We start from the raw sequence: 72089 nt of genomic DNA on the forward strand, positions 1-72089 counted from the left end.
AATCTAAGGTGTGTTTTGAGGGAACAGGTGCCAAAGGAGGTTTCCTAGTACTACGTCACGACTGCCACCTGGTGGACAGTCGCTGTATGACCGCCTCAACGGCCACCTGTTTTCACTGCTGCACCCTGATTTCAGGCAGGTTAAGATGAGGCAGGAAAATAAGGGTACTTCAGGATTGTTGAAATAGAGTATATTTGAATAAAAGAAAAATTAGAGGCTAATTATTTATTTTACATAAGCTTTAGAGTAGCTTATGCAGGTCCTTAAGTAATTATCCTGATCCTTTAAAGATATAGACTTTATAAATCATAGTTGAAGCCGAGTGTGGTTGCACATGCCTGTAATTCCAGTACTTGGGTGGCTGAGATGGGAGGACTGCAGTTTAGAGGACAGCCTTATCAACATAGGAAGACTCTCAGCAACCTAGGAAGACCCTGTTTCCAAATAGAAAATAAAATGGGCTGGGGGTAGTTTGGAGATAAGATGCCCCTGGGTTCAATTCCCAGAATAACACACACACACACACACACACACACACACACACACACATCCTAGTTGATACACAACATTGGTGGAGTATCTGCAAGTGACAGCTGTGCAGCTCAGCCTTGCAGGGGCAGCACATATGGCCTGTCTTTAACCTTCTAAGAGAGTAGGCTCTTCTGTTACTACATAAATGTAATTCTCTTATTCCTTTTTATCTTCTTCTGAAAAATGCAGATAACAAAATTACTTACAGTATCTTCTCTTTCAATAAAAATTAACAAAAATTAACAGCATATTTTATAAGATAGGCTTTCTGTGTTTCATGCTTCAGTATTTAATCATGAAAAACACCGAGACTGGAGCGTCTCTATTTTGAGCATGCGCAGAGCACAAGCTTGGGAGGCCTGGGTCCTTTACTTGCTAGTCTTAAGACTCTTTGGGTCATGGTTTCCCCACTTGACAAATCAATCCTACCAAGTCCTCCTAACTCTGAGGGGCCCAGGAAGTGACACCAGTGAGGTCATGGGTGGCAGCATTCTGATAACAGAAATGTTTGATGGGTCTCACTGGAATAATACCTGAAGAGTATTTTGGTAAAGAGCCCCATGGTAGTTGAAACAAATATATATATTTTTTTACTTTTAAAATAACTTGGAACAAAATCAAAAGATTAAGCCTAAGTCTGTATAGTGTAAACAATATAACCTATTTTTAGGGTTAAAATGATAACAAATTGTTAATCCTAAAGGACTGCCATCAGGCCACTGGTGAGGACTTTAAAGCTCTGCTCACTGTGAGAAGACAGATGGTTTGGTAAACAGATTACTGGGAAGAAAATCTCTGGAATCTGGGAGCATCATAAACTTCCTCCCAGGTGTGTGTTTACCTGACAGGTGTGTGGAGACCTCCTGGGATAGAGCAGGTACCCACTCAGATCTGTAGGCAGCCAAACTGCAGAGGCCCCAGTATTTTCCAAAATGGACTCTTCTAGAGGCTCAAAGGAAGTTTGTACGTGGGGACAGTAAACCAAATCTGCACAAGGCAGACAATAACAGAGGCTTGCTCCACTGTCCTGTGGGTTGTCGCTTGGGAATCCCTCTCTCCTTTCCCTCTTGATAGACCCAACTTGGAACAATCCTTCCAGGTCTCAACTAAACCTCTGTCCGGATTACAAATTGGTGTGACTCTGGTACTAGAAGATACAGAAAAATCTGACTCTACTCTTGTGGCCCGTGAAAAATTTGTCAGGTAAAGATCACAAAAAGTGATCTTCAACAGAAAAGAAGATTATTACGGGATTTTATTATATTGTGAACGATTTGTCCTTTTTATAACTTATGGGGTAAAATAAAAAATAATTGAAACATTTACTGCAATTGGAAATGGGACGTGTCTAATTATACTGATTACTAAACTCAGTCGTTCTAATGGAACTGTCATGTGTATGATATGCATATGTGAGGGTGTGCATGCTGACATTTATGGAAAGTTGATTATTGAAGTATCTGGGGGGTGGACGTGCTGTTTTTAATGAATGATCTTTGATCCCTGGGATCCCTGCAAGACTTATACGGGCTCCTGCTTGGTCCTTGGTCACACAGAGTTTGCCTGTAACTATCCTCCAGGGATAGCTTTTCTGGAGCTAGTCTGGGAAGCCCCTACAGATACTTTCAGTGCCTTTGAGACATTGGCCCAAACAGAGGAAAGCTGTTACTGGCTGGTTCCTGAAATATGACTTCATGTTTCCTCCTCGGTGAGGCTACTTATTTTATTGTGGCACTGGGGATTGAAACCAGGGTCGTTATATCTCTGAGCTATACCCCCAGATCTATTTATTTTTATTTTTTAAAATTTTGAAACAGGGTGTCACTAAGTTTCTGGGGCTGGCCTTGAACCCATGATCCTCCTGTCTCAGCCTCCCAAGTACTGGGATTACAGGCATGGGCTACCACACCCAGAATCTTCCATTTACTTTTTTTTTTTAAGTAGACATATCACCTGTTTTATGATTCCAATCTGAAGGCACTTCATTTGCAGTGGAAAGAGAAGCTCCTGTCACCTATAAAAGAAGGAACAATCTTGACTACCCTGAGACATAGAACATCCCGGAGTAAAAAAAAAAAAAAAGTACTAAGAGGCTTCTGTGAGGAGGGCTGAGCTGGGACTCTGTTGTCTTGTCTCATTCTTACCAGGTGTTCTGTGGACCTTGTGGATGGGAGGGAGGGAAGAAGGATGTGGGCAGTGTCCAAGCCTTCAGGGAGCAGGTCAGGCTCAGCAGATTAGTGGAATAGTGTATGTAGCCCTGCCAAAGAGGCCCAGCAGGGACTTTCGAGGAAGTGGACAAGGTATTCCTCAAAGTAATTAATTTCTAGCATTTAGGGGGTCTTAGGGTGGGCACAAACTGTGTCTGTTGGCAGGCAGATTCTTCTGTGTGTGAAGGACAAGCCAGCAGAAGGGTGACTCTCAGGGGCTGTGCATAGGAGCCATATTGGACAGACGAAAGCTCTTCTCGGGGAAGGTTTGTGGAGGAGATTAGGCTGGTGAGGGATGGCAAAGGTGTGGTGAATGTGTCTGATGCTGGCCCCTCAGCAGGGAGAGGAGGAGGATGGGGAAGAGAAGGAGGAGGAGGAGGAGGAGGAGGAGGAGGAGGAGGAGGAGGGAGGAGAAGGAGGAGGGAGGAGGGAGGAGGGAGGAGAAGGAGGAAAAGGTGAAAGAGAAGGAGGAGGGAGGAGGAGGAGGAGGAGGAGGTGAGAGAGGAGAAGGAGGAAAAGGTGAAAGAGAAGGAGGAGGAGGAGGAGGAGGAGGAGGAGGAGGAGGAGGAGGAGGAAAAAGGTAAAAGAGAAGGAGGAGGAGGAGGAGGAGGGAGTCTGGGGGAGAAATGACCTCCTTAGTTCCTTGTACCTGTCAACATTCTTAGCAGCAGAAATCAACACTGCTTGTTAAACAGAAAAGGGATTGAGAAATTTCTGGCTCACCAAAGTCCTGGGAGGTCTCAAGAGGTAGGCTGGAGGAAGGGCTGGGGACAGAGGGACCGGGCTCCCACAGGGCTGCAGCCAAAATCTCTCCAATGAGGACATGACTGCTATATTTTGCATGCCATCTGCTGTTCCCAGAGTGGGCCACTGTAGTAGCCACCATGGGGAGCTCCACTGTTCTTTCTGCTTTGAGTCAGTAGATCCCACTTCAAAGATCTGGAGCCAGTGTGTGTGACTGGTTAAGTCTGGACCACATACTTGCACTCTAGCTGCAAGGGAGGCTGAAAAGGGAGGTGAGCAAGGGGGAGGATGGGAACAGGGAGGCTGGGAAGGGAATGTTGGGACTCTTTAGCTTCTTTCAAGAGAGGTAAATGGTCAACAAGACCTGCAAATATCCACCAGTTTTTCACAGGCCACAGGATTGCAGGTTCAAGGCCAGTCTCAGCTACTTAGTAAGGTCATCCACAACTTAGTGAGACCATATTTAAAAATAAAGAGTTTCCGGGCGTGGTGGCACACGCTTGTAATCCCCGCGCTTGGGAGGCGGAGACAGGAGCATCGCGCAGGTTCGAAGCCAGCCGCACTGGCTTAAGAGACCCTGTTTTCAAAAATAAAAAAATATAAAATAGGTCTGGGAGCACAGTCTGGAGGTAGAAGGGCTTCCAGGAACCCCAGTACCACAAAAAAAAAAAGAATATATATATATATATATATATATATATATATATATATATATATATATATTAAAAGGTAGGGCTGGGGGTGTTGCTCAGAGGTAGAATTCCCTGGATTCAATCCCCAGTAACACACACACACACACACACCCCAGAGATTTTAGGAAAGAACTTTTTCTTTTTTTGACAGATAACCGCACAAGGAAACTTTTTAGGTTCTAAATATAAAAAAGGACTACTTATCTTTTATTTTAAAAACTATATGCCTACAGTAAAGCACAAATCTCTGAAGTGTGCAGCATGGTGAATGTTATTGCTGAGGATGGCCTCAAACTTGCAATCTTCCTTTCTTAGTCTCCCAAGTACTGGGATTACAAGTGTGACGCGCCACACCCAGCTTATGATTCATTCTTAGTGTCAATTTTACTATTATTAGTTGGGTTGCTTCTACTTTGAGAGCTATCATGAATCCTAACAGATACAAGTATATATTGCTTCTGTGTTCAGAGAAGTAATAAAGATAATTTTTTAAAAAATGCCTTAAGTATTAGGGCTTCTGACCTGGGATTCCTGAGACCACAGATCTTTTTTTTTTCTCATAAATTCACTTCTATTTGGCATTAATTTTTGCTACATATCACCTCATCTGGCTTTGAGGTCAGTTGCGCTGCCTCCTGCCCTCACCCCAACTAGACTGCATACCCAGCTGGCCAAGACTCCAGCACTACACAATACTTGGCATTTGTGCTGGGTTTTTTTTTTTCCCATGAGAAAACGTTGGTTGCAATTTTGGATTTATTCTCAAATAGGAGATTTGTGAAAGCTAATCAAATATACTGTGCTATCTTTGGGAGGGCCCTGTAGCATCTCTCAAAGACAACATTCTCTTCCTAAGAAGAATCTAGAATGATAGAGTATTTCTTAGTCTTCGGAGATGGCAATGAGGCCAAACTCTGGCTCAGTAGGTAGATAGAATCTTCCTTAAACACTGATACCTCAAAACAGCTGAGAGAAGCCGGACATGGTGGCACACGCTTGTAATCCTAGCAGTTGGGAGGCTGAGACAGGAGGGTGGTGGTTCAAGACAGCCTCAGCTACTTAGTGAGGCCCTTTGCACTCAGTGAGATCCTGTTTCTAAATAAAGAATTAAAAATAGGGCTGGGGGTGTAGCTCAGAGGTAGGATGCCCCTGGGTTCCATCCCTAGTACTGAAAACAACAACAACAACAACAACAACAACAACAATAACAACAACAACAACAACTCACACCTGAGGGGGCCTCTAAGCCAGGGCCTCACAGAGACAGGCACAAGCAAGCAACTGACCCCATCATTGTTGCTATCTTTTTGGAAAAGGGGCAGACATCAGGACAACCAAGCAGGAGGAGTGGGGAGGTTTCATAACAGGCGGGCATCATGAAGGAAGGCTACCTGGCCTTGCGGATGAACCCTGTGAGCTGCCATGAGTCCCCAAAGGCCAGCGATTCAGTCAACACCTGCGTCCTGTGTTCTAGGAAATCCTAGAACAAAGCAAGAAGGCAAGCTCTTTAGTGCTTGTTAATACAAATGGCTGTACTGGATGTACTTCTTTTTATCTAAAAGGTAAACAAGGTAAGCAAACAGTCATGTGGCAGCAGAAGTGGGTTCTGCCTTTCAGACACAGGTTAATGAAAGATGTGCAATCACAACCAACACTCACGAGTGATAAAAGGTGCGCTACTCACTCACAAAAGGCAAGATTAGTGTTTTGAAATTTTCTAGCTTGTCACTGAGGCTTAAGGAGGAACATGTATCTTTACAAAAGAATCATAGCAGATACCATGAACCCAGAGACGAAGGATAAATGACTGTGTTCTTTTGTAGATAGGGTGGTATGGGAGAGGCACTTGTGGTTAGGACTTTACCAGTTCCACCTGTCAGGAGCTGATTCCTCCTGGGCAGCGATGACACCTTCACACCAGCATCACCTGGGAGAACAGTGTAAAACCCCAGGCAGAAGCCCAAATAATTACATCAGATCATCTGAGGGTAAGATGCAAGGCCCAGAATTTCAAACCTTTCCGAATGATTCCACCGTGCATCCTGGACTGAGAACCAGTTGCCATTGGAGTGGAACTTTCTTCCACTATTCTAAGGTCCTGGGTCCTGATGCCCCTCAGGAGCTAGAGGTTTCAGTTGGGCCAGTAAGGACTGGTGTAGGGGATTCCACAGCAGAATGATTAGCATATACAAAACCTCAGTATTGGTTAACATCACATTTTAACTTTGTCTCTTTGGATATGTGGTTGAAGGGAGATGGTGTTGAGCAAAGCCAAACTCGCCTGGGAGCAGATTCATCACGTAGGTAGGTCCTCAGGGCCGGGAGCCACATCTGTGCTAGTCTCCACTAATTCAGAGAGCGACCGAGCCCTGTCTTTGGCACAGAGTATGTGCTCCACACATATGTGTTGAAGAATTAAGTGATTCACAGGGGAAGAGTTCCTGTTGCCAACGTTTAACCTTTTGGAAAAGAGATGGTGAACAGATCAACTGAGCACCAAGAAGGGAGTAATGCTTTCCACAAATGGGTTTTGGGAGGTGTAATATTTTTTGACTAGAATGTTCCCTCAGTGGATGCAAAGAGGCAGTATAACAGAAATATTTGAGCATTTAATATGCTTCCTAGGCTTGTAACATTAACAAATCTGTCACTTTGGAGAATAGTTGACATTGGGAATCTGTCAAGTGGAAGGTAATTTTGCTGTATTTATGATTAATAAATGTGGGGAGAACATATGCTGTGGGCCCCACAATCATCCCTGTGTATGTATCCATAGAGAACTGGTAGCCAGGATTTCAGATACCAAATTTCTCAGATGTTCAAGTGTCCTATATAAATGGTGTAGTATTTGTATATTGCCTATGCATATTGTCCCATACGCTTTCACATCTCTTGATTACTTATGATACTCAACACAATAAATGCTATGTAAATAGTTGATTTACTATATCACTTAGGGACTAATGACAAGAAAAAAGTCTAGTGTGTACATGTTCATCACATATGAAATTTTTAAATTTCGGAATATTTTCAACCAGCAGTTGGTCGAATCTGTGGTTTTTGAACCTGCAGATATGGAGGGAGATATGGAGGGATGACTGTATTTACTTTGTTGAGAGGAGAACTCGGCAGGTATGAGTTTGCAGTGGCCTATTTCCAGGTTAGTAATTATGTTGTTGATCCTAATTTCAGTTCCATAGGACATAAATTCACCAATAATAAAAGTCTCACTTCCCACCTCTGATGTGGTAGTACTGCAGATGGATAGTGTGCATGGACAAACAGTCATTATCACATAGTTCTAACTTCCATGTAAAGGGCTGACCACTGGAAGAGGTAAATCTGTACACACAGAAAAAAATAATTCTTTGAAGATTATTTTTATTTTGTGGTACTGGGGATTGAATCTAGGGGCACTACCTCCAAGCTACACCCCCAACCCTATTTTATTCTTTATTATGAAACAGGATCTCACTGAGTTGCAAAGGGCCAAAGTAGCTGAGGCTGTCCACGAACCGTGATCCTTCTGTCTCAGCCTCCCAAGTACTGGGATTACAAGTGTGCGCCACCACACCCAGCTTGAAGATTACTTTTTTTTTTTTTTTTGGTGGTACTGGGGGTGGAATCCAGAGGCTTTCTACCTCCAGGCTATACTCCCAGGCCTATTTTATATTTTATTTGGTAATAGGGTCTCACTAAGTTACTGAGAGCCTCACTAGCTGAGGCTGGCTTCAAACCTATATAATCATCCTGTATCAACCTCCCAAGTGCACCACCACGCCTGGTGAAGATCACTTTTAACCAAAGAATATTTACACAATTCTCTTTGGATTGTATCTCTTGTCTTAAATGGCTGTGCTTGCTGTCTAAATGCATACCTAAAAATGTTGATTGTGTTACAGCCCCTTTTCATATGATTATTGTTATTTTATTATAAAACCAATACACATGTGTTATAAAAATTTTTAAGCACTAAAAAAGTTACTGCATCCATTTTGAGTTTTATCAGTAGTGTCTGCTACAAAAGAGTAAGATGGTAAACTTCTGAGGCTCTAATTAGTCATGTAAATGTGAGAAGACCAGTCACAGCAAAAATATCAAATATTAAAGAGAAAGAACATTTAATTAAAATATTTATAATAGCTAGTTTGTCCTTCCTTTTATTTATAAGTATCAGATTTATAAACATTTTATCACACAGATCACTTAATAAAAATACATTCAGTACCCTACCAGATATATAAATATTCAATAATACAACTTGTACAAAACATCTTTCTCTATACATAGAGAATACATGGCCAATTTGTTTCAACAAAAGAACTTAAGGTTTTAATTTCTGTATGTAAAAAGACAAAAAGGTATGGTAATGAAATCTTACAGAGTTTTCTAAAAATCAGGAGTCTAACATTTTAAAGAAAATTTTAGAACTATAGACTTAAGATCTTTACTGCTAGATGATTAAAGCCACCCATTACATTTTCCCTAAAACCATGTACATTTACCCAAGCTCCTGGCAATATTTCTGTAAAGATAATGACTAGTAAAATATTAACCTTTTTCATCCAGGTCTCTGTTTGCAGCTTCTTTCACGTCTCTGATTCTGGAGTGAATTACAGCCTAATCAGTTGGGTGATGTAAGAAAATCGTTGTCACCAACACTACAGGACGCCCATATTAGTTTACTTCTCAGCCGATGAAAGAAGGGAGATTAATTATGACTGTGATTACCTTAACCCTAGCCTGGCTTTCCCTGAAGTACTAACAGGTCATGACAACATGTCCTGTCAATGTCTTGTAGGACAAAGGACACACAAGGACTATTTGAAGAAATGAAATTTAATTCAGTGTTTACTATTTATTAAACGTTCTCAGACTTAGTGGAGTTACATGTTAATTTGGAGACTTTTTTATCTGGTAAATAAACAATTTTTATTTAGTCAAAATGATCCATCAAATGGCAATTTATGTCCTTGTTGGATATTAGCTATGTTTGTGTTTTATGGTAACTCATTACTTGATCTAAGATCCGAGGAAATAAGAATTAATTTATCTGAATGAACTGATAAGGGAAACTTTTATTATGGTTATTTGTGTAGAATATTTTGTTATTTTTGTAGATACATAAAGAAGCTCTTTCTCTTTCATCTTAATCTGTCCCTAACCTTCAACTTTTTAGATTATGCATAAGTAAGTTGTAAATTAAAATGAAACATTTGAAAATGATTTCTGATTTTTCAGAGATGTCCTGAGAATTCAAAAACAAATGCCTTTGGTGAGTCTTCTTACTTTTGTGACAGAATAGTTCTTTGCATTGTTTTAATAAGAATTTTTTCTTATATTTCCAAGACATAATTGGACACATACATAATTCAACCAAAGTCATACTAGGGGTTGCTTTCATATGTGAAGTCAATGTCTACAAAACTTTCTCTATACCTGCTCTCAGTGCTTGCCTCCATCCCCCAGGCTTAATGGTGGTGTGGAAAGCCCCCCAAAGAAAAGGAAAAGAACAAGAAAAGAAAAAAAGAGAAAAGAAAAGAAAAAGCCAGGCATGGTGGTACATGCTTATAATCTTAGTACTTGGGAAACTAAGACAGGATGGTTGCAGGTTTAAAAACAGCCTCCGTGAGTAGTGAGACTCATCAATGTAGTGAGACCCTATTTTAAAATAAAAATAAAATAGGGCTGGGATTGTAGCTCAGGTATAGAATGCTCCTGTACTGGGTGTACATATAGTTATATAGTACTGGGTTATATATATATATATATATATATATATATATATATATATATATATATATATATATATGCGCACCAGGGAGCTTAACAAAGTTTGCAGACCTTAGAAAAGGAGAAATTTAGCTGGGCATGGTGGCACATGCTTGTAATCCCAACATTTGGGAGCTGAGACAGGAGGATCGCGGTTCGAGTCAGCCTCAGCTACTTAGGCCCTTTGCAACTCAGTGAGATCCTGTTTCAAAATAAAAAATAAAAAATAGGGCTGGGGCTGTAACTCGGAGGTAGAATGCCCCATAGGTTTTATCCCCAGTAACTAACACACACACACACACACACACACACACACACACACACACACGGGAGAAATTTACATGGATTGATTCTGTAGGTCAAATCTAGTGGAGTTTCTTGCGTGTAGATCCCTTGCCTTGGAATAAAGGAGCAAATAATCCAAGTTTTTAAAAATCTGAGATCGATTATGAAAGTTGTTGAGTAGGAGGTCTTTTTTTTTGGCCCTAGTAGTTCTTCAGTAATGTAAGGCTCTAGATTTGCAGAAAATAATTAGTTTGTATAGTGAAATTGTGGCATGGATGTAAATAATCAGGCCAAACCTAACCTGACCAGACTTTTTATAATTAAGAATGATATTTGAATGTCATTTATTATTCTAAGGTAGGAGACTGCCAAAAAATTATCTGAAACCTGAAAAGAGAGAAACAAAGGAGGCATGTTTTTCAATGTCATCCTGGGGAGGACATCCAAGAATAATCAAAATGAGGTCTCTGGACTAGCAATGTCAGCATCACTTGAAAACTTGTTAGAATTGAGAATTCTTGGGTCCCTCTCTGGAAAGACTGAATCAGAAGGTCTAGGCATTGGGCCCAGCAATCTGAATTTTACTAAGCCCTACAGATGATTCTGATGTGCATTCTATAAAGTTTGCGAACCATTAAGGGAAGTACTTAGCTCAACTCACTGTTTATAAGGTCTCATATTTAAAGTCACATGTTATCTTGTTGATTTCCTGTCGATATAGTCTTTTTCCAGTGGAAAAGATAACCTCTAAGGTCTCCTATCTTAGACTAATAACATTCAAATATTGTTCTTAATTATAAAAAGACTGGTCAGGTTAGGTTTGGCCTGATTATTTACATCCATTCCATTGTTTATGGCTCTGTTGGATATTAGCCTGATTTCCATATAACTTGGCAATCTTACACTAATATTGCTTAAAACTGTCTAGATTTTCCAGTGCTCTTGAAATTAGTTTTGACATGATACTGGTTTCTTTCTCTTTTTTTGCAGTACTGGGGATTGAACCCAGGAGCATTGTACCTCCAAGCTACACTCCCAGTCATATGCCATACTTTTGTGTGTGTGCGTGTGGTACTGGGGGTAGAACCTAGGGGATTTTCTACCTCTGGGCTATACTTCCAGACCTATTTTATACTTAATTTTGAAACAGGGTTTCACTAAGTTGCTGAGAGCCTCATTAAGTAGCTGAGGCTGGCTTTGAACCTGTGCGATCCTCCTGTCTCAGCTTCTCAAGCAGTGGGATTACAAGCGTGCACCACCACGCCTTTATTCTTCATTTTGAAACAGGGTCTCACTAAGTTGCGGAGAGCCTCATTAAGAAGTTGAGGCTGGCTGAGAACTTGTGATCATCCTGTTTCAGCCTCCCAAGTACTGGGATTACAAGTATGTGCCACTACACCTGGCTGATACTGGGTTTCTTCATTAATTTATAAGCAAGAAAAATCTTTGAAAGGTGCTCATTTTATATTTGCAATAAGGATAATGATTTTTGACTTTTGAAAATTATTCTTTATCGACATATTTCACATTGTGGCTATGTGGTAATGGCTCCCAATACTAGGTAGTATTTCCATGGCAGAATTGTGCCTATTTTTTTACTTAGGATTTTATTCCTGCTTCAAACACAGTGTATGGCACAGAAACCTCAAATAAATATTTGTACATTCAACAAACAGTACCTTAAAAGTACTTTATTTTTAAAAGAGGAATTTTCTAATTGGCTTTAAATATCCCTCTTTTGCTCATTAACTTGTGTTGCTGTCTATTTCTTAAGGGATTTTTCTGGGGTGTGTTACAAGGAATAATTGCAAAGAACTGCAAAGGGGAATGTCTTTCAAGATCTTTGAGATCTGTTGGCCGTCAAACTTAAGAGTCAGACTAGAAGTGAAATGGTTATTCTAGGTTCAACTCCAGCACAGGTTGTTTGGTTGCTCTTCAGTGGAAAAAGCCATTGTAAACAATACTCAGAGTGATGTTCCCCAGGGGACCACTGGACTTTATTACTGTACAATGAACAGGAAGTAACAGTTCACACATACATATCATTAATAAGAAAAGGAACCAAATGGAAGGAGGAATGGTTTTAGGTAAATCCATTAACAGTACTAGAAAATCTGACTCCAGTATATGCCTTACTGATAATGGGTGAAACCCTAGTACAATTTTCATGCACTACCTAGATTGCACATAGAGAGTACATCTATTGTTTTTCTCTTTCTCCTGATTTTTCTTTAAGCAGCCTTTCCCTCTTGCATCCCAGGTGATCTAGGGGCAAAGGTGGATTGCTAATCCATCTCCATAACACGGTATATTTATACCCCACCATAAACAGAGTTCTGTCTCGTGGGAATTTAAATCCTGAGCAGAACGATAAAGAAGGGGTGTAAGGCTCAACATTACACAAGGAGCTTCTAAAAACGGTTGGCCATGGCTTTCTGACTTCGACCCCTAGTCCTTTCATGCCTTGAGACTGTTGCTTCTTTAGCTTTTCCCAATGATTCCTTTCTGCTTACATCAGCCAGAGCAAGTTTATGTCCTTACAACCAAAGTATCCTAACTAGTATAACATCTATTTTCCAGATGAAGTGATTTAACTCAACCAACTCCAGTACTCAGAGGTCAAATTAACTTCTAGCCCATGATGCTCCCTGATTTTGGTGAAACCTGAGTGTGTTCAGTTCAGTGCTCCTTGGTGGATGTAAAGAGCACCTCGCTTGTACTGAACAATTAACTTCTCTTTCGTAGACTTTTCCTTTTAAAAGGCTTGTTTACAAGAGAAAAATATTCTAAATATACTTCTAGAAACAACAAGATGTTTTTGTTGAGTGACTTGTAGGAAGAAAGGTTAAACAAAAAATACTAAAGACATCTGTAATAATCTTGTATACTTTTTAAAAGCCTAGAATACAAATGGACAGAAAAGTATTTTATTTACTTATAACATCATTTTGTAAACAGTCACACTGCACACTTTTTACTTTAACAGCAACATGTTTTTCTCTATGGATTTATAGCAAATCCTATGTAAAGTCAATGAGCTATTACAAGAGTGAAAATGAACGAAGTGGAATCATTTCTGAAAATGTCAAATTACAGCACTTGATAGAAAGACAGATAACTATCTGTACCATAAAAATTTACATTGCCACAAAACATTAATTTATAATTTTAAATATACAGTAAAACACATTTATAAAAACATCAACATTAATTTTATTATAAACCAGTGAATTACTGAGGGATATTTATTAAAACTCGCTAAAAGTCAGAAAATAATCTTATATAATTTTTAACTGCAACTGAGGTAAAAATTTATAAGTAAACAAAACTAACATTTATAAGGACCAAAAAGTGAACGGCAGGGCAGACAACCATTTCTGAGGTCAACGTCACTCCTTGATGTTTTGAAGCAGCTTCAACAAGTGTGACTCAATAACCTGTTGGACTGGAGCAGACAGGTAATCAAGATCACAACGGACCGACGGCAAAGTTAAATAGAGCAAACTCAGCTTACCCCGAAGTTTCCTGAAACAGTCATTTTCAAGTAGGATACACTTATAATCTGAGAGTAATAATACAATACAATACTTAAAAAACTTAAAACTTGGTCTCTCACTGATTTAGTAACTGTCAAACTTAACTGGACTTTCTGTGCCAAGGCTTTTATATTTTTTAACTGAAGAAAAAAATCCAGAGTATAAGGTTATTCTATAAATAGTTTGCTATTATAATATTATTTATTAATGTTTGAAATAGTAAATAAGTTTTATAAATAGGTGTACACTTATCCTCCAGTAACTAATTATTTGAGTTGATTAAAAGCACAGTAAATAAACTGATTTCTGGACTCTGAAGGAATTTGTTTACAAGCATATGTCAGGAGTTAGGAAAACATGTAATGTTTTATGACTACAAGTAATGAAGCTAGTTTGAAATGCTAGCTTTTACCATATGAAGAGCTTTACTAAAACAAAACTTGAGAGTTCTAATATACTTACCACTTCTATAGCCCAGAGCTACAGCTAAATCCATAGAATTATACCCAGAGTCCGTTTCAATTGTTGGGTCAGCTCCATTTTCTACAATAGAAAATAGAAAAATCTACATAAATAAAATAAAAATGTGGATAGATTTTCCATTATTGGCTAATGTGCAAATAGATGGACAGATTTTCAGCCAATTTGAAGGGTCATTTCAGGACATACTCGCAAAGTACAGAGCACATGAGGTGCACAGCACTCACTTTGGGGGGCTGGAGGGGAGACACTTCAAAGAGGTATCCTCTAGGAGTGACTAAAGACAACACTAATGTGTACAGACATTTTGGACAGAGAAAACAATGTGATCTCCTGACTGAAATGCAATTCACAAGTGACTACAAATGAAAATGCAAGGAGAAAAGCTCTAACTGCAGATATGATGTTTGATGCAGCTGCTTCTGGAGAGCACAGGGCATTCTGTGGGAGCAGGAGCCCCGAGCTGAAAAGCGGTAGGATTGATGTATTTAACAACAGGTAGTCATGTACGGTGGTGCACACCTGTAATCCCGGTACTTGAGAAGCTGAGGCAAGGGATCACAGGTTTGAGACCAGCCTCGGCAACTTAGTGAGACTCTCAGCGACCTGACCAGACCCTGTTTCAAAACAAAAAATAAAAAGGGCTGGAGTGTAGCTCAAAGGTAGAACATTCCTGGGTTTAATACCCAGCATAAAACAAACACTCATAGTTAATGATCCTCTTACTACTAGGAGAGGCCAAGCTGAAAACAAAAAAGTCCTCAAGATGCACTTTTTAGATAATTTTCAGTTTCTTACCTAAGAGCATCTTTACACATTTTACATGATTCCCATGCACTGCATAAAGCAAAGGTGTCCCTCCATTCTGCAAAAGAAAAAGGTGATTTAGTTTTTTAGGATGAGCAAGAGTCAATTAAATACTGCTGTGGGAAGTTTACTAAGAATTGGACATGTAAAAGTAGTTTAAGATATTAATATTTTATACATAATACCTAAATAAGAACTAATTGAGTTTATGCCGTTGTTTTTACAGGTATGTAGTTAAATAGATTTTTTTCTAGGTGCTTAATAAAATTTATTCTGTCTTCCCCAATCAAATTAATTCCAGAATTTGTTATAATGATTCTCAATTCAGTATCGTAAACTCACCCAGTCATATTCATTTACATCAACTCCACAATCAAGCAGCATCTTGACAATATCTGTGTAGCCTTTACTACAAGCCAGTGACAGTGCACTTTCTCGACCTTTTCCTAAAAGTTGGGGATCTGCACCCTGGTGTAGGAAGTAGAGATTAAAAAAAAAAAACTTTCAATTACTTTAAACAAGAATGTTGTTGCTTCTGTCAATAATAAGTAACATTCAATGCTGATGTCTGGTAATGTTCTAGGTTTAGTAAATAATGGAAACTTTTACTCATGAATCTCTTGATATCAAAGTTGCCTGAATGCCTTCCTCCCTTGCTCCATCTCAAGCCTACCCATCCTTTCATTCTGGAGTCAAGTCACGACTCTCTATGAAGCCTTCTCCTCCAAGGCCCATAGTACTTCTGTTCCTGCTGCATGTCAGAGGGGCTGGATGTTATGTCGTTTCTCACTCTTTCATGTATGATTAGCATTTCCTTCCCAACTAGATCCAAGTTTCATGGAAATATGAAAGGCATTAAAATTATTTTTGTATCTTCCATCACTATATCTGGCTGGCTGGAGATACAAAAACTTTGGTAAAGACTTAACTGACCTTAAGTAACTTTACATATACATTTTCTGAGGCATTTTCCTTACATTCTGAAGTAGAAACTCTACCACAGCTATTTGCCCGTGTGCTGCAGCCCACATCAGAGGAGTAAATCCTTCTTCATCCGTGTGATTGATAACATTTTCTATTTAAAAGAAAAGCAATTTTTGTGATCTAATTTAACAACCACATATTCATATCACTAAGAAACCACTGGCACTCCAAAAAGTTAATTATATTGCTTAATGAAGTGTATTTTGTGCTGACTTTTATTTGCTTAAGTTTTACTATGTTATTGAAATTTTAAATGTATTTAGAATGCATTAAGATGTGCATAAATATACATAGCTGGGTTCATATAGCATATTGTTTAAAATATGAACTACCAGACATGGCACAATGCTAGGTACAGGTCTTAGAACTGTGGTTTCAAGATCAGGAGACCAGAATTTGAAGCCTGGCTCTATTACATTCTAGCAATGTGACTCTGCACAAGTCAGTTAATCTTACAAGTACATAAAAAAAATCTTGCTTAGCTTGATGTATAGTTGGGAGGGTAATAATAAAAATAAAATTATTTGATATTCCTTAAAATTACATACATATCAGATATGCGAAAGCTCCAAATCTTATGAAAGCTACCTAGTTTTCTACAGCTAACACTGCTGCCAGTGAACATCCTGCATTCATGTGCTTTGCGAACATAATGGAATATGAGGGCTGAATGATCTGGAATATAGATTCAAGCAATTCCATCTTGAACTCACAGATTTCCCCCTAAATTTATTTAGTAGACTGAAAATGAAGCCTCCAAACATTTATAAACAAAATTGACGTGATAAAGAAAAATAAAACTCTAATCATGTTCACTGTATACCACGAACCATGTTGGAACAACTGAACAAAAGTATTTTTTCTTGACCTTACCTCCTTATAACAAAACATATTCCAGATGAAGTGAAGGTTGACATGTTAAAAAAGAAAAACACAGCCGGGCGTGGTGGCACACGCTTGTAATCCCAGTACTTGGGAGGCTGAGACAGGAGGATTGTGGTTCACGAACAGCCTCAGCTACTTAGTGATGCCCTCTGCAACTTAGTGAGACCCTGTTTCAAAATACAGAATAAAGCTGGGCGTGGTGGCGCACGCTTGTAATCCCCTCGCTTGGGAGGCAGAGACAGGAGGATCACGCAGGTTCGAAGCCAGCCGCACTGGCTTAAGAGACCCTGTTTCCAAATAAAAAAATATAAAAAATAGGTCTGGGAGTGTAGCCTGGAGGTAGAAGGGTTTCCAGGAACCCCAGTACCACCAAAATACAGAATAAAAAATAGGGCTGGGGGTGCAACTTGGAGGTCAAATGACCCTGGGTTCCATTTTCAGTACCCCCCCATAATGTTTTCGAACAATAAAAACTCAGGAATCACAAAGAAAAAAATTACTATTTAAAAATGTTAAACCTAAGCCGAGTGTGGTGGCGCATGCTTGTAATCCCAGCATTTGGGAGGCTGAGACAGGACAATTGCGGTTGGTGCACAGCCTCAGCTACTTAGTGAGGCCCTTTGCAACTCAGTGAGACCCTGTTTCAAAATAAAGAATAACAAATAGGGCTGGAGGTGTCATTCAGAGGTAGAATTCTCCTGGGTTCCATCCCTAGTACCGGAAAAAAAAAAATGTTAAGACTATCTTTGAAAATATCATAAAAGAAATCAAAGGAAAAATGATAAACTGAGAAAACCTATATGTAAATAACAAAAACCTAATTTCCTTAATTTAAATAGAAACATATTTCTATTTAATAACTGCCTACCATATAAATTAATATATGGTAGGCAATTAACACAAAAAGAAATTTTCAAAGTGGCCATAATTTTTGGGGGAAGGTGATGCTGAGAACTGAACCCAGGGCATTTTACCTCCAACCCATACCCCCAACCCTTTTTATTTTGTTTATTTTGAAACAGGGTCTCGCTAAGTTGCTAAGAATCTCACTAAGTTGCTGAGGCTGGCCTCAAACCTGTGATCCTCCTCTTGGCCTCCCAAGTATAGGCAGGTGAAACCATGCCAGAACAAAGATCTAATAATTTAGAAAGTATAAATGAAATTACTGTGTGATATCATTTTCTATTCATAGATTAGTGAAAATTAAGACCTGGTAATATTCTGTGTCAGTGAGGATTTAGGAAAATAGAAATTCTAATTCTGGTATGAGGACAAAATCTGGTTATATATATGCAAACTTATCCAGTGGATACATTTAAAAGAATGCAAATAATATTGTCATATAATAGCAAGATTTGGAATCAACCATCACCAATGTAAATAGTTAAAAATAAGAAATACAATATGTGCACATGGAATATGCAGAACTGATGAACAATTAAAAAGAGTACAATAGACTCTTGTGTGCTTATACAGAAGCTCTCAAAATACTGAGCAGAAAAAGTAAGACACGATGTATTTACACTTAATATTTTCTTGCTTGTGTAAATAACAAAAAGCATACACATGCTTCATATTTAACCCAAAATATAAATGGAAATGTATTCTAGAAAAATTTTCTGAAAATATAAGAAACTTGCAATGTTTGCTTTTGGGGAAAAGTCAAGAGTAGTAAAGAAAGCTATAACTTTTATACTTTTTATTACTTAATTTTTCTTAACTACCCCTTGGGTTACCTGCCTGATGAGATTATGCAAATATTTGTCTTTGTCTCTATGCTTTTCTGTACTAAAATAAAACAATAGCAAATCTAATAAATCCTAATGAATTTGTTTTAAATAAAATCTTTAATAGTAGGCTATTACCTTGTTCAATCCGTGTAGCCAGGTAGAGCATCTCTCCTTGTGCTGCCAGCTGGTGAACAGACAGAGCTGAAACGATACCATCAAGCGCTTCATATGTATCTTCAGTGTACATGTTTACCACCCCATGGTTTGTCTTTGTGTGGCAAACTTCTTTTTAAAAACAAAACATGAGCTGTGCTGGTGGCACATGCTTGTAACCCCAGGACTTGGGAGGCCGAGACAGGAGGATCACAGGTTGGTGGGAGCCTCAGCTACTTAAAGAGGCCCTCTGCAACTTAGTGAGACCCTGTTTCAAAAATAAAAATAGGGTTGGGAGTGTAGCTCAGAAGTAGAGAGCCCCTGGGTTCAATAACCAGTATCAAAAAAACTATCATTTTATAATTTTAAAATTAAATTTAAAGTACATCTTAATATCACATGTGCCCATACTATCCCCAAGAATTGACTTTTATGTTCATTTAAGGTAATTTGACATCTGAAATTGTTACTTTTCAACAAAACTTACACTAAGTGGTTTTAGTTACTTAATTTTGAGCATGCTACCTTTGTATCCAAACTTATGAGGAAGACAAGTCTAAAAGATACAAAAGCACTTCCTTTTGTTCCATTGAAGTCCAATTTTCTTTCTTTCTTTTGAGCCGGGATCCCTATGTTGCCCAGGTTGGTCTTAATCTCCTGGGCTCAAGTGATCCTCTGTGTCCGGCTCCTGAGCAGCTGGGAATATGGGCATAAACCACTGTCTGCAACTTTTTGAAGTCCTAAATATTTCTACTATATGATTCCATAGGTTTTCTTTTTAACCTTTGAAGGAGTGGGGTCATAAATGGAAAATTGGCCTTGAGAGTAATTTTTGTGTGTGTGTGAGTCTGGGGATGGAACCCAGGGGCATTTGACCTCCAAGCTACATCCCCTACCCTATTTTTTATTCTTTATTTTGAAACAGGATCTCGCTAATTTGCAGAGGCCCTCACTAAGTAGCTGAGGCTGTCCACGAACCACCATCCTCTGGTCTCAGTCTCTAGAATGGTGGGATTACAAGCGTGGTCCACCACCCCTGGCAAGAGTAAATTCTTGAGTATAGGCCAAGTTGTGGTTAATTAGCTGTGCGATCTTTGATAACCAATTAAACATTTTTTGTTTGTAACATGAAGAACTTAAACCAGATGATCTATAGCTATTTATTTCTTTTTAGCTCAAAAGTTCTACAGTTGAAATATTTTATGACAATCTATTTTAGAGAGCTCTTCTAAAAAATTAGCATTGCTTGATTATTGACTTCAGTGAAATGACAGGGTAAAAAAAGTAAAGCAATTTGGAGACACATACAAATCTATTTAAGTAAACCAGAAATGGCCAATAGGTGGAGTGAGAGACCTAGAGGAAGACCGATCCTGCTCAACTACTATAAAATAGGATTCAGAAATTAGAAGGAACTTGCTATTTTCAAGGTAAAGATTTCACTAGGTTTTAAGATATAGATACATTTGCATTATATTCTCAAATACAGTTACTAAAACCAAACTGCTAATATATTTATTCACATATCTATATTTCATAGAATATTTTTTAGTTTAAATAGAAAAACTTTATTGCCTCTACAATAATTCTACGTTTTTATAAATTGTGAGTTCTGCTGGGTGTGGTGGCACATGCCTGTAATCCCAGCATTTGGGAGGCTGAGACAGGAGGATCACCGTTCGCGGGCAGCCTCAGATACTTAGTGAGGCCCTTTGTAACTCCATGAGACCATGTTTCAAAATAAAGAATAAAAATAGGGTGTAGCTCAGAGGTGGAATGTCCCTGGGTTCCATCCCCAGTACCATAAAAAAAAATTGTGAGTTTAGAGTTTTCACCAGCTGAGCTATTGAAGGGGGCATGAGTTCAGAGTTTTTAAAAATGTGGTTTCATATTTATACTAATTCAAATATAAATCACTCAGCTTTTACTATAAACAATCTAGTTTATAAGTAAAACATGAAGCTCTGTACTCTGAGAACACAAAAACACTGAAAACATATATACATATAGTACTGAACCCAGGGGTACTGTACCTCCAAGCTATACTCCCAGACTCTCTTATTTGTTTTGAAACAAGGTCTCCCCGGGTTGCTGAGAGTCTCACTACTTGCTGAGGTTGTCCTTGAACCTGAAATCCTCCTATCTCAGCCTCTAAGTACTAGGATCACAATTATACACCACTGGCATATCTTAATTCGCAAAAAACTAACAATGATTCACTGTTTATTTATTTATTGGTAGTAGTGGGGATGGAACCCTTCTACCTCCGGGCTACACTCCCAGACCTATTTTATATTTTTTATTTGGAAACAGGGTCTCTTAAGCCATCGAGGCTGGCTTCGAACCAGTGCGATCCTCCTGTCTCTGCCTCCCAAGCGCGGGGATTACAAGCGTGCACCACCACGCCCGGCCATTCACTGTTTTTTATAGTCAAATTAATAAAGATTTTAAATATTAGTTTTTCCATCTGTTTTTGTTCTCAACAGAGAAACATAACATGAAACATTTGAACATGTAATAATATATGGAAATGTTTTAAAGTACTAAAATTATCAGGGCATGATTTAAGCTTTCAAAGAAAGAATATTCTTTTAATGAAAGTAACGTTTCAAAGCCAAACTCTTAAAACTATTTACTAGTAATAACATCTTAGTATATGAGTAGCAAATACTTACAATTCGCTAACAGAGGTGTGGTGGAGACCTCATTCCCTCTGTGTTTGTTGGTTAGAGTAGTTGACTGTTTTATGGGTGAGAAGTGCTTTGTTGTAGAGGGAGTGTAGACATGCCTTACTTGAATTCCAGGAGAAGGAGAGGTATGGATATTGCATTCAGCTGAGTAAAATACATTTAAACACAAGCAATATTTTAATGACAAAGCATTTCAATAAAAATTTTATGTCAATGCTGACATTAAAAAAGAAACCTAAGAGGTATCATAGCTTCAATTTACAACAGTTTATCACATGATATTAACTTTTTTGTGTGGTACTGGGGATGGAACCCAGAGGCATTCTACTTTAACATTACATCTCCAGCCTGATTTTATTTATTTGGAAACAAGGTCTCATTAGGTTGATGAGAATCTCACTACTTGCTGAGGCCGTCCTCCAACCAGTGATCCTCCTGTCTCAGCCTACCAAGTACTGGGATTATAGGTGCGAGCCACCACACCTGGCTTCATGATATTAATTTTTGTCATAAATATGTGTAACACCATAGTGAAAGTTCCTGAAAGAGAAGCACTTATATTGAGCACTTTTATTCTGATAAAATTAGTTTTATTGTTAAATAGATCATTATAGAAATAAATCAAAAGCATGTTGATAAACTACTGAATTAAAGCACTGGAAGTACATGAAAACTAAATATTCACGGAACAGGGAATATTTAGTTGACTAGTTAATTTATTTCAAGAAGGAACAAGGAATTTTTTTCTTTTATGATTTTAAAAGGTATAATGATGCTGGGTGTGGTGGCGCACGCTTGTAATCCCAGTGCTTGGGAGGCTGAGACAGGAGGATCACACAGGTTCAAAGCCAGCCTCAGCTACTCAGTGAGGCTCTCAGCAACTTAGTGAGACCCTGTTTCCAAATAAAATATAAAATAGGTCTGGGAGTATAGCTTGGAGATTAAAGGCCCCTGGATTCCATCCCCAGGACCACCACAAAAAAAGTGCAATTAAAACTATTAGAGAATTTATATTAAAGATTAAGCAATGCTTTTTTTTTTTTTTTTTGCAGTACTGGGATGGAACCCTGGGGCATTTTACCTCGGAGCTACACCTTCAGTCCTATTTTTTATTCTTTATGTGGAAACAGGGTCTCCCTGAGTTGCAAAGGGCCTCACTAAGTAGTAGCTGAGGCTGTCTGTGAACTGCGATCCTCTGGTCTCAGCCTCCCGAATGCTGGGATTAAAGGTGTCCGCCAACCACACCCTGCTAGGCAAAACATTTTTTTTTTTTTTTTTTTTTTTGCTGGTCTGGGGATGGAACCTAGGGGCATTTGACCTCCAAGCTACACCTCCTGCCCTATTTTTTATTCTTTATTTTGAAACCGAGTCTCACTGAGTTGCAGAGGGCCTCAATAAGTAGCTGCGGCTGTCCGTGAACCACAATCCTCCAGGTCTCAGCCTCCTGAATGCTGGGATTACAAGCGTGCGTCACCACGCCCGGCTAGGCAATACATTTAAAAAATACATTAAAAATAAAGCCAACATTGCCTGGTGTGGTGGTGCACACTTGTAATCCCTGAGCTTGGGAGGCGGAGACAGGAAGACTGCGTAGGTTAGAAGCCAGCCGCGCTGGCTGAGACCCTGTTTCCAAATAAAAAAGTATAAAATAGGTCTAGGAGTGTAGCCCGGAGGTAGAAGGGCTCCAGGCACCCCAGTACCACCAAAAAAAAAAAAAAAAAGCCAACATATATATCAGGTATGGTGGTGAACAATTGTAATCCCAGTACTTGGGAAGCCAAGACAGGAGGATCATAGATGAGGCCAGCCTCAGCTACTTAGGCCCTCTACAAATTAGTGAGACCCTATTTCAAAATAAAGGAGAAAATTAGGGCTGGGGATGTAGCTCAAAGGCAGAATGCATCTGAGTTCAATCTTCAGTACACCTCCAAATCAAAACAAAACAACAACATGTCCTTCCTTTAAAAGACATTATATAGCCAGGCGTGGTGGTGGCGCACGCTTGTAATCCCCGTGCTTGGTAGACTGAGACAAGGAGGATCATGCAGGTTTGAAGCCAGCCTCGCTGGCTTAAGATATATTAATATATCTTAATATATTTTTATACAAATATTTTTATAAAAATAGGTCTGGGAGTGTAGCCGGAGGTAGAAGGGTTTCCAGGAACCCCAGTACCACACACACACACACACACACACACACACACACACACACACACACACACGACATTATATAAAATGAAATTATTTAAACTTGGTTTTCTGTTAGAATCCAGAAAATGCTACTAAAATCTTACATGGAAAACAAAATGAAATAAAACAAAAATTCTACTCAAATAAACAAAAGCAAATGCAGATATTTATACCATAACTTTCAACCTTTAAATAGGACAGATGCCACCTCCAGGTCAGAGTTAACCTGATCTTGAATATTTTTGCTATCTTCTTCATTTAAGGACTTCACAAATCGCGAACACACGTTCATATCAAATCGGTTAGGCAGTATGAATTTCATTCCCATGGCAACACCATGAGCTGATCCTTCTTCTGAATTTGGGTCCAGTGGATGTTCTATTTTAATGTCTGGCATGCCCGAGAGATTATAACTGCTGGGGCACTCTTCCACTATCAGCTGGGCTCCAATATCCAGATTTGCTGATGTCGCCATGATTTCAACTATAGCTTCAATAATTAAAATACTTTCTTCATGATTTTCTTTTGTTTTTATAAGAGCAGTTACCAGTGTATTCTTAGAACTGGTATATTAAATAATCTGAAAGGAAAAACATTAGGGAATTAAAAGTAATATATCAACAGGTAAAAGTACACAAAATAATTGTTTTCAATCAAGAATCTAAAGCAGCCGGGCATGGTGGCGCATGCTTGTAATCCCAGCATTCAGGAGGCTGAGACCAGAGCATGGCGGTTTGCGGACAGCCTCAGCTACTTAGTGAGGCCCTCTGCAACTCAGTGAGACCTGGTTTCAAAATAAAGAATAAAAAAAAGACAGAATTAAAAAAAAAATAGGGCAAGTGGTATATCTCAGAGGTCAAATGCCCCTGGGTTCCATCCCCAAACCCGCAAAAAAATAAAAATAAAAATTAAAAAAAAATATATATATAGCATGCTATTAGAAGCACCAAGCATAACAGAAAGTATTCAATATCCAGAGGTTGTGAAATCTGAGTATAAATTTAACCTTCACCACTTAGTAGATGTGTACCCTGTATCAGCTATTTTGTTTTTTTTGTATGTGGTACTGCGGATGGAATCCAGGGACATTCTACCTCCAGCTACATCCCCAGCCATATTTTATTCTTTTTATTTTGAAACAGAGTCTCGCTAAATTGCAGAGACACTCACTAAGTTACTGAGGCTGGCCACAAACCTGCAATCCTCCTATCTCAGCCTTCCAAGTTCTGGGATTACAAGTTTCTAACACCAGGCCCAGCTTCCGTAAAAGTTATTGATCCTTTCTGAGCCCTAGTCTCATTTGTAAAATAGGGATACTACCATAATAGGATGCTGGTAAAGAGCAAATAATACAGAAACATTATCATCTCCAATACTATGTTCCAAAAAACATTAGCCGCTGTTTCGCCTCTATATCTGAATGTATAAAAGATCCGGCTAACAATGAAAATAAATTTTCATATTAAATGTTAATCTCTTACTTTAGGCTCATTTTTTACAACATGTTATGATTATATAAGTGGCTCTCAGTTTGAATTTAAGACAAGATATAACTCATGTTATAACCATTTATTAGCACTCTTGTCTGAAACATCTGCTGTGATTCCTAGACAGTGAAAGGGTTTACAAAACTTTGGTTTAGATGATTGAAGGCATATTTCTGTTTTTGTTCAGATTGAGGATTAGCAATTTAATATAGGTTTTAAAGAGTGTATATTACGGATTGGCTTCCCAAGATACATAGCTGTCTCAGATATGTAATCACTTGAGACGGGAAGAAAATGAATGTCCAGATGTTGTTTCCATGTGAGGGTTTATTGCTTCTTAAAAATTTTGGGAAGATGCAGGGTGTTCTAAATTAAAATTAAGGGAAAAAAGTGCATTCAGATCACAGTCAAGCAGGGCTTGGTAAACCATACATTTATAGATAACATACATTTACAGTTTGGTAAACCATACATTTACAGTTTTAGACTTTTTTTTTTTTTCTTTTGCAGTACTGGAGATGGAACCCAGGGGCATTCTATCTCTTAGCTACAGTCCCAGGCCTATTTTTTATTCTTTATTTTGAAACAGGGTCTCACTGAGTTGCAAAGGGCCTCACTAAGTAGCTAAGGCTGTCCGCAAACCTGTTCCTTCTGTCTCAGCCTCCCAAATGCTGGGATTACAAGCGTGCACCACCATGCCCGTTTCTGAGATTTAGACATTTTCAAAGGTGGATGCTTATAATAATCCTTTGAGTAGGCACACCAGGTAATCATGTCCACCTCAAAGGAGAGAAAGGAAGCTTATGACTTAAAGAGAAACCTATTCAGTGCTAGGGACTCCATCACCCTGACAACTAAGTAAGAAGCAGTACTAAATTAATCCAAAACTTTGCTGGGAGAGAGCTGAAGAATAATATGTAGAAAAAAAATTAACAAGTAATCAAGTTAGTACATTTTAGGAAAAGAAAAGAGAAACAAGATAAGAAAATTAGTTCAGTGACTCAAATGGACATGGGAGTGCAATGTAAGAAGTCTATGGGCCCTTAAGAGAAAGTATACAATGCAAACTGTGTTTCCTGATGGAAGAACCATTTCCTCCTCTCTCCTACCTGAAAGGGCTAAAAGCAACTTCCATGAGGTCTCTAAGAGCCCCGCATATATCTATTTTAGCATTTGCCATTTTCTTGGAAATTTCCTTCTTTTTTCCTTTCTCTTCCTTTCATACTGGGGATTGAATACAGGGACATCCTACCTGCAAGCCACACCCCCACGTTTTTCTTTTCTTTTCTTTTTTGGTGGTACTGGGGTTCCTGGAAGCCCTTCTACCTCCGGGCTACGCTCCCAGACCTATTTTTACATTTTTATTTGGAAACAGGGTCTCCTAAGCCAGTGCACGCAGCTGAACCTGCGCGATCCTCCTGTCTCTGCCTCCCAAGTGCGGGGATTACAAGCGTGCGCCACCACGCCCGGCAACCCCCCCACGTATTATTATTATTATTATTATTATTATTACTATTATTATTATTATTATTATTAGTGGTACTGGGGTTCCTGGAAGCCCTTCTACCTCCTGGGCTACACTCCCAAACCTATTTAAAAATTTTTTTTTGGAAACAGGGTCTCCTAAACCAGCGCGCGCGGCTGGCTTCGAACCTGCGCGATCCTCCTGTCTCCGCCTCCCAAGCGCAGGGATTACAAGCGCGTGCCACCACGCCCAGCCACTACCATGTTTTAATTAAAAATACAAACAAAACAGATCTCACTAGTTGCTGAGGATTTCGTTGCTAGGCTGCTGAGCCAGGCCTCCATCCTGTGATCCTCCCATCTCAGCCAGCTATGGAGTGGGATTACAGACCTGCACCATCACACCCCATAAAACCTTCAAACTCCTACTAAGTTTAAAACTCTAGGATGGGAGCCACTCTTACTAATCTTTTCACACAAATAGTGCTTGGTCCTCCCAGGATCTCCATTAACATTCTCTGATCTGAACTTTTAACATTCTTGACATTTTTTTTTCTCCTGTGTCTAACATTTGCTGATTAGATCTGGCTTTCCATTCCCGACACGGTCTAATTAGCTGTGCAACCCTTGACACATAAATACGTTTTCTGAGAGTCATTCATTTACAAAATTAAGGTTTCTCGTGTTCTTCCAGCTCTAAACACTTTCCGCGTTATAAAACAGGGATTATAGAGGGAATTACCAGTCTTTGAGGAAAAAACGGCAAATGCGGGGTGGAAACAGAATGCTGACCTCGGCACTACTCTAGAGACCAGAAGTTGCCTGGCAAGCTGAATTTTTGAAGGAGAGGGAAGAAAAATAATAATAAACGACAGAGAAGAAATAGGAGGCGGTGAGAAAAAATAAGGCCAAAGTTATCCGGGCTCACATCGATCTGTCGGAGCCCAGGGGTGAAAGGAGACAGCGCAACGAGGTTAAGTGGGCAACTGTGCTACCTCCAGTGGAAGCTAAATAACAGGGGACCCCGCTTCTTCCTAATCCTGAAACTATTCTACAAGGAAAGGAAGGTGTGATGAAAATGAACGATGCCTCACTGGCGACAGGTGTCTCCGCGTCTCGGAACAGGAGCCCCCTGGAGGGAGACTTGGGGAGTGGGAGGTCCGCTCCGTCGCCGCTGGCCAGCTGCGCCCAAAGCCCCCGGCGGAGCCGCGCTGCCCGCGGCCGGGGGTCGCGGGGACCGGGCAGGGGCGCCTCGCGGCCGCCTTCACAGCACACGGCGAGCGGGGCCTCTCCATGGGCCGCCGACCCAGTCAGCACCCGCCTCCAGCCCAGCCTTATTTTGGGGCCGTGACGTCACTTCCGATTTTTTTTTTAAACTTGTAGCAAAAACAAGTTCCGCATCTGTACGGACAAGACGATCTCCAGTTCCCCCACCCCCCCATCCCCCGGCTTTACGCTCTGCGGCCCCTCGGGCCCGAGTCGGCCGGATCCCGGGTCATTTCGGCTCACAACGCTGGGTCACTGGGGCAAGGCCTCGGGCTCAGGCTCGGCCACGCCCCCGCGGCCTGGTAGCCCCGCCCCGCCCCTGCGCCTTCCGGGCTGAGGGAGTCTCCTGAGCATGCGCCGACACGTCATCTTCGTGCGACGCGCTCCTTGGGGAGTGTGCTTAGAGCTCAGGGCACCCGCGTGATTTTGCCCAAGTGATTGAGAACGGTCCGGAGTAGGCAGCTGGCGAAGTCTGAGAAGTTGGCCTTGCAACCTGGGTGCCCAGGCGGATCCTTGGGGCCTCGCAGAGGTAGGAGAAGGAGGCTCCCATTGAGGGTAGCCTCAGAGAGCCTCACTGTGGTTGCGGGCATGCTCCTCTGGGGCTTCCTAAGCTCCGCCGGAGATGGATTAAACTCCTTCCGTAACTGGGCTCTTAGGATCTCTGCAGTTTAATTACAAACTAGGTTTTGCACCTCTCCAATCACCCTCTCTCCTGTCCACTGTCGTCGGTCACCGGAATAACCCTCACCTCCTCAAGGCAGTAGCTAGAATTCCATTTTTGTCTTGCTTAGGAGGTCCCCGCAGTTTTGAATGGCCCGGCATTTCCTCTTCACCACCTCCTGAGTCCTTGCGTCAGTTTTAAGTGGCGAAGCTGCTGTGTTGTTTTACTTTAAGGCCTCGCTGAAATGGCATACTCTTTCCAGGTAGAAGTAAAAACCTTTTATTATTTTGAGCTCTCAGTACTCTGTACGTTACTCATAGCGTTCATTTGATTGTCTGCACGGTATTGCAGTGGTACCTGACACGCAGGCCCTGACCTCAGCTCCATCATTTTCCTCCTGTTTGTTTTCACATAATTTCTTGCCTCATGCTTTTTGCATTATGTCGCCCCGCCTACAGTCTCTCACCTATACTGTCCCTGACTTTGTAATCAAAGTGGTTTGCAAACACTGCTTCTGCTCTTCACTTTTGGTCTTTAAAGCTTTACACTATTTCTTGGAAAGCATAGCTAGGTGCTACCCCTCCTAGACTGGAGTAAGAGTTTGCAAAGGGGGCCCAAAGGCAGAATGTGGCCCAGTGCCTGTGTTTGTGTATTCTGGAAGTCAAGAATGCTTTTTACAGATGAACATATGCAGTTTTTGCTGATAGGAGACACTGACTTTCAACAGGAATTAAGTGAGATGTTATCCCTTTCCCAAAAGAATTTCGTTCTCATTCATAAACAAAAAATTGTACTCATAATTATTTTTGGGGAGAATTGTTAATAAAACTTGGGAAATGTTTTTTTCTTATTTGCTATGTAAGTACACAATATCCTCCATTTGATGTTGCCAAGCCTAAAATATTTCCCATCTGGCAATTTACAAAAAAAGTTTGTGAACCTCTGCTGTATAACACTGTTCAATATTATAAGATACTGCTTGTAATTTTAATTTTGTATTTTCCCATAGAAACTTGTACGACACTTCCTTTCCTTCCACAAGCCTTCTTGAGCATTTAAAAGTAATTTTAAATTTCATAACAAGAGTTGAGGTAAGCAAGGGCCAGCTCAGAGAGAACTGACAACTGCATGCACTATGTTGGACTATGGACTTTATTTTCTGGGCATTGTTGGGTTTTGTGGCAAAGGTCAGCGATGACTATTTGAAAGATAGATGGCAGAGTCAGGGAGACCTTAAAGTGGTGTTGTGTTATTCCAGTAGATGAGCAGATCTGAATTAGGATAGTGGATTTAGAGGTAAGGGGGACTTAGTGAAGTTTCAAAAGACTGGGTAGATAAAAGCAGCAGATCTTGTCAAGTATTTGGGTGTTTAGGATTGAGGAGGAAAAACAAGTCACAGTCAAGGTTGATTCTTGATTCCTAGCTGAAACCAGTCATCAGCCTCATTCCTAGAACAATGTCCTGCACATTGTAGGTGCTTGAGTGAACAGAAAAGCTTTCCCCTTTTGGTCATGGAGTGCTATGTTTCATCAAAATATGTTTTGAAAGATGTCACTCCTGTTTGTTTTGCTGTTGATGATGTCATGTTTTCAGGCTTTTTTGAATAGATGAAGAGTAGAACCACTGGACTCATTCACCTGATAAAATGGAATCGCTTGCAACTGAATATTTCTGGAAAGATGTTTGGGCTTAATTACATGCTAGTGAAAAGTTATAATTCGTTTTTATCCTATTCTGTCACTTTAATTTAGAATTGTTTAATTCTGGTTTTCTTTCCTACTCGTTTAAGCCTTTTAAGATTAGTTTAAGTTTCTATATCAGAAAATTATTTTCAAATGTTATTTTTAAACTTTTAAATTATAAGTTTCTGCACTAGAATCATTAACTTCACTTTCCAAGAAAGTAAAGTGTTTTTAGGTTTTTAAAAAGTCAAGTTTGTGGGCTGTTTGTATAGATTAAATGCCTTTTTAACTTCAGTTTGAGACAACTTTCTTTTTTTATGGTGTCGGGGCCTTGCACATTGCTAGGCAAGCACTTTACTACTAAGCTACATCCCCATCCCCAATACAACTTTTGTATTTGTAGTTTTGTCTTAAGATTTCCTACTGTTAAGGAATGAACACCCTAAGCCATTGTATTTTTGGTGTGACTACTGGAAAGCTGTGCCAGATTTACTCCTAAGTGTTGCACACTGGTCAGGTAGGCGTGAGAACATTTGTGTACAGCTTCTTTGTACAGCTAAGTAGATAATGCAGTGTGGTAGCCCACAGCTAAGTAGATAGTGCAGTGTGGTAGCCCTGATTTATATTCTTCCTATTTCCTTTAGATTGTTTCTTCTGAATTACACTTGAGTAGTTTATTAGAGGTCATCGATTTATAAACTTCTCCACAGCCTTCGGAAATAAAGAAGTAAAAAATGTGTACAAGTTTGTGAATAACATGTCTTAAAATATTTTCTTTTTCAGACGTAAGGCAGATTCACTGTAATCATTTTAATATCAATTCCAAATTATTGACCTTTCAACAACAGTGCAATTATCTGAAATCATGGCTGGGTATAAGCCTGTAGCTATTCAGACATATCCTGTACTTGGTGAAAAAATCACCCAGGATACTCTGTACTGGAACAACTATAAGGTAAGTATGCAAGATAATGAGGGAGGAGGGGATTTTGTTAATTTCTCCAGCATATATATTGGATATACTGATAAACTATTAACTACAAATAATCCATGAACACTTATAGTTTGAGTGGATGACGTATTGTCTATTTTTCTTGAAATTTTATGTAAAAGTCTATGCTGCTTAATCCATCAAATGCCTGGCTCAGAACATATGAGTAACCAATACTAAATAATTAAATTTTAGAATTTAAATATCATATGCAAGAAAATATTTTCTTGCTTTTTCTTAATCCTAGCACTATGAAATTAGTTCTTCTGTACCTCTGTACCTTTTATTAATATATATAAAATATATATACATAAATATATATAAAATATATATGTGTGTGTGTGTGTGTGTGTGTGTGTGTGTGTGTGTGTATTTTACCTCTGACCTAGACCCCCCAAGTCCTATTTTTTATTCTTTATTTTGAAACCGGGTCTCACTGAGTAGCAAAGGGCCTCGCTAAGTAGCTGAGGCTGTCCGCAAACCGCTCTCCTCCTGTCTCTGCCTCCTGAAAGCTGGGATTACAAGCTTGCGCCACCACACCTGGCATAATTGTTTTTTTTTTTTAAAGTCTGAAAAACTAAGCCAGGCATAATGGTGCCCGCCTGTAATCCCAGTACTTGTGGGGGAGCTGAGACAGGAGGATCGCAAAGGTATTGAGGCTCTCATCAACCTAGTGAGGCCTTGTTTCCAAATTAAAATAGAAGCTGGGGCATAGTTCAGAGGTAGACTGTCCCTGGGTTCAATCCCTCATACTGCAAAAGAATAAAAAACTAGAAAAGGCTTGGGATTGGGAAGTTTGTGGAAAAAGAGATATACAGTCAAAAAATTTTAAAAACCTCTCAATTTCACTCAGTAAATGTAAGTGAAAACCTTAATTCAGATACTGTTTTCATCAATTATATTGGCACAAATGAAAACTTTTAATCATTGTTATTTGAGGGAGAAAAATTGTTATATATTTTCTGGGGAGCAATTTGATAGTATCTGTTATGATTTATAAAATGTATATAGCTTTTGACCTACTCACACAGCTTGGAACATATTTAATGAATATACTCCCTCTAATTTGCTCGCATATAGAATTCTTGAAAAACTTGTGTCCATTAGTAGTGGACTAGTATAGTAAATCGTGGTGTGTCCTATAATTAATAAAATGCAACCTAGTTAATGCAACTAAGAACAAAAAGAAATGATCTGCAATATCATTATCTATAAGATATAATGCTTAAATAGGCTTTACCAGTTGTAATTCTTAATATTCTGTATTCTTTTTCATTAAGACCCCTGTTCAGATTAAGGAATTTGGTGCAGTGTCAAAAGTAGACTTTTCTCCTCAGTCTCCATATAACTATGCAGTCACAGCTTCCTCAAGAGTAAGTATAATAATAAATATCGTTATTTTTATTTTACCTAGTTTATTACTGATCTTAAGCCATCTGGTAAAATACTGTTTTTTGTCTTATAGATTCATATTTATGGCCGATACTCCCAAGAACCTATAAAAACCTTTTCCCGTTTTAAAGACACAGCATACTGTGCTACTTTTCGACAGGATGGTAGATTGCTTGTGGCTGGCAGTGAAGATGGTGTAGTTCAGCTTTTTGATATAACTGGAAGGGCTCCCCTCAGACAGTTTGAAGGCCATACAAAGTAAGAGTTGGTTTTTACATGTTTTTATTTTGTTTTGTTGAAAGCTCCATCTCTGAGCTATAACTAAAAACAGCAGTTCTAAGAAGGTTATATACATGTATGTGTTTTATCTCCTGGTTATTCTAAGAGAACTTATCTATGGTCCAGTTGATAGGGGCTCATGACTTCTCTAGAATTGTATGTGATATTTTAGGAAACACATGCTTTTCTTGGGAGATATTTTGTAACTTTCATTAATTTCTGGGTAACAACTGTTACCCAGTTGAAGTTTTGAGTTCTGGGTATAAAGGCAATCTCACAGCTGTTAATGAGTGCTCTCTAGGTTTGGACAATTTTAAAGGCTCTTACATTGAAGTCAAGTTGAAAGGTTTTCTTTTCTTCTTAGATTTGTGATATTTTGCTCCTTGTTAAGTTGAATGGCAATCATAATATTGTACCTTTGTTTTAGGATTACCAGTGTCATTGCTGAAATCTACTACTGAATTAAAATCCCCAAAGTTTGTTCTATCAGGATAGTCTCACCCTATCAGTGCAACATTTAAAACACTAGAAATTCACTTAACATGATTCTACATAGTAGCAAGTCTTCTTTAGAGGCGTTCTTTTTTTTTAAAAAAAACTCTTCGAAATTTTTAAAATTAAAATGCCTTTGCTCTGGCATTTAAAATATTTTTATTAAGCAGCAAAGCAGAAGTATTAATATACTAGGAAATGCAACTTAAAGGCTATTTTTCAATATTCTTATTAACTTAATAGTATGGTAATGTTACATTTTTAAATTGGCTTAGGGGCAAACACCTGTTTTAAGGTTTTCCTTTTCCTCTTAGGATTTCCTTCTATAAATAAATATTCTCTGAAGCTTAGCTTTTTTTTTTTTTTGAAGGCCTGGAAAAAGTAGTGTTTCTATATTAGAAAATAAAAGAAATACAATTTTTTTTTTCTTTTTTAATATGCTGACCTTTGATCTTGCAGAGCAGTTCACACAGTAGATTTTACAGCTGACAAATACCATGTGGTCTCTGGAGCCGATGACTATACAGTTAAATTATGGGATATTCCAAACTCAAAAGAAATTCTGACATTCAAAGAACATGCTGATTATGTGAGGTGTGGATGTGCTAGCAAACTGAACCCTGATCTTTTTGTAACAGGTTGGTGATTCTTTGCACTTTATTACTATGGAATTCTTTTGAGATGGAGGGGGTTTAACTTTTTTTTTTTAAATAGGGCTGGGGGTATAGCTCAGTGGTGGGGTTCTTAGCTAGCATGTGTGAGGGCCCTGGGTTCAATACCTAGCACAACCAAAAATAAAAATAAGTAAATATAAAGGAGTATATTTTATTTATTTATTTATTTATTTATTTATTTATTTATTTATTTATTTATTGGTACTGAGAGTAGAACCCAGGGGTTTTCTACCTTTTCGGCTATACCCTCAGTCCTATTTTATTTTTTATTTGGAAACAGGGTCTCACTAAGTTGCTGAGAGCCTCTTTAAGTTGCTCAGGCTGGCTTCGAACCTGCCATCCTCCTGTCTCAGCCTCCCAAGTACTGGGATTACAGCTGTGCACCACCATACCCAGCTTACACTGGGTTTAGTGCCCTGGTTTTCAGAGAGCCCCGAGCAGTCAAAAGATTGCACTCCCTTTAAGTGCATTTCAGTTTTTGTGGGTGCCTGTACAAAGATCCCCAGGTGATTCCAGTCATAGGAGTCTGAAGATCAGAGCAAGTTAGATCCTGTGTAGTAGTGTATTGTGCTTCTTCAGAAACAATCAGTAGCAGAGGGTTTGGAAATACTATGTCTTTGTGAATGTATGTATGCATGATTTTTTAAAGGGGTTCTTTTTTTTTGTCTTTTTTGGAACCGGGGATCGAACCCAGAGCACCACACCTGCACAGCAGGTGCTTTGCCACTGAGCTACATCCCAGCCCCTATGTATGCATGATTTTTAAAAATTCCATATAAGTTTTTCTGTTTTTAAAATTTATGTACATACATATACATATATGGTTTTTGTTTTTATTTATTTTTTGGTACAGGGGTTTGAACCTAGAGGCATTCTACCCTCAAGCTACATCCCCAGCCCGATTTTATTTCTTATTTGGAAACAGGGTCCCACTAGATTGATGTGAGTCTCACTACTTGCTGAGGCTGTACTCGAACCTGCGATCCTCCTGTCTTAGCCTCCCAAGTACTGGGATTGTAGGTGTTGTTTTTTTTTTTGTTTTGTTTTTTTTGTTTGTGTGTGTGTGTGTGTGTGTGTGTGTGTGTGTGTGTGGTACTGGGGGTGGAACCCAGGGGATTTTTACCTCTGGGCTACACTCCCAAACCTAGTTTATACTTTATTTGGAAACAGGGTCTCACTAAGTTGCTGAGAGCCTTACTGAGTAGCTGAGGCTGGCTTTGAACCTGTGTGATCCTCCTGTCTCAGCCTCCCATGCGCGGGGAGCATGTGCCACCACATTTGGCCCTAGGTGTGTTTTTAAACAGTAAAGCTCACATAATATAAAAATTGTCATTTTAGGATCATATGATCACACTGTGAAGATGTTTGATGCACGAACAAATAAGAGTGTCCTGTCTGTTGAGCATGGGCAGCCAGTGGAGAGTGTCCTGCTTTTCCCCTCTGGAGGCCTTCTGGTGTCTTCAGGTATTTCTTTTAAATAGCTTTCCTCAGTATTGTGGATCTCGAATCAAAGTCATTTGGTCTTTTGCTCACATAGTTAGTAGGTGGGACAGGTAAACAGTTACTGAGTTCTTAACTGAGCTAGGCACTGTGCTCTATATACATACTAACTCTAATGCCCTATACAATTCTAAAAGGTAGTGTTCTCCCTATTTTGCAACTAAGGAAAGAAATGAAAGTTTCAAATAATTTGTCCAAGGCAAATTAGTAAGTGGCCAGTCTGAAATCCCAGAGCTTGAGAACTTACATTATGTACTTAACTCTGTGCCATTAGATCCCTAAATCTGCTGTGTATTCCTTTTGTTATTTCTGTGTAAGAGATCTGGCAGCTTTGAAAACAGGTTGTTTTAGATCTTGAATCTGGCTTGTCTCTTTATGCGTCTCTTATTGATGAAGTGTTCTTACCCAGCAGATAGCTGATAGTGCTAGAGGAAGAGGTAATGGGGAGTCAAAAAAGGGCATGATACATTTTCATAAGATTGGAACTGAGTTCTTTTTTTGGTTATGTTGAACATAGTGCATTCTCATAATCGTAATGGAAGAAGTGATAGGACTCTTTCATTGTCAATAGAGTAAAAATTTGTTGACACTAGATGAATGTACAGGTCATATGTATACTTGATAGCATATATGTGACAACATGTGTAGCCTTTTTTTGGTTTATCTTGTTTTATATTCTTTCCCCAATACCTGTTTGACTTAAAAATAAGTTGATGTCATTGTCAGTTGTATATGTTTTTCTTGTAATTTTGAGAAACGGAAATAAGACCAAGTTGAACAGGAGGAAGGAAACCTGTTTGCTAATTTTCACTGTGCCACTAGGTGTAGTTGTGTGCTCTAGGCACTGTGCTAGATGTCTCTAGACCTTGAAAATGAAAAATGGGACTAGATGTGTGGTTTCAGACTGCAGTCCTTCTCATAAGCTGCCACATGCATGGGAAGTTGAATTTCAGCCCTGTTCCTCAACTGGGGTACATAAGAACTTCATTGCACCTATCTTTTTTTCCCCCTGTTTTCCCTACTAGACTTTTGCCGAAGTAAGAAAAATTCTTTTAAAACCATCGGATTAAATTACTTTTAAGGGTCTTTGCAATTCTTAGAGTATAATTATAGGAAGCTTTTTAGATTTGTTGGGGTCTACAACATTTTCAGGAGGCAAGATCTGTACTATTCATTAGTTATTTCCATAGTTATACAGAATTCCTTTTAAACAGTAATTTTTTTTGAGGGGGGGGTCCTAGGGATTGAACACAGAGGTATTCTACCTTCAAGCTATACCCAACCCTATTTTTTATCCTTTATCTTGAAACAGGGTCTCATTAAGTTGTGGAGGGCCTCACAAAGTTACTGATGCTGGCAGCAAACCCGAAATCATCCTATCTTAGCCTTCCAAGTACTGGGATTGCAAGTGTGTACCATCAATAATTTTGAACAATAATTTTATTACAATTTTCTTAAAGCAAAATATTTTAAGTTATATTTTTATTTTGCCAGGCAATTTTCTGTGCACTTACAAATAAATTAATTAGCTTAACAATTCTTTGAGCTAGGAACCTTTATTAGTCACATTTTCAGTAAGCCATGAATAAAGCAGACAGTTTGGTTCCATAATCTCACTCATCCTCCACCCTATGAAATGTCCAGTGAAGAATGCTTTTCAGGTCTTTAAAATGTTGAATGTATGGGCAGAATATCAAACTCATGACTATTTCTTTTTATAGGAGGCCGTTATGTTAAAGTCTGGGACATGTTAAAAGGACAGTTGCTTGTTTCTTTGAAAAATCATCACAAAACCGTGACATGTTTATGTCTGAGCAGTTCTGGACAGAGGTTACTCTCTGGCTCACTGGATAGGTTAGCAATTCTAATTTTCTTTGTTCATCCTTATTAGTGTAAATGTGTTTACTGTTTGAGAAAGTGAGCTACCTTAGCTATATTTGTGATATAATAAATGTTCTGATGATATCCATGGTGGGAGAATATATTGAGTTGAAAATAATTTGGGCCTTTAATTTACATAGAGCCACTTATTTTTCCCTGAAATAATTTATTGCTTTTACTTTAAGCAATGCTATTTAGCTATTTGAACACTGACCTTTTAAAGTAACTTATTCTATAGTTTTAAATCATTATACATTTATATATTTTTATTTTCTTAATACTCTTTGGTCATCGTAATGTAGTTGATAGTTATAGGGACATACATGCACACAGCACTTAGTGGCGTTATTTTGATATTTTTCTGAGTATATGTGTGTATTATAGTAGGTTTTTTCCTTTTTTGGGGGGCATGGGGCATTCTGCCTCTGAACTACCCCCCTCAACCCTTTGTAATTTTTTAAATTTTAAAACTGGATCTTGCTAGGTTGTTGAGGATCTCACTAAATTGCAGAAGCTGACCTGTGATCCTTCTGTTTCAGCCTCCCAAGTACTGGGATACAGACACGTGTCACCATGCCTGGCATAGTTTTCTTTAAATTTTAAATCTTTATGTGGGCATTTCTATACATTAATATAATACAGTTATTATTGTTTTAAGTTGATACTAGTATTGCTTTATTACTATTTTTTTTTTGTGGTACTGGGATTGAACCTCAGGGACATTCTACTTCCAAGCCACACCTCCAGCCCTATTTTATTTTTTATGTTTGAAACAGGGTCTCACTAAGTTGTGGAGTGCCCACTAAGTTGTTGAGACTGGGCTTGAACTTTCTGTCAGTCCTCCTGTCTCAGCCTCCCAAGTACTGGGATTATAGACATGTGCTGCACAGAACAGACCCCCACAACAGAATTCGCTGGCCCAAAACATTAGTAATGCTGAGCTTAGAAAGCCATGCTCCATTGACTCACGGTGCGCATTCATTAGTATTTCCTTTTTACTCCCAAGTTTTATCTTCAGATGAAAGTGGTTCATGGTTTACTTTTTAGTTTTATTTGTAAGTGGCTAGTGGAAGTCTTTATTCAAACATGGTCAGTGCTGAAATACAGTTCATTTTAAAGGGATTCAGTGATAAAGTACTGTGTAATTAATATTACATCATTTTTCTTCACTGTTACAAAAACTTTAATATTCATATATTAAGTTTTCAAAAATAGAAACTTTGCATTATATACTAACTTTCAGGATGATTTTTGATGCTTTCTCTCTTATTAGGAAGGTGAAAGTATATAGCACAACCTCCTACAAAGTAGTTCACAGTTTTGACTATGCAGCTTCAATTTTGAGTATTGCGCTTTCAGTAAGTACTTTTAGCTCTCTTTAAAGCTACCACTTAACCTTGCCTGCCTATTAAATGAAAATAAAGTGGCGTTTTAGGGTTTCTCTTTAAATTTGAATAAGCCATATCAGCTGTTAAAGACAGTGGTTAAAATATGATTTGTCCTAATAACTTAGCATAAATTCAGAATTAGATTCTACTGACTGCTGTAGTAAATACGGTGCAGCAGCCATTGTTAACACCAAGGGCTAGACCTAGGAAGATGATAAATCTTCCTTCAACTTGTGTAGCTCAGGGATCTTATATAACACTTAAAAGGCAAGTTGGCCTTCTGAGAACACACAGTGGAGTGAGGAAGGAGCAACAGAATGAGCTTCTTTTCTGCTGGGTGCGATGGCACATGCCTATAATCTTGGTACTTGGGAGGCCAAGACAGGAAGATTGCAGATTCAAGGCCAGCCTCAGCAACTTAGGGAGACCCTGTTTCAAAATAGGAAAGAAAGAGGATCTGGGGAATATAGCTTAGAGGTAGAATGCCCCTGGGTTCCATCCCTACTACCAAAATAAGAAAAACAAAAAAGAAAGAAAAGAAATAGCTCCTTTTCTTTGTTGACCATTCTTTTTAGAATGTGCATTATTGAGTTTCATGAGGAGCTACCTTTGGGCAGTTGTATATTTGAATACATTATATAGAAATCTGAATTGGGATAATTTAAAAATATTTGGGGGGAAAAGAGTGTGAAAACTCATGCCACTAAATGATCCTTTTTCTCATAAGATGATGCAAAAAGTTTGAAACTTTCCCAAATGCCAATAACTGTGTTTTATTATACAGACTTTGCCAGTGATATTTTACAAGTGCAAGTTCTGGCAACATAATGGTAGCCTAGAGAAAAATATAATTTTGCTCTAACATTTTACATAGATCATTGTTAGAAACTGTTGATGATTCTGTGGATAAGCAGCAAATATAGTGTAAGTGTCATTTGAATTAAAGGTAATAAGAACTTGATTAGAAATAGACTAACTTATTTTTCTAATTGCTATTAGCATGAAGATGAGACAATAGTTGTGGGAATGACCAATGGAATATTGAGTGTTAAACACCGGAAATCGGAAACAAAGAAGGATTCTCTTCCAAAGAGGAGAAGACCTGCATATCGAACCTTCATTAAAGGAAAAAATTACATGAAGCAACGGGTAATTGCATATATCTCATATTTTTTATAAGGTACATTTTTTAGAGTAGCCAGTTTCATCTCTACATTTTTGGAAAATATAGTTTACATGACATTTAACTTAATTTTGATTTTCAGCACATCAGAATTGGCTTTGACTTGCCAGATTGGGGTTATTGTTAAAGAATCATATGTACAAGGGCTATTTTCTTTTATATCCTGAATCCTACCGTAATGATACAGTGCTTTATCACATTCAGAACAGTGTCTGATTTGACCTTCTAGACAACCCCAGCCAGTAACGTCTCCATTTGGCATCTGAGAAGATTGAGATACAAAAGAGGCTTTGATTGATTCACTATTCTATTATGGGTATCCAAAGATGTTAGTTTTAGATCTCAACAGCTCTGATTCTTGTTTTATTTCTCTTTATACTAAATCATACCACCTGCCATGTAAAGACAGTTGAGATGAACAACTCCAGAATTGAGACAGTTGTGTGTATTGTAAATTAAAAGTTATGAGAGAGTCAGAACACAGTGATGTGCAAATTTCCATATTTGGTTAATTTAGCCTGTGTGCATGTGAATGTTATCTCTGATATAGCATAAAGGCATCCTGCTTTTAAGAAGTATCACTTAATTATAAAAATGTTTTTTTAGGGAGAATTTTGTAGATAATCACGGTTCTCCTCTTTTACTTTAATACAGGATGACATTTTGATCAACAGGCCAACAAAGAAATATCTAGAATTATATGACAGGGATCTGAAACACTTTCGGGTCTCTAAGGCACTTGACAGAGTCCTTGAGGTAAGTGACGAGCATTAAAAAAATAATCATCTTAGCCGGGCGTGGTGGCGCACGCTTGTAATCCCACACTTGGGAGGCTGAGACAGGAGGATTGCACAGGTTTGAAGCCTGTCTCAGCTACTTAGGCCCTCAGCAACTTAGTGACACCCTGTTTCCAAATAAAATATAAAATAGGTCTGGGAGTATAGCCCGGAGGTAGGAAGCCCCTGGGTTCCAACCCCAGTACCACACACACAAAAAAAAAATCATCTTAAAATTATGTGTGGTGGCGTACACTTGTAATCCCAGTAAGTGGGAGTCTGAGACAGGAGAATTATGCAGGTTCGAAGCCAGCCTCAGCTACTTAGGCTCTCAGCAGCTTAGTGATACCCTGTTTTCAAATAAAAATATAAAATAGGTCTGCGATAGCCCCTGGCTTCCATCCCCAGTACCACCAAAAAAAAAAAAAAAAAAAAAAACCACTTAGTATTGGTTTGTGCATTACCATGACTTGGAATTTTAAATATAAAAAACTTTGTGTTTTTTTCTTTTTTTTTTTTTTTTTTTTTGTGGTACTGGGATTCCTGGAAACCCTTCTACCTCCAGGCGACACTCCCAGACCTATTTTTGTACTTTTTATTTTGGAAACAGGGTCTCTCAAGCCAGCACAGCTGGCTTCGAACCTGTGCGTGCGCCACCACACCCGGTAAAAAACTTAGTAATTTGATGTGAGATGTTTGGTTGGGTGCTATCTTCTTTTTACTCATGTTGACTCCAAACATTTTTCTAGCCCAGCTGTATAATAAAGACACCTGAGATTACAGTTTCCATCATAAAGGAGCTAAATCGAAGAGGAGTCCTTGCAAATGCCCTTGCAGGTCGGGATGAAAAGGAAATTAGTCGTGTCCTTAATTTTTTGATAAGGTATGCTTTATGTTTGTGAAACACTTATATTTTGCATCTCAAATCCTGATTCAGTATAACCCAGTGAAAGACATTTGCTTTTACTTTCATCTTTGTAGAGAAATGGTGGGACCATTTAATCTGTTTTAGCGATTTTTTTTTAAAGTTTGTAAATTTCATTAAACAAGAATTTCCTTTGTAGGCATCTGTCTCAGCCGAGATTTGCCCCTGTTTTGATCAATGCTGCTGAAATAATTATTGGTAAGTAGTTGTTAAAACTTGAAAATTCTAATACTGTCAGAATATTCTAAAACTGTCAGACCTGAGGTTGTAGCTCAGTGGTTGGGAAATGGCCTAGCATGTCCCAAGTCCTGGATTCACTCCCCAGCACTGCAAAAAAGAAAAAAGAAGGTAGAGGTGTCAAATAATAAAATCAAAATTTGAAATCAATTAGGTTGACATTTTTTTTTATCAGTTCTCCTATGAGAATTTTCATGAAGTAAAACAAATATTAATAATATATGAATGTCAGTTTAAGTTAGAGTAAAATGTTTATAGAAGTGTGACTAATTGATGGAACCAGGGTTACTCAGATTGAAAAAAAATTCCATCAGCATCTGTAATGACCATGCCTAGTTTTTAATGGGAAGATGAAAATAAGTCACCCATCACCCTATAGTTTCTCTAATTCTTTTTGAAATGCACTTATTCAGATGCATTGTTACGCTTTCTATAAATAATAAACTAGTTATAAATGTAGAATTTTCAGTGTCTGTACTTATAATGTTAATATTTTAATTTGAACATATTAAATGTATTTAGTATTTTACTTACAATGTTTAGTATTTTCATGCTTCTCTAACTTGTTTTTCACTTACTGTATAGAAAGCTGTGTCTAGTTCACATGTTTCCTTCTCTTTTTAGATATATATCTGCCTGTGATTGGTCAGTCACCTGTAGTTGATAAAAAGTTTTTAGTACTTCAAGGACTTGTAGAAAAGGAGATTGATTACCAAAGAGAGCTCCTAGAAACCTTGGGAATGATGGACATGCTTTTTGCTACTATGACAAGGAAAGAAGGCCCTTCTATATTGGAACATACATCTGTTGAATTTTTAGAGAATAAGAAGATAGAATCATAGTATTTGCTTAATAAGACATATATGAATTCCTAACTTGGAATAGATTGGACTCTGTTGTTGGAAAGAAGAACTCTTGATACATTAAAAAGACTATTTATACAGAAGGAATTTTATGGAAAAGACTGGAATAATTATGTTTGGAATAAGTACTGTTTTAAAACATGGTTTTCCATGTAATTGGAATTATTTTATAGCATCTTCAGCTAGAAGATAGTTGTCTTGGTCACAGTATATGTCTACCTTGGATGAGTTGGTATTGATTTTAATACAGCAAAGTTCTGTATTATCATTTGGGATTCAGACGGGAGTTCAAATATGAACTTCCTTTGGAATCCTACCAAAGGAACAGAGCCCTGGTCATTTGTGGTTGTGGTGGTTTTTACTTCTAGCCTGGAAACAACAAAAACAAATGGCAGCAATAACAAAACTCCTCACTCTAATCAGTGCCCTTAGAATTTCCAGGCCTCCAGCCTCGTTTGCCATCCCTCCTTGATCTCACTGCCTTCTTGAGCTGGTCACAGGACTGCATCTATTTGATTGTGGCAAATCACTGCTCAGCTCTGAATAACTAATATTGGACAAGTATTCAGAGTGTGTTAAGGCAGATTTGAGGCCTAAAATTATGCTTTTCATCCCAGGTTTTTCTTTTTATTTAGTCTTGATTATTCTTCCAGTAGAACAAATTCTACAAATAGATCTAATTGGACCACATCCTATCTCCTTCCCTTCAGTGTGCAGCCTTCCCGCCAAGTTGTCACCCTCCTTCATGTCAGCAGAATGATAAAATTTGTGATTTCTATTGTAATAGCCTTTCAGCTATCACACACTTGTAGCTTATCGTGTATCTACCTGTTCCTCTGAAAACTATTTCCTCTGGTCTGCACTTAGATTTATTTTCTCTGTTCTTCATAATTATCTGGTGGTTTGGAACCTCAAAAAAGAGCAGCTTGCTTTGAAAAATAGCTGTTTTTGAAAATTCTATGTAAATCATTTTCTTTTATAAAAAGATTCTTATTTTCTTCTTGGCTTTCTGAGATGTGTCAATTCCTAATGGACAGTCAATGCTAGTGACTTCTAGCACACTGACTTCACAATCACTACCTCTCCCACAGTTCCCACCTCACCTCAGTTGGTAATGTGTTTGGTAATAATGACTTGAGCTAGAAGAATCCTTAGGTTGTAATGGGAATCTCCTCTCATAATTCCAGTTCCACAAATTTAGGTTTTCTTAAAGCAGGAAAAAGTGGGATTCTTACATGTTCTAGGAAGGGCATATGCTCAAAACCAGGGTATAGTTTCCTGTATGAATTGATTTAAGCAAAATCATGAAGCACGTGGCTTATATGAAATCAAGAGTTCTTTTTTTTTTTTCTTTTTGCAGTACTAGGGATGGAACCCAGAAGCATTCTACCTCCGAGTGACACCCCCAGCCCTATTTTTTATTCTTTATTTTGAAATGGTCTCACTGAGTTGCAAAGAGCCTCACTAAGTAGTGGCTGAGGCTATCCTCAAATTGCGATCCTTCTGTCTCAGCCTCCCAAATGCTGGGATTACAAGCGTGTGCATCCACAAACAGCACCAAGAGTTCAAGATCAAATACTATTTTGAGGTTGAAAAGGGTTAATTTATTTAAAGAGAACTATTTAGAAGTTTTCTTAAAAAAAAAACAAATAAAACTTCAAAGCCAGGCATGGTGGTGCATGCTTGTAATCCTTGGGAGGCTGAGAGAGGAGGGGACCCCACAGGTTTGAAGCCAGCCTCAGCTACTTAGTGAGGCTCTCAGCAACTTAGTGAGACCCTGTTTCCAAATAAAATACAGGTTTGGGAGTGTAGCCCAGAGGTAGAAGGCCCTTAGGTTCCATTCCCCAGTACTACAAAAAATAAATAGTAAAAAAATTAAATAAATCGTAAGTATGTGATAGTCTGCACACTTGTCAATTAAAAGTTGAAATTCTGGCCGGACGTGGTGGTGCACGCTTGTAATTCCCGTGTTTGGGAGGCGGAGACAGGAGGATTGCGCTGGTTCGAAGCCAGGGGTGCTGGCTTAAGAGACCCTGTTTCCAAATAAAAATATAAAAATAGGTCTGGAAGTGTAGCCTGGAGGTAGAAGGGCTTCCAGGAACCCCAGTACCGCCAAAAATAAATAAATAAACAAACAAACAAACAACAAAAAAATAAAAGTTGAAATTCTACCTAAAGCTGTAGGCTGCCATCAACCTTGTAATGTGTGAGAGTTTCTTGTACATCCTTTCATTTGATTCTCACCACACCATTGAAGTTTGGAGTTATTCTCATTCAATACTGAGTGGACTAAAGTAGTTCAATTTACTTGACATTCCTAAGCATGAGCCTTCATTACTCCAGGTTCCGCCTGCTGGGACCTAGACAACTCAGTCCCTCTAACAAAACTTCACTGAGTGCTGCAGTTCTTAAATACCAAGTGACTGCAAATTCTTAATAAATCAGGAAATGATTCCCATGGTCAACAATACTTCTGTGTTAAGTGCAGGAGTAGTTTTTATATTCATGGAAATGAACATTTGTTATATATTTTAACATAACTGGCACATTGCAATATGTAACATTTGCTTTAAGATTCTAATTTAAAATGCCTAGCAGATTTTTAGACTTGTGATTTTTAGTTGAAAAGTATTTTTAGATGTTACTAAGCCTGTAGAAATACTGAAATGTTTCAGCGAACTTAGATATTTTGTTAGTTGGGTCAAGCATTTACAGTGCCATTTAAATGAGTCAAATTTCCTAAATGTAAACATTAAATTGTTAAAGAATTTGAATTGTGAATGAAACTGTTAGAAGAATCTAGTTCAACCTGAATGAGTTCTACAAAACAATAATTAAAGGTTCACTTGAAAGTGATAATTAAAGTGTAGTTTTCTATATGGAATATTTATAAGTTAAAGTCCTAAGGTAACTATAAGTTGTCTTATCTGTGAACAAAATGTCTTAGACACTTAAAAAAAACTTGCTGAGAGGTAGGTAGCTGTACTCTTCCTCCCCTGGCCACAGTTGATTGTACCAATCATACATGACCCAGACTTTCTTTAAAATGGGATTACATTGTAATTGAGATATATTTGCTTATTTATTTATTTACATGGTTCTGGGGATTTTACCCAGGTGCATTCTGCCTCTGAGCTGTACCAGCCCACTTAATTTTTTTGTTTGGTAACAGGGTCTCTCTAGGTTACTATGAGTCTCACTATGTTGCTGAGACTACCCTGAATTCTGTGATCCTCCTGTCTCAGGTTCCCAAGTACTAGAATTACAGGCATGTATCACCATACCCATCCTATAATTGAGTTTTATATTGAAATTCCTTTTTTTTTTTTTTTTTTTTTTTTTTGGTGGTACTAGAAGCCCTTCTACCTCTGGGCTACACTCCCAGGCCTATTTTTACATTTTTATTTGGAAACAGGGTCTCCTAAGCCAGCGTGCGCTGCTGGCTTTGAACCTGCGCGATCCTCCTGTCTCTGCCTCCCAAGCGTGGGGATTACAAGCGTGCGCCACCACACCCGGCCTTATATTGAAATTCTTCATCTGGGAAAATATGGGAGGCTGGGAATGCTGTGCTCGGGTCTTCAGCAGAGAAGGCTGGTCTGCATAGAGAAGAATGAAACCTGCCTACAGAGAAAGATGGTTATGCTTCAGCAGATCAGACTAGAGGAAAGGGACCGTCTTAGTTCCTGATGGCCATCTGTCTTCCTTATTCTGGTTTACCTCTTTTCCCAGGGGTCTATGAAGTTTTGTTTTTTTTTTTAATTCTCCAATACTCCTTAGGTGAGTTTGAGTGGGCATCTCTTACAACCAAATGACTAAAGACAGGATTACTCTCCTGATACTTGTTGAGATGTACATGTTGGAGTCCAGAAAGTTGGGATTACAGGAGTGAATAAAACAGACAACTATCCCTGCTCTCTTGATCCCAGTGTTCTAGTAGAGGAAGATGTTCAGTAGACATGAAAAGTATATGATGGATCATGTGCTACATGTGAAAAACAAGGGAGAGGTAGAAAGTGGTAGGGGTGGTAGGTGAGTTGCAGTTTTATTTATTTATTTATTTATTTTTAATTTTTATTGGTGCATTGTAGTCATACATTTTAATGGAATACAAGATGGTAGAGGCATACATGCACACATCACCCAATAATTAGCCCTTACCCAATTTTTATCCTATTCCCTTCCCCCTCCCTCCTTCTCATGTTTGGCCTAGTGATTGACTTTGATATGTTTGTTCATGTGTATCATGCATATTAGGGAATTTCTTGATATATATTAAATTAGGAAAAAATTTCAGGTATAAGAATAAATCCAAAGCTGGTTATTTTTTTCCTTGATGTTGATTAGAGATGTAAAGATAACAGCTGGAAAGAAATTCTTGGGCAGGAATTATCCTGCCTCTGATTTATAAAAAGATGATGTCCAACCACAACAACAAACATCATAGCCACAGGCAAGAGGGGCATTCTGTCTGTTTTTAGAGGTTCTTTGTACCTGGATGATGACTAGCCAGCAGCGCTTTGTTTAATGTTGTGACTTGCCACTTTTGTTATTTAGGAAATATTTAAGCATTTACATAAGCAAAGAGATAGTTGAAATCTAATCAAAACCCATTGATAGGAATGATTACTTTAGATTAGTGTGGATTTACTTTTTGCCTTCTAACTCCATCTAATTGACCAAATTATTTATCATACTTGAGACTATTGATTTCCAGGTTTTATTAGAACTAATTTTATCAGCATTTGTTTCTTTCTTTCTTTCTTTTTTTTTTTTTTTTTTGCAGTACTGGGGATGGAACCCAAGGGCATTTTACCTCCAAACTTCACCCTCAACCCTTTTTTTTTTAAATTTATTTTTTTATTTTTTTTATTGGTGCACTGTATTCATACATCATAGTGGGATACAAACTTTTGTAGACATACATGCACACATCGCCCAGTCAGCCCCCACACGATCCCCACCCCATTCTCTCCCCATCCCTCCCTCCCATGCTTGGCTTAGTGGTTGACATCTAGTATTATAGCAATTTATCCAAAATTAAAAATGATAATCTCACATAACAGTTTCATTTGTCTGATACCAAGCTTTTGATGACTTAAAGATAACATTTCAATATTTCTTTTTACTTTCTTTCTTACCACAGAATATTTTTTTTCTGCCGGGCGTGGTGGCACATGCTTGTAATCCCCGCGCTTGGGAGGCAGAGACAGGAGGATCGTGCAAGTTCGAAGCCAGCCGCGCTGGCGTAAGAGACCCTGTTTCAAAAATATATAAAATAGGTCTGGGAGTGTAGCCCGGAGGTAGAAGGGCTTCCAGGAACCCCAGTACCACCAAAAAAAAAAAAAAAGAATATTTTTTTTCTATTTTTTTAGGTGAAACTATCATATATTTATATATTTATTTTTCAGGAAAAAAATCTATCCTAATATGGAATATGGACTCTAGATACCCAAAACGATCTTGAAAAAGAACAAAGCTAGAAGATATCTATTTTCTGATTTCAAACGATATAGAGCTACAATAATTGAAACAGTGTAGTACTATTCTAAAGGCAGATATATAAACCATTGGAGTTAAATGAAAGCCTAGAGCTAAATTCTTCCCTATATTGTCAAGTTATTTTTGACAAGGTTTCCATGAACATTTGGTGGTGGAAATAATAATCTTTTAACTAAATATTGTTGAAAAATAATAATTACATGAAAAAGAATAAAATTGGACCCTTACCTAACACCATATACAAATATTAACTCAAAATAGATAAAAGACCTAAATATAAATCTTAAGACTATAAACTTTTAGGAGAAAATCTGGGTCATAAACCTCACAACATTGAAATTGGCAGTGGTTTCTTGGATATGATTTCAATGGCACAGGCAACAGAAGAGTATACAAACTCCCTAAAAAATAAAAAAAAATATTGTATATCCAAAGACAATGTAAAGAGAGTTAAAAGTTACTAATAGAATGGGATAAAATATTTCCAAATGCTATATCTGAAGGTATATTAATATTCCAACTAGAAATCCTAAAAATTAACAACAATAAAGGTAAACAATACAATTTAGAGATAGGTAAAAGACTAACATAAATAATGAATCTCCACAGATAACCAATCTTAGTTGTCTGTTGGATGGAAAATCTTGTTTCTCTGGTTCTGGTGTGTGTTACCTATTTCTTCTTTGTAGTTAATCTCTTTGAGTATTTTCTCTAGTTCTGGTTTTTTGGGGTTTTTTTGGTTTTTTTTTTGGTGGTACTGGGGTTCCTGGAAGCCCTTCTACCTCTGGGCTACGCTCCCAGACCTATTTTTTATATTTTTGAAACAGGGTCTCTTACGCCAGCGCGGCTGGCTTCGAACCTGCGCGATCCTCCTGTCTCCGCCTCCCAAGCGCGGGGATTACAAGCGTGCGCCACCACGCCCGGCATCTAGTGCTGGTTTTGAAGACATAAATTCCTTCAGTTGCTGTTTGTCATGGAAGCTTCTTATTTCTTCATCTAATTTGATAGAAAGTTTTGCTGGGTAGGAAATTTTTGGCTGGAAGTTGTTTTCTTTCAGAGTTTGGAATATGTTACTCCAAGCCCTTCTGGCTCTCATGACTTGGTTTGGGAAGTCTGGAGTGATTCTAATTGGTTTGCCTCTGAATGTCACTTGGCCCTTTGTTTTTGTTGCTTTTAAGATTCTCTGCTTGGCTTCCACATTGGTCATTTTGACAATTATGTGGCGTGGGGATCCTCTTCTCCGATCCTGTCTAAAGGGAGTTCTATAAGTTTCCTGGATCTGTGTATCAACCTCTTGCTCTATGTTTGGAAAATTTTCTGCTATTACTTCCTTGAAGAGATTGTTGATCCCTTTAGTTTCACTTTTTTGTCCCTCCTCTATTCCAATTATTCTTAGGTTAGCTCTCTTAAAATGGGCCCATATTTCTTCAATGTCAGATTCCTGCTGTTGGATATTTTTTTCTAGATTAGAAACTATGCGTTAATTTTTGGAATGATCATCTTCTAAGAGCGAGATTCTGTTCTCCATGTGGTCTAATCGGATGTTTGTGCTTTGAATTGAGGCCTTTACTTCATTAATTGCATCCTTTATCTCTTTTTGGCTCTCTCTGAGTTCTTTTCAAAGCACCTCTATTATTTCTACAGTTATTTTCCTGATTTGATCTTCTAGAAATCTCTGATTTTCTATTTTATCGGGTTCTGATGTTGTGGGGTTGTGGGCATTCATTGCTCCAGTGTTATTCCTCTTTCCCATGATTTCGGATGTTTGTGCCTTTTCTGGGTTCTTCCCTTGGGTCACTATGACTTCACTTAAGGTGTTCTGGATCTCGAGTCAGTAGTATCTCAGACCCCACTACTCCTTTACTGGGTTTTATCACAGAGTCTCTGACCCAGAGAGTCGATAGAGGCTGCTTTAGACTGTGGGGGGTGCCAGGTTGCACGTTCTCCTATGGTGTGATATCTCTGCCACCGCCCCTCCCCCACTGGGTCAAGTCCCAGGGAGTACAGTACTGGGATTTCTCCTCTGTGGCCCGCAATTTGACTCACTGTTCTTGAGTACGCAGATGTAGCTGTACTGGACTCGGTGAATTCGCTGCTGCTGCCGCCGGTGGCAGTATGGCGCCGCTGCTATGCCCTTGGCCGTGAGGCTGGCGTATTTCTTCTTGGTTTTGAGTTCCACTCTGAATCCCTGCAGCATGTGCTGAGCTCAGCCACTGGGAGCTTTAGATGCTCCCTGCGGCGAGAAATCCCGCCTGGCTGTTCCGCAGCGGCTCACCTCGGCTTGCTGTAGCCATCCGGTGAACTCGCCGCTGCCACCGGCAGTAAAGCGCTGCTGCCATGTCCTCAGGCGTGACGTGAGGCCGGTGTATCTCCTCTGTGGCTCTGAGCTCTGTTCTCAGTCCGCTTTCTCTCTGGAGCCTGGTGATTTTTTTGTTTCTCTGGTGATGGTGTTTTCTGGCTATGAAAGGCGCAGATTTTGTGGTAATGGAGATTGGTTGTTAGTGGGGCTCTTAAGCCCCACTTTTCTCGGTCGCCATCTTCCTGGAAGTCTTCAGTTGCAGTTTTAAAGAGTGAGAGAGAACAGAGGCTTCACTGAGATGATTATTCAGCAGTTTTTTTTTTTTTTTTTTTGTACTAGGAATTGAGCCCAGGGACATTCTCAGCCTTATTTATGTATTTGCATTTTTATTTATTTATTTATTTTTTGTGGTACTATGGGTGGAACCCAGAGGCTTTCTACCTCCGGGCTATTTTCTACTTTATTTGGAAACAGGGTCTCAATAAGTTGCTGAGAGCCTCACTAAGTAGCTGAGGCTGGCTTCGAACCTGTGCAATCCTCCTGTCTCAGCCTCCCAAGCGCAAGGATTACAAGCCTGTGCCACCACACCCAGCTGTAGTTGCATTTTTGAAATAGGATCTTAACAAGTTGCTGAGGGTCTCTAAATAACTGAGGCTGGCCTTGAGCCTTTCATTCTCCTGTCTCATGTTCCCAAGTACTGTAATTACAGGTGTGCACCACCATGCTAGGCAGCACAGTTCTTGGGAGAGAGAGCTACTCATAAGGAGGAACAGAGTGCATGGATCCAGGTCCTGAGGCAGTGGATGCTTAGGGAATCAGGGATAACAAGGTGGCCAATTTAGCCTGGGACAAAAGAGTAGTAAGATAAGAGAATGGGGTAGAAACAGGAGACAGTACATTTAGGGGTGTGTGTGTGTGTGTGTGTGTGTGTGTGTGTGTGTGTGTGTGTGTGTTTTACTGGGAATTGGTGTTTTACTGGGAAATGAACCCAGGAACATTCTACCCAGGAATGTGCGAGTCTCCTGTCTCAGCCTCCCAAGTACTGGGAATACAAGCTTCCGCCACCACTCCTGGCTTCTGTACGTTTAAACATCTTTTGAGGGAGTTTCCCATAAAAGAGAGCAGAGAAATTGTGCAACTGCCTGAGGGATGTGGAGTCAATTTTTTTTTTAATGAGTGAGGGATAACTGGTATGCTATAAACATTTTGAAAGTGTTCCATTTGGTATGTTTTGACATGTATACACCCAGACACCTCAAATTTTCTCCTGCCTGTTCGTAATCCCTTCTTCCCTCCCTTCACCTCAGGCAATTACTGATCTACTTACTGTCACCATACAATAGTAATTTAATTTGCATTTTATACAAATGGAATCAGAATTTAGGGTTTGGAGAATTCTGGCTTCTTTCACTTAGCATACTTGCTTTAAGATTCACTATTTCATTGGAGATTTGGAACAATGCCAAGTGTATATCAATAGAGATGATCTTGTAGAGAGGAGAAAATCTGATAACATTGGGATAGGGCAATTACTGCAGCAATGCCCTTGGGAGAGGGGATGGGGCCTCGTGCCCAGGTGGAAGGGCGGGCTTTAGAGAGCGAGTAGTTTTGTCCTGGTGCAGGAGAGAAGGCAGAATGTTCAGGCATGATGCAATTAGGCAGATAAATGTGAGAGTGGGGGTTTGTGGGAGTTCTTTATTGAGTACTTTGGGGGGAAAAACGAAGAAGATAACCAAGTAAAATGAGGCTGCAGCCAGAGAAGGAGGTGTTAGATACTTGAAGACAGGTTGAAGATGTGAAATACTTGTAGAAATGTCAAAATAAACTTTGAAGCCATATACCTGGATTTGAATCTCAGCTTGACCACTCAGTAGCGATGTGATTTGTAGATAGTTATTTTGCCATTTTGTACCTCATTTTCTTCATCTGTTAGAGAAAATCCAGATGGTTGTGAAAATTGGGCTGCAATCTACAACCATACTTAGAATATTTCTGTTACCAGAGCCACTAGATGGAGAGGACGAGTGAACTAGAGAAGCAAGGAGCATCAGTAACACCAAAGGCTCACATTAGTGTCATAGGTTTACAGTGTCGCTAGTTACCATGATTGTCTGTTTCTCTTTCTGAAGATGCAGTTGTTAAATAGGCTAAGATGTATCGGGTGTTTTTATGATGAATGCCAAATAATTGAGGAAGGGACAGAGGTGGTGTTGAGATTCATGCAAAAGAGTGATTATAATGGTAGTTGGTAGGAACTACTGGCTAAGTAAGGAAATGCGGTCAGGAGGTGTTGAGGACAGTGAAAACCTCTCTGAGACAGGGGGTGGTTGTTGGTGGTGGGGGTTGGGAAGTTATGGTTTGCATAGTAGAGACAGTGAAAGATGTAAGCTTTCGTTTTTCTAATTCTTAACTGTTCTGTCCAATCTAGTAGCCACTAGCCACAAGTGGCTATTTAAATTAGAATTAGTGATAGCTAAGAATTCAGTTCCTCAGTCACACTGGCCACATTCTGGGTGTTCTACAGCTACTTCAGTCACATGTGTCTAGTGGTTACCATATTGGGTAGTAGAGACGTAGAATATTTTCTTCACTGCGGAATATTCAATTAGAAAGCCCGGCATGGAGGCACACATTGTAATCCCAGTTCTTAAGAGGCCAAGACAGAAGGACCACAGGTTTGTAGCCAGCCTCAGCTACGTAGTGAGGCCCCCTGCAACTTATTGAGACCCTGTTACAAAATAAAGAATAAAAAGTAGGGCTGGGGGTATAGCTTGGAAGTAGAATACACCTGGGTTCAATTCCCAGTTCTGAAAAAATATAATAATAAAGAACGTTCTGTAAGAGAGCCTCAGACCTTTCGATCCTGTTTGGGGCTCAGGTCCACTACTTTGATTTAGTCTGAAGCACTCACTTACTTGGCAGTCACTTGATCTGCCAAACTGCTCAATCCTTGGCCTGGGACCTGTCTGGCTTCCTGGCTGTATGAATAAGAATTATTCAGAGAAATAGAATCAATAGGACACACACACACACGCACGCACACACACACACACACATACACACACACACACACATCTATCTCTGTCTTAAGAGGGGACTTAAGGCAAGTGTGGTGGTGCATGCTTGTAATCTTAACATTGGGGAGGCTGAGACAGGAGGATTGTGGTTTGTGGACAGCCTCTGAGACATAGTGAGGCCCTTTGCAAATAAAACAAGGTCAGTGAGACCCTGTTTCAAAATAAAGAATAAAAAATAGGGCTGGGGGTTTCGTTCAGAGGTAGAATGCCCCTGGGTTCCATCTCCAGGACCATTAAAAAAAATAAAGAGGGGACTTATTAGGGGAATTGGCTCATACAATTATAGAAGTTCAGAAGGCTTAAAATAGTCTGAAAGCTGGAGAACCAGGAAAGCTGGTAGTAGGGTTCTATCCAAGTCCAAAGGACTCAGAACCAGGAAATCCAAAATGTTGCTATTAATCTGAGGCCAAAGGCCTAAGAAACAGGGTGAGTGGGGGTTGTTGGTAACCCTATAGTTCTAAGGTCCAGGGGCAGAAGAGAAAGAGTGTCTCAGCTCCAGAAAAGAGAAAAATTCATCTTTTTTCTGCCGTTTTGCTCTATCTGGGTCCTCAGCAGATTGTATGGTGGCTGCCAACATTGGTGATGGCAAATCTTCCTTCACTGATTCAAATGCCAATATCTTCTGGAAACATCCTCCTAGACATACCCAGAAATAGTGCTTTACCAGCCATCTGGGTAGCCCATATTCCAGTCAAGTTGACGGCTAAAATTCACTAACCCACCAGCTGTGGTCCCTCTTCTTGCTTATGGTTGTTTGTCCTGAGCATCCCAGATCTGCCCATGGGTTTTCTTCCTCTCACTGATTCTTGCTCTTAAATTTATCCCCTGGCCTGATCCTACGAGTCCTACTGCTTTGCACCAGCTCACAGGTATTTAGCCTCAGCTCTTCACGGATCAACGGTTTTGTGGAGGGGTCCTTTAGGACAGCCGCTCCGTGCTCTGCAGCAACTCTGGTAGGGTTGTGGATATTCCTTCTCTCTTAGCAGAGCTCTGGGGGATGACTGGGCAGCATTATAACTAACACTCATGCATGAGCATCCTTCTGTTTAGCAGACGTTTCTAGACTGTGTTCCCTGAAGTCCTGGGGCTATGAGAACATTGGTGGATGGGGCGGCTCTCTGTCCTCTTGAGGCTTCTCATGTTGAAGACAGCCGTCATGATGCTCTAGAAGTTCTCAGCACTCTCTTCCTTCACTAGAAAAGCTTAACTAGCCCCTCTGTAGACAGAATGCAGGCAGCTGCACGACCACATTGAGAGCCTCTCAACAATATAAAACAGAAGAGCGGGGCGAGCTCTAGGCGAATCCAGGCCCTTGCTGATTTGCTTCCATTTCCCTCAGCCTTCTTGTTGAAGCTCCTCTGCTCTCCAGGGCTGCCCTCTTCTTACTTGGAGGAATGCCTGATGCTTTCAGAACCAACGAACCCTTTCCTCCCTCCACTAAACAAAAGAAATCTGCTGAGTTTTCATTTTTTTCTGTGTCTGTGTTTTAGTCAGTGCATTTACAATTTAAGTGCCATGACTCATTGTGGACTTTGTTTTGACATGAACAGGTAAGGGAGATTTTGGAAGGCGGGGAAGGTTTCTGCATTTGAAACTACAATGTTTTGTGAAAAGCCCAGCCTTGAATGTAAACCTGATTTGATAATGTCCTTTGCCTTGTCAGGGAGAGAGCATGGAAAGGAGATTGGAATGACAAGCTGAGGCTTCCCGAACTAAGAGGGACCTGAAGTTCTGAGGAGGTTGATGGGGTGGGGTGGCCAACATAGTTAGGACTAGAGAAAGGCGGTTCCCAGTGGCTTTCAGAGACGGAGGGAAGCAAATCATTACTGAACCTGGTCCATTTCGCCCACGGTGCAGTTTGGCAATCATGAGTTCTGCTAAAAGAGTTTATTTGCAAGGCAGCCAAGCATGAGGAGATGGGAGACCAGGTCTCAGATCTGCCTTCCTGAGGATAGGCTTTAGGATAAAGAAGATAGGGTTTGGGATAAAGAAGCAGGGTGGTCTAAGGCATGGGGAAAAGTGATTGGAGGTGGAGTGATGAGTGACCTGAGTGTGCATAATGAATCTTCACAGCTCTTTAAAGTACAGGTTCAGCCGGACGTGGTGGCGCACGCTTGTAATCCCTGGCTTGGGAGGCGGAAACAGGAGGATCACGCTGGTTTGGAGCCAGCCTCGCTGGCTTAAGAGACCCTGTTTCCAAGTAAAAATATAAAATAGGTCTGGGAGTGTAGCCTGGAGGTAGAAGGGTTTCCAGGAACCCTAGTACCACCAAAAAAAAAAAAAAAAAAGTACAGGTTCAGAAAATGGCAGCATTAGCATAATCTGAGGGGGGAATTTTCAGCCTTCTGATGTCAAACGTCACCACATCAGGTACCTCTACAATCCCACGTGCTGAATTGGTGGTTTCAACAAAAATGGCCTTCAAGTCTTGCAAAGTAACCTAGGCAACCATTTTAATCATGACTCACACATCAGGGGATTATCTATAGCAAGACTAATGGGAGGCTAATAGTAAATTGCTCAACTGTGTGACAATTAAAATTAGTGATTTTTTTTACATGTATGTGGCACATATGTTGAACCCAGGGACATTCTGCCTTGGAGCTACATTGCCAGCCCCATTTTTTATTCTTTATTTTGAAACAGGCTATCACTAAGTTGCAGAGGGCCTCATTAAGTATCTGAGGCTGGCTGAGAACCTGTGATCCTTCTGTCTCAGCCTCCCAAGAACTGGGATTACAAGTGTATGCCACTGTGCTTGGCTAAAATTAACGATTTTTAAAGTCAACTAAAAGCAACTAAAAGCAACTAACTAAAAGAAAGTGAAGTTAGAGGGTGTACACAGTTTAAAAGTCTCAGCATACCAAATTCTTCCTCATTCTTATTTGTATTGCCTAATCCCCAGCATTTTTATTTTGGTCTTACCTCTTAGTAACCATCAACAAGATGCCTGTGCCTTGATCAATGCAAAATATTCTTTTAAAATGTACTAGATTTTAAATTTTAATTAAAAAGACAGTTTTATGTATTTATTTTTATTTTTTCATTGGTACATTGTATTCATACATCATAATCGGGTAAAAAACTTGTATAGACATACATACACACATCACCCAGTTGGTCCCCACCCAGTCTTCACCCCACTCCCTCCCATGCTTGGCTTAGTGGTTGACTACGATATGAATAAGTATATCATGTGCTTTAGAGAGTTTCCTTCTCCCCCCTACCATTCCCACAGTTAGGATGTCTTATTTGCTCCTTTATAAGATTTACTTTTTCATCTAGAGTTCCTCCTATGACCCATTTCTCCTTAGCTTTCGCATATTAGGGGAAGCATCTGATTTCTTACTTTTTGCGACTGACTAATCTCACTTAGCATAATGCCCTCCAGTTCCATCATTTCCCTAAAAATGATGTAATTGTGTTTTTCTTTATGGCTGAGTAAAATTCCATTGTGTATGTATCCCACAGTTTTGTAATCCATTCATCTGTCGATGGACATCTTGGTTGGTTCCATAGTTTGGCTATGGTAAATTGTGCAGCTATGAACATAGATATACATATGAACATAGATATACATGCATTAGTTTCGTATTTTGGTTTCCTATCTTTTGGGTAAATACCCAGAAGTGGTATTGCTGGATCAAATGGTAGATTTGTTCCCATTCTTCTGAGGATCCTCCATACTGTTTTCCAAAGCGGTTGCACTAATTTGCAATCCCACCAACAATGTTTTAGAGTTCCCACTTCTCCACATTCTCGCCAGCATTGTTTGTGTTTTGAATGATTGCCAGTCTAGTTGGAGTAAGGTGAAATCTCAGGTTAGTTTTGATTTGCATTTCTGATTGCCAATGATGTTGAGCATTTTTTCATGCATTTATTGACCATTTGAATTTCTTCTTTCATGAAGTGTCTATTTAGTTCATTTGCCTATTTTTTGATTGGATTATGTTATTTTAGTGTTGAGTTTCTTGAGTTCTCTGTATATTCTAGATATTAGTCCTCTATCGGAGGTGTAGGTGGCAAAAATCTTCTCCCATTCTGTCGGCTCTCGATAGAGGTTCTTGACAGTTTCCTTTGCTGTACAGAAGCCCTTCAGTTTCATGCAATCCCACATATTTATTTATTTGCTGTACTGGGGATGGAACCCAGGGGCATTCTACCTCTGAGATACACCCCTGGTCCTATTTTTTAGTCTCTCTCTCTCTCTCTCTCTCTCTCTCTCTCCATATATATATGTGTGTGTGTGTGTGTGTGTGTGTGTGTGTGTGTGTTACTGGGGGTGGAACTCTGGGGCTATACTGACCTATTTTATATTTTATTTGGAAACAGGGTCTCACTAAGTTGCTGAGAGTCTCACTAAGTAGCTGAGGCTGGCTTCGAGCCTGTGCAATCCTCCTGTCTCAGCCTCCCAAGCGCTGGGATTAGCACACTGGATGATGCCACCCACATGTCACTAAAGTGTGCACCACTACACCCGGCTTTAGTCTTTATATTTTTTGAAACAGAGTCTCACTGAGTTGCGAAGGGCCTTGTGAAGTAGCTGAGGCTGTCCGCAAACTGCAATGCTCTGGTCTCAGCCTCCCGAATGATGGGATTACAAGCGTGCGCCACCATGCCCGGCCAAAAAAAGACAGTTTAAAATAGACAACATATGTGCATGACATAGATTTCTAAAGTATAGAGCGGGCAGTGATGGGCTTCTGTCTTCCTTTCCCTCAATCATCCAATTACCTTCGCTGGAGGCATTTATATACATTTATATATCTACATCTATACAACAATATATATTCAATCTATATGGAACTTTTTTCCAATACAGCTGAAACATACTGTATATACTGCTGATCACATTGCTCAAAAAATTTGATAATATGCCATAGCTTTAGTTCCATATCAGTACACATAGAGCTACTGCTTCTAAAAAAATATGCAGGTAGAAAAAAAATTTTTTGATGATACTAAAGGGTAGATGATGAAGAAAAAAACCTCAATTCCTTCTATATCAGTCAACTTTTTTCCAAGGCAAGTACTTACATTAGGGTTATCCAGAGAAACAGAAAGAGCAAGATATATATTGTACAAGATTATGGAAGCTGATGCATGATCTTTCATCTACAATGTGAAAAGCCAGGGAAGTAGGTGGTATAATTCAGTTTGAATCTGAAGGTTTGAGAATTGGGGATGCAGGTAGGGACTGCTAGTCTAAGCCCCAGAATTTAAAGGCCTAAGAACTAAATGCTCTGATGTCTGAGAATAAAAAATGGACATATCAGCTCAAGAGGAAAGATCAAATTCACCCTTCCTGTTTTCTCCAAGCCTTCCACACACTGGATGATGCCACCCACATTGGTTCAGGCATTTTTCTTACTAGATCTACTGACTTAAATGCCAGTCTATTTGGGAAATACCTTTACAGACACACTCAAAATAATGTTTGGTAGAATAGCTATCTGGGCACCCGTTAGCCCAATCAAGTTGACACATAATATTAGTTATTGCCAATATCTATTTACTATTTATTATTTATTACCAATATCTAATTAACTATTACCAATATCTTATGTATCTAGAATAGTCAAGTTTCAGTGCAGGAGACAGAAATTATTCTAGGATGTTAAAGCAGACAAGGATTTAATCAGGGAACTAGGTCCTTACTAAATCGTTAGAAGGACTGGAAGAGTAGGGGTGGGGTAGGGGCTACAAATGCAGCCACTGTTCAAGAGCACAGTTTCAGAGCAAAAAGCTCCTGCTGCTGGTACCAGGAGGTCAGAAAATAGACCATGGGTTGCTGTATCACTCACCACAGTCACCTCTCAATTCCCATCTGCTGACTTGCTTGTTCACAACAAGAAGCAGGAAGCTGTCCTTCCCCTCATTCCTGCCTTTCAAATTGTGTGTATGTGTGTGTATGTGTGTGTGTGTGTGTGTGTGTGTGTGTATACATGCGTGCGTGTGTGTGTCTAATTGGAGAAGCTCAATTTTGCATCTGAAGCATTATCTGAAAAGGCCTCTGGGTAGTGTGGTGTGTGTGTGTGTGTGTGTGTGTGTGTGTGTGTGTGTGTTTAGCTTTCTAACTCTATGATTCAGAAGGTGTCCTGGAAGGATGGCGGAGCAGAGGGTAAGGAAGCCAACTGATATAGTCTTCTTTTTTTTTTCAGTGCCTCAATCTTTATTTTGCATAACCTATGTATTTTTTCAAATTAGACAGTTTTACACTGAATGGCACAGAAGGAAACTTAAATTGCCAATAGTTTCCATGTAAGCTTGATTCTACTCCTAATCAAAAGAAGTAGAACAGAAACAAAAGCCCTTGAGAAAGCTTCCGTCTTGCACGTCCATCTGAGACTTGGCAGCTGGCCGCGCCCCTCGCATGTCGATTGGCTGCTGCTTTCCGTGTAACAGGCTACAGAGCACACAAAACCCATAACCATGGCTCACTGAAGGGGACACAAGAACAGGTATGCACCATCAGTCACCTCTTGTGATACACAGAACCAGTTTTTAAAATGTAAACTGCAGAAATCCTGACTAATAAAGCAGCAACATAAGACATCTTCTGCCACCCACCAGTGGTGCCCGGCGATGCTGTGGCAGGAGGGACTGATCAGAAACATCACGGCACCAGCTCTTAGAGAGAAACTATGCAAAATTCATGTCTGGTGACAAGGGCCAAGTTCATACTCCTATATTTCCAAATGAGAAGCACCATCACACAATTTTACACGTTCAAATGTCATCTGTGACTGCTGTTTCTCTGATTCTGTAACATGAGACACCGTTGGATGGAATGAGTAAGTTCACAAAATGCACTAAATAGTGTGCACATCCTAAAGTACAGGTGTATACATGAGCTTGCTTCTAAGCCAGCAAGAACACAGCAAACCTGCTGCAGTGTCTCCACTTGGGACGCACTGGCGATCGCTCCATCGCGGTCCACAGAGCTCCACTCCCTTCTGTGTAAGCTGTCTTCTGTTTAACCGTCTGTAGAGAGGAGCCACCATCACCGCAGCCAGCCCCTGTTGATGGGTCCTCCGGTGGTTTCCAGTCGTTTCTAGGTACGAGCAGTTCTGCACCATGTAAGGTTTTACTTGAGCTTTTGTGCATTTTGAAACATGTACATCAGGATAAATCAAGGTGGATTGTTCTTTTTTTGTAGTCTTTTTATTTTGTTTTTTGAAGCAGAGTCTCACCGAGTTGTGTAGGGCCTCGCTAAGTATAACGTGGATTATTCTGATATTGGACAGCAAGTTTCTTTCCCATCTCACCTTTTCATCAGCTTCATCTGAGGAAATGCTCTCTGCCCTGAGACCTCCTTGTATGAACATGGTGCCTAATATTCCACAGAATAGTTGGCAACTACAGGAGGTAGGTGCTATTATTATTCTAGTTCTGCATACGATGACATCAAGGAGACTTGGCCAAAGCCACACAGTTGGCTACTGACAGATTTGGATTTGAACTCAGGCCACTGGTGTGGTGGCACACACTTGTAATCTCAATACTTGGGAGGCTGAGGCATGAGGATTACAGGTTTGAGGCTAGCCTCAGCAATTTAGCAAGGCTCTCAGCAACCTAGTGAGACCCCTTTTTCAAAATAAAAAATAAAATAGGGCTGGAGATGTAGCTTGGAGGTAGAATGTCCCTGGGTTCAACCCCCAGTCTCACACACACACACACACACACACACACACACACACACGTACATGTGTGCTCCTGATTTTATGCACAATCCATAGCTGGCGTTTAGTAAATATGTACTAAATGAATGTATAAATAAATTATTATTAGACCCAGCTTTGCAATTTACACGGAAAATTAGTTTAATTGCTGCCTATTGAGAATTTTGATCACGTTTGAAATCCTACATTAGGAAACTCTACCCCAGTTTTGTCCACGAGATGGCAGTATTATTTTGAAAACCAGAAAGTTTGCCTTTACTCTTTCTCTCTAAATACATGCACTATTACTATTTTGCTTCGCTTTTTTTTGGTACTTGGGATTGAATCCAGGGGGTGTTCTTCCTCTGAGCTACACCCCAGACCTTTGTATTTTGAAACAGGTCTCTCTTAGTTGCAGAGGGCCTCATTAAGTTGCTCAGGCTGGCCTCTAACCTGCGGTCCTTCTGTCTCATCCTCCCAAGTACTGGGATTACATGCATGCATCACGGTTCCTGGCATTGTAATTATACATCATAATAAAATTCCAAGTAATAGCAACATACCTTTACGCAGCATTTGGTATATTTCCCTTCTTTCCTTTCTTTCTTTCTTTCTTTCTTTCTTTCTTTCTTTCTTTCTTTCTTTCTTTTTCTTCTCCTCCTCCTCCTCCTCCTCCTCCTCCTCCTCCTCCTCCTCCTCCTCCTCCTCCTTCTTCTTCTTCTTCTTTTTTGGTGGTACTGGGGTTCCTGGAAGCCCTTCTACCTCCAGGCTACACTCCCAGACCTATTTTATATTTTTTTATTTGGAAACAGGGTCTCTTAAGCCAGCGAGGCTGGCTCCAAACCAGCGTGATCCTCTTGTCTCCGCCTCTCAAGCACGGAGATTACAAGTGTGAGCCACCACGCCTGGCTTTCTTTCTTTCTTTCTTTTCAGTACTAAGGATGAAATCGTAACATTCTACCTCTGAGCTACACCCCAGCCCTATTTCTTATTTATTATTTTGAAACAGGGTCTCACTGAGTTGTAGAGGGCCTCACTAAGTAGCTGAGGCTGTCCGCGAACTGCGATCCTCCTGTCTCAGCCTCCCGAATGCTGGGATTACAAGCGTGAGCCACCACGCCTGGCTATATTTCCCTTCTAATCCTACCCCTATCCCTTCCCCTCTTCAAATGTATTATTGAGATTGGTTCTGATAACTTCAGATATGCACAGAGCATTACTTGAACTGTTTCCTTCATACTGATGCTTCAAGAGTATCCACTTCCCCTCCCCGCTGCTCTTCTCCAGTCCCTGCCCACTATTCTACTGGTTGTCCCTCATTTTCAGAAGTCTCTTTTGTTTCCCAGTTTCTTTCTTGCTTCCACATATGAGAAAACATAGGATCCTTTACTTTCTGAAACTGGCTAATATCACTTAGCATTAATATTCTCTAGTTTCATCCATTTTTCTACAAGTGACATAAGTTTGTTCTTTATGGCTTCCAGCCCTTTCTCTTAATTAAACCAATGTTCCCAAGGAGTATTTATTTATTTATTTATTTATTTATTATTTATTTATTTTGTGATACTGGGCATGGAATCCAGGGGCATTCTACCTCTGAGTGACACCCCAGCCCTATTTTTTAGTCTTTATTTTGAAATGGTCTCACTGAGTTGCAGAGAGCCCACGAAGTAGCTGAGGCTGTCTGAGAACCATGATCCTCCTGTCTCAGGCTCCCAAATGCTGGGATTACAAGTGTGCGCCACCACGCCCAGCTAGGACCATTTAGAGTCAGGCTAGGTGGCTCATGCCTGTAATCCCAGTACCTGGGAGGCTGAGACAGAAGGAGCTCAGGTTTGAGACCAGCTTCAACAATTTAGTGAGACTTTTTGCAACCTAGTGAGACCGACCCTGTTTCAAAACAAAAAGGGCTGGGGGTGTAGCTTGGCAGTAGAATGTCCGTGGGTTCAATCCCCAGTACCATCTACCAACAACAGCAAAAAGGAGTAATGAGAATTCTCTTTCTCTCTCTCTCTCTCTCAAAAAACAAACAAACAAACAAACAAACAAACAAAAAACAACCTACAATATTTGCTTATTTCTTTGTTGGCAAAGTGGGTTCAAAAAACATTTATGGGGCCGGGCGTTGTGGCGCACGCTTGTAATCCCAGCATTCGGGAGGCTGAGACCTGGAGGATCGTGGTTCGCGGACAGCCTCAGCTACTTATAGTGAGGCCCTCTGCAACTCAGTGAGACCCAGTTTCAAAATAAAGAATAAAAAAAAAATAGGTCAGGGGGTGTAGCTCGGAGGTCAAATGCCCCTGGGTTCCATCCCCAGACCCACACACCACAAAAAAATTTATGGGTATTAGTAGATGATAGCCAGAAATGTGGAAATAAACCTAATCAAAGTTCTATCTACATTAAAGGTAAGTTGTTCAACAATATAGAATAATAGAAAGAGCATGAGCTGTATAACTTTGGGGAAGTCCCAGCTGCTGCGGGCATCCGCTTCCACCATGTCAAACGGTACTAGTACGACCTTCCTTGTTGTGAGAATACATGCAGTGATGCATGAAAGTGTCTTGCCTGCGTTACCGAGTTTTTCAGATGTTTGTGGTAACAGAAGTCTACTGGCCCTGACGCACTTGGAAGCTATCTCTTAGCTTACTTGATTACTAACATCATTTGGGTCCCTTCCACTTAGAGGTTGAACGTTTCTTTTTTATTATTACAAGGGATTTTCTAAATAAATTAATGAATAAAGTAAAATAATATAATGGGGGTGTAACTGATTTGGGAATGACTGCTTACAAGAACTTTGCAAGTAAATGGCATGACTTTTAAGACACATGCGTAAGAGATTAGCCTCTTATTCCTGAAAGTCAGAGGTCACTTCTCACTGGATCATTAGCATTATAGTAGAAACTTTAAATAGCATCAATTATGTCTTTAAACACACTTACTAAGGCAGGCTTTCTTTTATTCCAATTAACTGTAGGATTTGGAACTGAATAACCTTATTGGCCAAGCAGTTAAAAATATAAACTGTTTTAATGAGGGTTGGAAATTTTCTATAAACGTTATTGTAAGTCATTGGACTCATATAAAATGTATATTTTTGATAAAGTGATCCCAAGTTTTTTAAATGTATGAGTTGAAAGCAATTTCCTCTTAGGACACAGGTAGAAAGCAGTGGTTGGATTTACTGTTGTTCACTGAGGAGAGATTTTGTGGCTGTCTATCTAATCCATTCCTGTTTTCCAGTGGGAGTAGATGCAGGTTCTAAAAAAAGAATACAAAAGACAATTTGCAGTGAAAGTTACCAACCATAGCATGCAGGGACTTCCTTATTATCATATAATTTCTAAGAGAAATCTTTAAGTTTATATGCAGAATTTTTTTTAATTTTTATTGGTGCATTATATTCAAACAGCATATTGGGGTAAAAAACTTGTGTGTAGAAACATGCACACATCACTGATTTAATCCCTACCCAGTTCCCACTCCATTCCCTCCCCTTCCCTCCCTCCCTTGCTTGGCTTAGTGGTTGACTTCGATATGTTTAAGTACATTGTGTGTTTTAGAGATTTTCCTCTTCCCCCCTCCTTTCTCCTCCTTTAGGTTGTCTTGTTTGCTCTTCCATAGGATTTTCTTTTTCATCTAGAGTTCCTCCTATGACCCAATTCTCCCTAACTCTCACATATTAGGGAAAGCATCTGATTTCTTATTTTTTGTGACTGACTAATCTCACTTAGCATAATGTCCTCCAGTTCCATCCATTTCCCTGAAAATGATGTAATTGATTTTTTTTGATGGCTGAGTAAAATTCCATTGTGTACATATCCCACAGTTTTGTAATCCATTCATCTGTTGATGGACATACTGTAAAATAATTACTCATAAACTTAATCTTTTAGTTTTATTAACCTACAAATACATATTAAGTTCATGTAAATAGGAAGTCAATACTCACTAATGATTGTGATGGTAAACTATGGTCAAATTGTGTGTGTGTGTGTGTGTGTGTGTGTGTGTGTGTGTGTGGTACTGGGGATTGAACACAGGAGCATTCATCTTCAGGCTACATCCCCAGTCCTTTTTAGTTTGTGTTTTAAAGCAAGGTCTTGCTAGGTTGCTGAGAGTCTCACTAAGTTGCTAAGGCTGGTCTTGAAGTTGTGATCCTCTTGTTTCAGCCTTCCAAGTACTGTGATTCCAGACATGAGCCAACATGCCCAGCTATGGTCAACTTTTAAAGAAGGTCATTTATAGCCGGGCGTGGTGGCGCACACTTGTAATCCCCGCGCTTGGGAGGCGGAGACAGGAGGATCGCGCAGGTCCGAAGTCAGCCTCGCTGGCTTAAGAGACCCTGTTTCAAAATATAAAATATGTCTGGGAGTGTATCCTGGAGGTAGAAGGGCTTCCAGGAACCCCAGTACCACCAAAAAAAAAAAAAAAAAAGTCATTAATAATTCTTTTTTTGTGAGAGAGAGTGTGTGTGTGTGTGTGTGTGTGTGTGTGTGTGTGTGTGTGTGTGGTACTTGGGGTGGAATCCAGGGTCTTTCTACCTCTGAACTATACTCCCAGACGTATTTTATGTTTTATTTGGAAATAGGGTCTCATTAAGTTGCTGAGCCTTACTAAGTAGCTGAGGCTGGCTTTGAACCTGTGCGATCCTCAGGTCTCAGCCTCCCAAGTGCAGGGATTACAAGTGTGCGCCATCACTCTCGGCTAATATTTTATTTTTTACATTTGAGGGATATCAGCCTTTTTTTCCCTTTTGTAATTTTTTCTTTCATTTTGTTCATTGCTGTTTGACTTTTTTTTTTTTTTTTTTTTTTTTTTTGTGGTACTGGGGTTCCTGAAAGCTCTTCTACCTCCGGGCTACACTCCCAGACCTATTTTTACATTTTTATTTGGAAACAGGGTCTCCTAAGCCAGCGCGCGCCGCTGGCTTCGAACCTGCGCGATTCTCCTGTCTCTGCCTCCCAAGCGCGGGAATTACAAGCGTGCGCCACCACGCCTGGCCTTATTTTTATATATTTAAATTTGTCCTTCTTTGCCTCTGGAGACTAAGTTACAGTCAGACTTAAAAGTAAAAACTATGCGGGGCATTGTGGCGCACGCTTGTAATCCCAGCGTTCGGGAGGCTGAGACCGGAGGATCGCGGTTTGCGGACAGCCTCAGCTACATAGTGAGGCCCTCTGCAACTCAGTGAGACCCGGTTTCAAAAATAAAGAATAAAAAATAGGGCAGCTTATTTATTTTTGTAATACTGGGAATTGGGGTTCCATCCCCAAACCCAAAAGAAAAAAAAGTAAAAACTATACCTGAAGATTAATATCCTAGAATTTTTATTATTTAAGTTCTGAATGTTTAATGAAGAAAATGTCTTCTTCAAGTGCCAATTTTTCATGCTCATCTCTAAACAAATATCTGTAATGCAATAATGCCCAAACAAATCCACCTGAGGTTTTAAGATCAACAAAGCTCCACCTACTTGTTTTTTAAGTTTTGTTTTCTGTTAATAATAAGGATGTGCTGTATGCATTTGGGGAGAAGGGTAGGTCTGGCTATAGATTTCCAGTGTTGCCCAAGTTAAGCTTGCTATTTCCAGAGAGTGTGTTCTGTTCCTTCTGGGTAAATTGAGCTTCAACTATCAGATGAGGATGAGTGGAGTGGTTTTTTTCCCCATAAAGTTTTTCTCTTGGAATAGGGAATAATTTTAGGAAAATTGATATGATAGTCATTTGTCCATAATACTTTCTAGAACATTCTCCCACCTCCAGCCCTTTGCCCGTGCTGTACCTGCTGTGGGGCCCTTCTCCACCTATTGGTGTGTGTGAGAGGAAAGCTTGTCTGGGTCTGCTCAGATGCTGTATTTCCATTGGCCAAAATCTTCTCTGAAAATTGTTTCCCTTTTCTCCTTCTTCCTCTCAAGATATACTGCATATTTATTTTACTTATTTGTTTAGTGTTTGCCCTTCCACACTAGAATGTAAGTTCCACTAGGACAGAGATTTTTATTCTGTTGTTCCTGTGCTGCCAGTGCCTGCAATGGTGCCTGGTACATGGTAATATATTATTTTCACTGTTATTCCTGAAGTGAAAATGGAGTGAATAAATGCAGAGATTTTTAAAGATATTAAAGTCATGCTGGGCTTGGTGGCACATGCCTGTAATCCCAATATTTGGGAGCCTGAGACAGGAGGATTACAAGTTTGAAGTAAGCCTGGGCAACACTGTGAGGCCCTGTCTCAAAATAAAAAATTACAAAAAGGGGAATAAGGGGGTTGGAGCTTAGTGGTAGAGTGCCCTGAGTTCAATCTTCAGTAACACACACACACACACACACACACACACACACACACACACACACAGAGTAAAGTGGCTCACAGAATCTCCCAAGGGGCCACCAAATTAGGTTTGGAGTCTACACAGCAAGGTCAATGCCAAGATTTACCATCAGGCTATTTTGGGGAATCCTACTGTTGCCAGTATAGGGCAGAAATTTCTTGTGGCCTGTATGTACCATGGATACTGGGCACCCTTTGCTAATGCCACTTCTAAAATCCTGGGAGTTCTTCTTTATAGTGTCTCTACTGCCCTGGCCAGAATTGTTTCCCCAAAAGCACTACCTCCCTACCCCGCCATTCTCTTTGGAATTAAATCCTTGGAAGAAGAAGGTCACGTGGCAGGCCATCGGCAAAGGGGCTGGGAAAGTGAATCTCCGGTCTTGATTTTCACCAAGGAAGTAGAACTCAAAGCTGAGAATTTGCAAAGAGAGGGGGCAGACAGAGGAGAAAGACACAGCAAAGAGCCAATTAAAGTACTTACTGTAACCAAAGTGCAGGTCTGAGCCAATGGCTCCAGGTAGGAAGCGAGGACACTCGGCTCAGGGTGTCATGTGCGGTAGAGAGGCTTCACAGGATGCTATGGGCAGTGGGTCAGCAGGGAAGGAGCTGCAAATCTCCTTTCTAAAAACAGTGGTCCATTCCTGATTCCTACTTCAAAACATCATCATCTTTTAATATGAGGTCATGTGATACAAGTTCAATAGAAAAGATAAATTATTCCATCAGTACTGAGAATTAAGTGGCCACTCAACATGTGCTACGGCTACCAAGAAATGTAGGTGACTGGTGTTGGGGTAGCCAAGAACCTCTGAAAAGTAAGTATTCAACTGGGTAAATATGAATGAATATACATTATTTTAGGTCAAAGTTCTAAGCCTCTCTCTCTCTCTCTCTCTCTCTCTCTCTCTCTCTCTCTCTCTCTCTCTCTCTCTGTAGTATTGTGGATTTACTGAGGCTGGCCTTGAACCTGGGATCCTCCTATCTCTGCCTCTATAAGCTACATCCCCAGACCTTTTTGTTTTTTTATTTGGAAACAGAATCTTGCGAATTTACTGAGGCTGGCCTTGAACCTGGGATCCTCCTGTCTCTACCTCAGACCTAGCTAGGCATAGCTCATAAAATGGACAAAAGACACCAAAGTTCCCTTTTCTCTTGCCAAGTGCACAGATTTGGATCAGCATTGTACCTCGCGGTGTGTTTAACTTATAGAGAAACAATTCCATTTTGATGTTAACGGAAAAGCAAATACATGTTTGGTATGATTAATGATACTTTTGCACTTGGGACTTTAATCTTGTGGTGTGAGGTTTACTTATTATAGTTTATGTAATTTGTTGTGCAGTCAGCATCAAAGGTGGAAGTCAAACTGCAGCAGGTTAGGGCTTTAGAGAGTACCATTTCCAAGCTTAACCGATTTCTTTCTGCAGTTTATGCTGTATGTAAGAGAAACATGGGGTTTCATACTAAGGAATAGTTTGAGGACTTTATCCAGTATTTGCTATCTAAGTCACTTTAGTGGCATGTTTTAAGAATGGCGAAACGACTGGCAATACAAATAGATGCTCAACTATATATGTGTAATCACGTATGGGGTGTGATAGTAATGATAAGTAAGTTTAAAAAAATTTCTGTTTCGCAGTGGAGATCAAACCCACAGCTTCCTGCATGCCAGGTCTACCACTGTGCTTCATTATCCAGTCCCTACATTTAATAATCTCTGCGTCTATTATGAGTGTTCTCAGAGATTAACAAAAATGATTTATAAAATTGATAATATATGTGTAAGAATATTTTTATTGATAAAGTCAGATGTAAAGTCTTAGAGAAGGGTAGATGCCATTCTGCGTTTCTTCCCACTTGGCTTATGTATACTTTTTGGCCACCTGTTTCAATCTGTTGACAGTTCCTAGTCCTGGTCACCTGGGTCACCTTTCCCCCTCCCTTCCCCCTTCTCCCCTCCCCCTCCTCTCTCTCCTCCTCCCCTTCCTTCTTTTTTCTCTCCTCTCCCTCTCCCCCTCCTCATCCCCTTCCTCCTCCTCTCCCTCCTACTCCTTTTTCTCCCCTCCTCCTCCTTCCCCTCTTTCTCCTCCTTCCTTTCTTCCTATTTCTTCTTTAATCTCCTTGTGCATCACAAGATACCACTATTTCTGAAAAGTTAAAAAATCAACACTACTTATGTCTGCAGCCTTTATGTTGAAGATAGCCATGCAATGTTTGGATGTGGCACATGTCTGTTTTTTTGGAGTTTTTATCCAGAACCCTCAAGGAGCCCATTTGACTGCTACAGTAGTTGGCTCATAGTAAGTCTAAGTAGGATGGAAAAGAGAGAAGTTTTTTTTTTTTTAAGAAAAGTTATAATCTGAGTAAGGCTGTTCTGTCTCGAGCTCTTCAGCTAAAGAAAAATAATATATCAGGGTTGGAGGTTGGAAGAGAATATAGCAAAGGATCTAACAAATATGAGTCTGTACTTGTAAAGGATGAAGTCTTAAACAAGAGACTGTTGGAAGATACTCCTTGTCCTGAATCACTGAGAATATTAATAAGCCCTTCCTATAAAGTGAGGGGTTAGGCAGAGGTATTATTTACAGGAACATAGTTTACCCAAAAATATTTGTTACAAAAACAAACAAATGAACAAACAGACTTTACAATGTTTCTTCTGCAAGCTCTGGCAGGAGGCACCCAGGAACACATGGTGCGGTGTTTGGCTCATCTTTGTAGGAATGGCACATATTCATTAGACTGAGGCCTTCGCTCTGGCTGGTTGTCTTTTTTGTGTCTGTCTGCCTTTTTTTTTTTTTTTTTTGGTACTGAGGATGGGAACCCAGGGGCTTTCTCTCTGGGCTCTACTCCCAGACCTATTTTATACTTCATTTGGAAACAGGTCTCACTAAGCTGCTGAGAGCCTTACTAGGAAGCTGAGGCTGGCTTCAAACCTGTGCGAGCCTCCTGTCTCAGCCTCCCAAGTGCTGGGATTACAGTTGTGCGCCACCACGCCTGGCTTTGTCTGCCTTCTTAAAGCCCTGCCCTCTGTCAGCTCCCACTTCCTCCACAAAGCATCTTTGGCAATGCCAGCCGTCACTGGCCTCCTCCTCTGAGCACTGGCCTCAACTGACTGTGCAGTTTGACAGGAGGCAGGACGCTGAGTCCCTGGTCGAGATCTGCCCTCTGTGGGGGCCTGTCTTTCCAGCTTGAAGCTCAGGGCAGCCAGTGTCTGTTGCTGCTGGACCTCTTACCTGGGTTCATAGTCTTTCACTAGTCAGCAATTTCATTTTCTTTTCATTCTGAATCCTAATGATCGGTGACTTTTCCCTAGAAAAAGAATAAAAACTGTGTTTTCTTCTCTGTAACACCACACACACACACACACACACACACACACACACACACACACACACACACTTTGTACTAGAGATTGAATCTAGAGGCATTTTTATCTCTAAGCTATAGTCCCAGTCCATTTATTTATTTATTTATTTATTTATTTATTTATTTATTTATTTATTTATTTTGTGGTACTGGGGATGAAACCCAGGGGCATTTTACCTCCAAGCTACACCCCCAGCCCTATTTTTTCTTCTTTCTTTTGAAACAAGGTCTCACTAAGTCACAGAGGGCCTCACTAAGTAGCTGAGGCTGGCCAAAACCCTGCAATCCTCCTGTCTCAGCCTCCTAAGTTCTGGTATTACAAGGGTGCACCACCATGCCTGGCTTTATTTTTTATTTTTTATTGAAACAAAGTCTCATTAAATTGCAGAGGTCCTCACTAAGTTGCAGAGAGTGGCCAGGAACCTGTGATCTTCCTGTCTCAGCCTCCCAAAGTACTGCTATCCATAATATTATAAATAACTTTCTTATTGCCATTGATCTAAAATAAAATCACAGAAAAACATTTATAGGTTATTAATATTTTTAAATCAATAATATAGCTGTATGTGAATGTAAAGTTAAGGGCTATTTACTAACTCTCTGGTTTTACTCCTTTCCTGAGATGACCTCTGTTAACAGCTCCTGGAATATCTCTTCTAGCCCTGAAAGATATATTTGGGCGCGCGCGCGCCGACAAACACTTTCTCATTTCTCTTTATTTTTTTGCAGTGCTGAAGGTTGAACCCAGGAACCTGTGCATGCTGAATATGTGCTCTGCCATTGCGCTACACCCACAGTCTTATTCTTAAAAGAAAAATGTGCTCCCAGTAAACATACTGTTCTATAACTTGCTTTACTCACTTAGAAGTCTATCCTGAACATCTTTCCAACTTCATATGTCCAGACCATGTTTTTTGACTTAGATAATATAGGTATTTTATAATTTATCTAATAACCATATGAACAATTAGGTTGTTTCCAATTTTTGCTGTTTCAAAGATGTTGCATTGAGAGCTGGGT

The 72089-nt window shown here is 39.7% G+C and overlaps 2 protein-coding genes across 3 annotated transcripts; one reads left to right on the forward strand and one right to left on the reverse strand.

Moving 5' to 3' along the window:
* Window positions 1-13620: 13620 nt before the first annotated feature.
* Window positions 13621-24163, reverse strand: ANKRA2 (ankyrin repeat family A member 2; the record flags this gene model as incomplete). Its single annotated transcript, XM_080701204.1, has 8 exons — window positions 13621-13676; window positions 14230-14310; window positions 15046-15112; window positions 15397-15522; window positions 16032-16129; window positions 18789-18854; window positions 21482-21640; window positions 23875-24163. 8 exons carry the CDS (start codon window positions 24161-24163, stop codon window positions 13621-13623), a joined length of 942 nt encoding a protein of 313 aa, XP_080557330.1.
* Window positions 24164-31113: 6950 nt separating this feature from the next.
* On the forward strand, window positions 31114-42808 carry UTP15 (UTP15 small subunit processome component; the record flags this gene model as incomplete). Of its 2 annotated transcripts, none has more annotated exons than XM_080716381.1 (12): window positions 31114-31203; window positions 32520-32612; window positions 32705-32889; window positions 33862-34040; window positions 35415-35540; window positions 37298-37430; window positions 38731-38815; window positions 39845-39994; window positions 40683-40784; window positions 41554-41687; window positions 41869-41927; window positions 42591-42808. In XM_080716381.1, 12 exons carry the CDS (start codon window positions 31114-31116, stop codon window positions 42806-42808), a joined length of 1554 nt encoding a protein of 517 aa, XP_080572507.1. The 2 variants fall into 2 exon arrangements, with proteins under 2 accessions (XP_080572507.1, XP_080572508.1); XM_080716382.1 differs by having other exon boundaries at window positions 32577-32612.
* Between the last annotated feature and the right edge of the window lie 29281 nt (window positions 42809-72089).

Source organism: Muscardinus avellanarius (assembly GCF_963383645.1).
Source record: "Muscardinus avellanarius genome assembly, chromosome: 1".
NCBI lineage: Eukaryota > Metazoa > Chordata > Mammalia > Rodentia > Gliridae > Muscardinus > Muscardinus avellanarius.